Genomic DNA, 54120 nt, shown 5'->3' on the forward strand with positions numbered 1-54120 from the left:
GACTGGCCTATTGGGTATTGTTTGCTTAACAAGGGGCCTTTTCTAACCTCTTTCAGAAGGTGATGTTGTTTTGCTGTTATGTATATTTTTTAAATACCCAGTTGACTATTTTCACTAAAAAAATTAAAACAATGTGGTTCAAAATCACCTGTTGCTGGGTCTGCGGCATGTGTGATCACACAAAATGTTTGGGTAAGTCACAGGATCCGGCGGAGTCCTCCAGGTGGGGTGATGATCACTTACATCCAGATTCCACACCTCTTTTACACACACCCTTCTCAATGGAACCGGATAGTCCTTGAGTCACCCAGTTCCTTTCCTCAGGGTTACTTGAGGCATAAGGACCTCTGTGAAGTGACTAAGGATGTCAGAAGCTGGTCCCAAGTGACAGATTCCCATCTCAGTTACACTGCTGTAAAGTGGACGAAACCCACCAAAGTCAATGGAGTTGGTGCAGAATCTCATGCGATAATAGAGAACACACAGTGGCCCTTAGCAGGGAAGGAATATTATGCTTGCTATCTATCCATCCATCCATCCCCATACATACCTCTCTGTCTATTGCAGATGTGCTTTTAACAAGAGGGAACAATATTCTCTCAACCCACTCCCTTCAGATCAACCGCTTCATCAAACTGAATTACAGGCATCTGCAATCTAGGGGTAGGACTCAAACATTGCTCACTCCTGATAGGCAAAGACAGCTTGTCTATTTCAAAGGCTGCGCAGTTGCTTGGTAACACAAACTCCTACCTACTTGGAGTCAGTGACATGCAAAATAATTGACTTAGAGAAAACAGCAGAGAGCATAGAGTTTTTCTATAGTCCAGGAGGGCACCAGAGGGGGCAGCATTCAAGGGTGCCTTGGTCACTGAGGGTACGTCTACACTGCAATGAAAGAGCTGTGGCATAAGTGTGGCCAGCTTGGGTCAGCTGACTCAGTCTCAGGGGGCTCGGGCTGTGGGGCTAAAAATGGGTCTCAGAGCCCAGACTCCAGCCTGAGCCCAAACGACTACACTGGGATTTTTAGCCCTGGAAGCCCAAGTCAACTGAGCCAGGCTCTGAGACTCAGTGCCACTGTTTTTTTATTGCAGTGTAGATGTACCCTGAGAGGTAGTGATATAGCTGCTCTGGTTACAATTCTTCTGCAGTAATGGCAATTCAAAAATTCCCTCTCGAAAGCAATAAATAAGCAACTCCTACAAGCAGTTTTCAGGGAGTCTTTTCAATACATGTTGCGGGGAGTCTTAGGGGATGCGTCCTGGGTGACAATTATTAGAGTACAGAGAACTGGGAGCTCCTCTTACATCAGCCCGATCACCTCGTCAGATTTTGGAAGTGTGAATTGTAAGAGGAATAGGCAGCATCAGGTACTCAGAATGGGGCTGATGTGTGGCCATGAAGTCAGTGGGTGGTTTGTTATTGACTCAAATGGTGTTAGGATTTCACCACCCAGCTGCTGCTCATGGTTCCGATAGTAAGTTTAAATGGTAATGTGTATGCATCCAGCAAGGTTTTGCCTGCACAATTTTTTTTATTATTATTTTTTTTTTTTTTTGTGCAGTGGAAGTGAAATTTCTTCAATTTCGGCATCGGGCTTCAAGTGCAAAAGGCCTGTGAAATGCAGCGAGTTTCCACAAAACTCAGGTCGAGATGTTTCAAGTGCCAGAAGGATTTGGTGCCCATCTCCCCTTGATTTTCAAAGAGAGCCGAGTATCCAACTCCCTTAGGCATTTTGAGAATCCCAATCTTCAAGCACCAGCAGAATTCTGTGCCGTGGCTGTGGGGGGCGCTGTTCTGGTTGCAGTTGTCTGTTTCCCTCCCTGTGCGGGCTCTCACAGCAGACCTAAGGACCACTTGCACCCTCAGATGTCCCAGACGCAAGCGCTGGGATCGTGACCCCATCTCTGTGCAGGGATGCCAGGCCAGAGGGAAGGCTCCCCAAGACCTGTCACCCACTTGTGCATCTGTGCGGGGTCAGCCACAATCTCATCCCTGTGAGAGAGCTGAACTCACCTGGAATTACAAATGCTGCCCATCTTTAACCATAGCCCATAGGAGTTAGGGATAGAGGACATGCCTGGTTCTCCCCCCTCCCCCCTCGCTATTACAGGATGTTGCCTACAGTTTGGGCCTAATCTGCCCCCACTCACGTTAAGCAGCACCCACAAAGGTTCCCATTGAATCCAACTGGCCTTCAGGCATAAGTACCACTTAAGCAGGGATGATGGTGGCAGAATGAGGCCCTATATTATCCAGGATGTTGGTCCAGTCCCACCTGAGAGGATTCAGTCCATCCTTCCCACAGCAACTAAGTCCTCAGTCAGACAGAACAGAGCATTTTTTTCCTGATTCTTAATTGTTCCTGTTTCCTTTTAGCCACGCCTCCTAGTAAATACAACACCCCATCAGTCTGCCTCTGTGCGTGACACTAAGCACCAGAGGGGGGATCTGTGATTAAAATCCTCTAGCGAGCGAAGGCATTTGGATTCTCATCAGCGGATGCCTTAAGACAGATTCCTACTGGGGGCCTACTCTCCAGTAGGGGCAGGAAGATGAATGAGCTTTAAAGCCAGAAGGAATCATTATCAAATGTTATCATAGCACCTAGGAGCCCCAGCGATGGACCAGGGCCCCATTGTGTGAGGCACAGCACAAACAGATAGCCTCTGCCCTAAATAGTTTACAGTCTATTCTAACCTCTAGGCTGGTCTAGTGGGTAGAGTATGGGTCTAGGCCTCAGGAGATCTGAATGAGCTCCTGTCTCACCTTGGGCACATCGCTTAAATCTACACTGTGCCTCGGTTCTCTGTCTGTAAAATAGAGCTGCCTCCATATCTCGCAAGGGTTCTGTACGGATAAAATCCATCTAAGATAAGAGAGGGGCTCAATTCATTCTGTGAGAAGGGCCCTAAAAGCACCCAGATGGGTTGACTGTGTGAGCAGAACGCCCGTCCATGTAAATGGGAGAGAATAAACTATTGTTTTCCAGGGATTCTGAAAATGGGGCCAAACCTAGCTTTTTAAGCAAGAGAGAAATATGTGAAACTCCAATAGGAGAGAAGAATAGCTCAAGGGTGAGGAAGCTTTCGCTGCCGAAGAGCCAGGGAGAAGGAAATCAAGAGGATGTGCACAGCAAAGAGCCCATTCCTCCAGCGGAGTTCTGTCTCTTTTTGGAAATGCACTTTAGCCAAACAGACCGGGGCTTTGGAAATATTTATTGAGCATGTGATTTCCCTTATAGCTCTAGGGATTTGATACCAAGCTGCTTCCAAATATTTCAGTCATGTGAATAAGCTTCTAGGAGGGCTATTCTTTATGCCTTCAGCAAACAGAACATGCTTGATAAATGTCTGTTACGATAACATGGAAACTAAACAGAAAGACGAATGCTTCTAAAATGGTGGCACCCAAAGGGCATATGGCATATGTTTGCTCCATAGGTACCAATTAGACAGTTCTGTTTGCCATGAGGATTGGGATCACGTACCAAGATATGTGTAACAGGGTCAACTGCCTCTCAAGTACCCCCTCATGGCCAGGGGTGGCTCTACAGAACTCTGCCTCCATTTCCCCTCCACATAGGCTTCTCTGTGTACACACACCTCTCCTAGAGGTCTGGGTTTATTAATGTAAAAGATCAGAACAAAACTCAAAGTCCCCAAAATAGAGTCCCTCAAGTCCCTGCTTTTAGCAGGCTGCTCCCTGCCCTACCTGTCTGCAGTCTTGTTTCTCTGGTGTCTCAAAGTCTGTAGAGCCTTCTGTTCCCTGCAACCTGCAGGAACCTTCTAGCTCTCTGCAACACACTTGTTCAGGTGTGCCTATTTAATAAGTTGTGTTGGCTGGCCCCAGGGCTGTAGCCCTTCTAGGAGCAAGCCACCTTGTTGCAATGTGTAAAAGCAGCTACTTGCAGTCTCTACATACAGTCATTTAGCTTCTGCAGTAAATGAACATGCAGTCCTGAACATTTACATGAAAGCAGAATAGGGTCTAGACTCCAGGCCAGTCTGTTCTAATAGAATCAAAATAACATGCATGTAAAAGAATGAACTGCAGGCTGTGTGTGTGTGTCTGTGGGTGCATATACACGTGGATGTTTGTGAGCGAGACAGAGGGCGTGTAGGGGTGATGTATATGTAAATATACATATGCACTATAACCACATTTTTCAATGCAATCGTACCTATGAAGTCATGGCCAGTGCCTCATCATCATCTAATGTGTGTACATGCCAGAATATTCCTGGTGTGCTTCCTATACCAGTGATGAATTTGACCACTCTATTTACAAGCTATTCCAGTATATTTGAGAAGACAGGACTTTCACTGTATGGCTTTCCATAGATGAGTTTCTTTAACTCCATAGCCTTGCCTTGTCAGCAGAACCTTTGGGAGTTGTTTCCCATTTATACCCCTGCTAACTAAAGCCATACACACCAGGTTTGGAATGTGCTTGTGGAGGGGAAGGGGCAGAAATCTAGACTGAGATCAGCAAGCGTGGAATTCATACAGCATAGGAGAATGGGATATAGATGGAGCAGAGAGACGGAGGTAGGTTGTGGAGCTAACCTTTATCTCTTCTAAAATAACTATATATATATAATTGTTTATTTGTATAAGATACCTATCGGTGGGTCACAGGTACACTCATAATTACATGCACAGAACAATCTTCACATATATACATAGAGTTAACTATACAGGTAAGTGTTTTCAATTAGTTATGTGGGTTCTCAGCCTTGGGTCATGACACCAGCTGAAGTTGAGAACAGGTCCCTAGCCTCAGTTTGCCAGAAGCTGGGAGTGGGCAGCAGGGGATGGCTCACTTGATAATTACCTGTTCTGTTCATTCCCTCTGGGGCACCTGGCCACTGTTGGAAGACAGGATACTGGGCTAGATGGACCTTTGTTCTGACCCAGTATGGTGGTTCTTAGGTGTCAGAAGCTCATGACCATCTTCCCTGCCCTCCCCATGTTACGAAACAGGAGCAAGGTTCTAGCTAGATGGGAGGGGACTCATGGGGGTTGGGAGGGAGAGTGAAGAGGTATGTAAAAGGTTGTGAATGCCTGCGTTAGCAGAGCTACTGTTTCTTTTAGTAAAGTATCACTATATGCATCTCGGAACACAAGCAATCAGTGTAACATTGTTCAGATTCCACTGAAGTCAATGACAAAACTCTCCCTTGAGTTCAGTAGGGACAGAATTTCACCTGATATCTCTAAATAGAAAAGCATGTTAGTTGTAGCATGGTTCTATGTGTGGACGCAGATGTTTCAGTGGCATTGTTATTTATGGAGGTGTACAGAAGCGGGAGTTTTAGCTCAGGCCTATTCTTACTTAGGACTGTTTGTTGTACGCTGCAAATAGATATATAGCTGAATGAAACTCACGAGTCCCCTGGCATGTTACGAATCCACACACTGATTTCAGCAACAATTTGGAAGATACAGGAATTTTGTTGCAGCAAAACAGCAATAAAGGCAGACAGGTAATCCTTGGACCCAGGGCAAAGGAAAGGACTCTGATTGGAAGATGGTTATAAAGGTAGTGGAGGCAAGTAAGAAGGACAGAACTTTGGTTGGGAGAAACTTGAAGAATTCAGAAGGTATCATAAAAGAAAAGGCACCCTGGTGTCAGAAGAGACCAGACAGGACAGCTACTTTATGTAGCTTGCTGTGTTCACCACAGACAGTTGCTATTGGGAACTTAATCTTAAGAAATGAGATAAATCTAAGAAACAAAGCTTACTCACCGCTAGATTGTTCTCCAAAGGTGAAGGTCATATCTGTGCACAGCCGCCATGGTGAGACAAATGCACTATTGAAGTCTACATAAACCCTCCAAACAGTTGAATTTCATGCCAAGTATATTCCTCTCAAGAGCCACAAAGCATGAGTCTTGTGGCAGGGTATGTCTTGCCTGCGCTGGGGATCTTCATAGGCCATATCATGTAAAAGAAACAAGACTGAAGTTGAGGAGCATTTGGGATACGGTGACCACAGTATTATGGGATTTTTAGAAGATGGAAAGTGCCAGAGGAAGCAACATGAGTGTTTCTGACTTGCAGAAAGTTGGCTTGGAGAGAATGTGAAATACCCTAAGGAAACAGGGAATTCTACAATGTCTGGGAAATCTGCTTTAGAAAATTGGAAAATATTTGAGATACAAATTAGAGATACTGCAACTGAAATTCCTTCAGTTAAGGCTAAAACAAAGAACCACAGAGTCCAATGTGTATTGAAAGGGTAGGACAGAGAGAAGACATTTACAGCCAGTTAACTGTGACACTGCCATTTAAAATCTCATAAAAGCATTCGACTAATTGGAAAAAGACCAGTCTTTGAGATGATCTAACAGAACGTTTCAAAAATCTGAAAGACTGATAAAGCTGATGAGCGGGGTATGTGTGTGAAAACTCCCACTGACCTCACGGGGGTCAGGATTTTGCCCAAGGAATTTAGGAATAAGTGCTAAAATTTTCAAATGTGGCTATGGTTGCCTCTCTTGCATCCGAGAGTGCTAAAGGAGTTGGCGGATGTGATTGCAGAGCCATTGGCCATTATCTTTGAAAACTCATGGCGATCAGGGGAAGTCCTGGATGACTGGAAAAAGGCTAATGTAGTGCCCATCTTTAAAAAAGGGAAGGAGGAGGATCCTGCGAACTACAGGCCAGTCAGCCTCACCTCAGTCCCTGGAAAAATCATGGAGCAAGTCCTCAAGGAATCAATTCTGAAGCACTTAGAGGAGAGGAAAGTGATGAGGAACAGTCAGCATGGATTCACCAAGGGCAAGTCATGCTTGACTAATCTAATTGCCTTCTATGACGAGACAACTGGTTCTGTGGATGAAGGGAAAGCAGTGGACATGTTGTTCCTTGACTTTAGCAAAGCTTTTGACACTGTTTCCCACAGTATTCTTGCCAGTAAGTTAAAGAAGTATGGGCTGGACGAATGGACTATAAGGTAGACATAAAGCTGGCTAGATTGTCGGGCTCAACGGGTAGTGATCAATGGCCCCATGTTTAGTTGGCAACCGGTATCAAGTGGAGTGCCCCAAAGGTCGGTCCTGGAGCCGGTTTTGTTCAATATCTTCATAAATGATCTGGAGGATGGTGTGGACTGCACCCTCAGCAAGTTTGCAGATGACACTAAACTGGGAGGAGAGGCAGATACGCTGGAGGGTAGGGATAGGATACAGAGGGACCTAGACAAATTGGAGGATTGGGCCAAAAGAAATCTGATGAGATGCAACGAGGACAAGTGCAGAATCCTGCACTTAGGATGGAAGAATCCAATGCACTGCTACAGACTAGGGACCAAATGGCTCGGCAGCAGTTCTGCAGAAAAGGACGTAGGGGTTACAGTGGACGAGAAGCTGGATATGAGTCAACAGTGTGCCCTTGATGCCAAGAAGGCCAATGGCATTTTGGGCTGTATAAGTAGGGGCATTGCCAGCAGATCGAGGGACGTGATCGTTCCCCTCTATTCGACATTGGTGAGGCCTCATCTGGAGTACTGTATCCAGTTTTGGGCCCCACACTACAAGAAGGATGTGGAAAAATTGGAAAGAGACCAGCGGAGGGCAACAAAAACGATTAGGGGACTGGAACACATGAGTTATGAGGAGAGGCTGAGGGAACTGGGGATGTTTAGTCTATAGAAGAGAAGAATGAGGGGGGATTTGATAGCTGCTTTCAACTACCTGAAAGGGGGTTCCAAAGAGGATGGCTCTAGACTGTTCTCAGTGGTAGCAGATGACAGAACAAGGAGTAATGGTCTCAAGTTGCAGTGGGGGAGATTTAGGTTGGATATTAGGAAAAACTTTTTCATTAGGAGAGTGGTGAAATCTCCTTCCTCAGAAGTTTTTAAGGTCAGACTTGACAAAGCCCTGGCTGGGATGATTTAATTGGGGATCGGTCCTGCTTTGAGCAGGGGGTTGGACTAGATGACCTCCTGAGGTCCCTTCCAACCCTGATATTCTATGATTCTATTTTTAGGTGCCCAACTTAAGATACCTTAGAGGGAGGGACCTGATTCTCAGGAGAAGACACTCAGTACTTTCTGAGTATCAGGCTCCATTATAATGTCTTGAGTTGGCACCTACAGATCAGGATAGCAAAAATCACTTGACACTTTTGAAAGTCTGAAGCAAGGCAATGCTGGCAGAACAACTTACTACAAAGGAACATATGGACACAGCATAAAACTGGTTACCAGGGGAGTTCACAGCAGCTAAAAGTCTAAAAGAGGTCAGCATGTCCATAGATTTATTTCTGGATCAGGAGTGGAGTCTGGCGTCTGGTGACACAGCAAGAAGATGGGAGTACAATAAACTGAGAAAGGGCAGGCATGTTAGGCTAGACAGCCTTTTCTGGGTCCTAAGATGCCATGTTCTTAAAAGGAAGGTGCTGTCTCCAACAGACTCAGCCCTGAAGCTCCAAGATACAAATAAAGGGAAGGAAGCCTATTTCTAGTTTGCACGAAACCAAAGTCATGGTGCAAAAGGTCACCAAGGACATTTACTTTCTGTTTTCTGTTGTGAAAGGAGAACCTGCCAAGATGCAGAGGTTATGGGATGGGATTCTGCCACAGGTTAGAGCTCTGGGACCCTGCATGGGGAACAGTGCGGGGCTCACAAGTTACAAACTGACAGGTTTCAGAGTAACAGCCGTGTTAGTCTGTATTCGCAAAAAGAAAAGGAGTACTTGTGGCACCTTAGAGACTAACCAATTTATTTGAGCATGAGCTTTCGTGAGCTACAGCTCACTTCATCGGATGCATACCGTGGAAACTGCAGCAGACTTTATATATACAGAGAGAATATGAACCAATACCTCCTCCCACCCCACTGTCCTGCTGGTAATAGCTTATCTAAAGTGATCATCAGGTTGGGCCATTTCCAGCACAAATCCAGGTTTTCTCACCCTCCACCCCCCCACACAAATTCACTCTCCTGCTGGTGATAGCCCATCCAAAGTGACAACTCTTTACACAATGTGCATGATAATCAAGTTGGGCCATTTCCTGCACAAATCCAGGTTCTCTCACCCCCTCACCCCCCTCCCAAAAACCACACACACAAACTCACTATCCTGCTGGTAATAGCTCATCCAAAGTGACCATTCTCCCTACAATGTGCATGAAAATCAAGGTGGGCCATTTCCAGCACAAATCCAGGTTTTCTCACATCCCCCCCACCCCCATACACACACAAACTCACTCTCCTGCTGGTAATAGCTCATCCAAACTGACCACTCTCCAAGTTTAAATCCAAGTTAAACCAGAACATCTGGGGGGGGGTAGGAAAAAACAAGAGGAAATAGGCTACCTTGCATAATGACTTAGCCACTCCCAGTCTCTATTTAAGCCTAAATTAATAGTATCCAATTTGCAAATGAATTCCAATTCAGCAGTTTCTCGCTGGAGTCTGGATTTGAAGTTTTTTTGTTTTAAGATAGCGACCTTCATGTCTGTGATTGCGTGACCAGAGAGATTGAAGTGTTCTCCGACTGGTTTATGAATGTTATAATTCTTGACATCTGATTTGTGTCCATTTATTCTTTTACGTAGAGACTGTCCAGTTTGACCAATGTACATGGCAGAGGGGCATTGCTGGTACATGATGGCATATATCACATTGGTGGATGTGCAGGTGAACGAGCCTCTGATAGTGTGGCTGATGTTATTAGGCCCTGTAATGGTGTCCCCTGAATAGATATGTGGGCACAATTGGCAACGGGCTTTGTTGCAAGGATAAGTTCCTGGGTTAGTGGTTCTGTTGTGTGGTATGTGGTTGTTGGTGAGTATTTGCTTCAACTATCTCCATAGTCTAGAGCAAGCAGTGTTTCTCAACTTTTTGATACCAGGGATCGACTTGCTGCCTTCCTAAACTGTGTCAAGGAGATCTCATGGATGGTCATTGAGAAACATGGGTCTAGAGAACAAAAAACATTGGTGACACTGTCTGCCTTTATCTGTGCTGTTGCCATTGAGAAGGAAACCACTAGAGGACGTTAGCACAGAATGTCCCCCTCCAAAGATGCCCTCATGCAGAGCCAGAAGCTCTGATGTGGAGATCACCCTTACTGGTGATAGACTTTGAGGTCAGAATTTTCAAAGCAATCTAAGTAACTTAGACACACAACTCCCACTGGATTTCAGTGAGATTTGGGTGCCTAACTGCTTTCATTTTCTTTGAAAATCCCCACCTAAATTAATAACCCTGAGCTTTCAAAAATGAATTGCATTACAGAGGTAGGCAATGACAACTGAAGCAATGAGCCATAAGGAGGCATCCACAAGCCACCGTGTGGGAAGACATGTCCACGGTAACTTGAACAGGTTGAATAAATAGAACGAGATGGGGTGATTTTCTGTTCACGCTCAGTTTCTCGTTATAGTCTTAATAATAAGCATAAAAATGCTTCAATAGCACTTAGCTCTGTTCTGATATTTCATCAGGATCACGCAGTTAAAGTGAATAAAATACCTTATGAAGCTACCATTAAGTGAGTTAACACACATAGCACTGCATCCTGTGGATCAGGCACTAGCCTAGGACTTCAGAGATCTGAGTTTAATTCCCTGCTCTGCTCCAGACTCCCTGTATGGCCTTGGGCTAGTCATTTAGGCCCAGATTCCCAAAGGTTTTGAGGCTCCTAACTCCCATTACTTTCAAGGTTAGGTGCTCAAATACAGTTGAGGATCTGTGCCTAAGTTTCCCATCTGTAAGGTAGGGATTAGAGCACTTCCCTGCCACACCAGGGAGTTGTGAGGATAGAAACATAAAAGATTGCGAGGTGCCAGATAATATGGTAACAAGGAACTGATAAATACTCCATGTTTAATGATAAGATGCTGGAAAGAAAGCCATCCATACATGCTGACCCTCACTAATAACCAGGATGTTCACTGCAAGTTAGTGAATCTTGTAAATTAGCAGGTATGCAAGCAATAAATGCATCACCTAAAGCATTTTGCTCATTTATTTGACATGTTGAATTTTAATCATGTGTGATAAAGCTCGAAAGTACACCAGCAAGTGTTCCGTAGTACACTTTGTAAAAGTACTAGGCTGAAGGATAAGTACTGGGAGACCTCACTACAGCACTCACTATTAAAGCTTTGCAGAGAAGCATGAGAGTCCTGCCTTTTCTGTACAAGTTTTAGTGTGTGCTGGTTAGCAAGACTCTACTGTCTTTGTATTTCATTGCATCTGGCAGATGAAACCTTCATCTGGCTAAGACCTTTATGAAACTATGCACTTCATTGTTTTGTTCTTGACAGCGGAGGAAGGTTACGAGATCTTCTGAGGTTTAAAATTTGAATATTTCCTTCTGTGCCTTATTTCAGACTCTGCCAATTCTTCTACTCTTCTCTAGCATATAAGGGTGAGATACTCAGTTGCAAACTGGAACAATGGGCCCAGATGTGTCCTTGAGACATTTTCCAGAGACTTCAGTCAGAACAAGATTGTGTTCTAAAGATGTGAGTGGATTTACTTCATACGCTGGCGTAAATCAGGAGTGAAAAGAGTTGCACCAAATATAAAGTTGGATTGAGTAAGATCAGGATCAGGCCCAATGAATTCACATTTATCTTTAAAAAATAAAGTATAAGAAATTCAATAAAATATCACAGGGCCAAGTCCAGCCCTCCAAGCCCCACATCCATTGCTCACTTTCACCTGACTCCCCGCTCGCTTACACCTGTGTAACTGTTGATGTTTATGGAATCACTCCTGATTTACATCACTATGGGAAGTGTATCCCGGCTGTTGATTTCAATGGGAGTTGTACCTGCATTGGACCATACTTTTTATCGGATTCCTGATTTTAAGGTAAATGCTGTTATTTTTATTTTATTTTATTTTTGGCATTTTAAAGGAAAACTTGATGCATCATCAGGTGACTTAAAAGCAAATATAATGTCATTATTTCAGATAGAACCTTAGGAAACATTTTCAAAAGCATCTAAGTGATTTAGGAGCCTCAGTACAATTTTCAAAGTGATTTAGGCACCTAGGGTTAGATTTTTAAAGGTATTTAGGCCTCAGAAGAGGTAGACAGGTGCCTACTGGGATTGTCAAAAGAACATAGGTGCTTAATACCTACTTAAATAATTGATTTCAATGACAGTTTGGTGCCTAATGTTCTTAGGTGCTTTTGAAAATCTCACTAGGCACCTATCAGCATCTTTAGATGCATAAATGCCTTTGAAAATCTGGTCCTTAGGATCCCAAGTCTCATTGAAAGTCAATGGAAATTGGCTCCTAAGTCACTTAGGACCTTTTGAAAATGTTACCCCTACACTCGTAAAGTGTCTACTATTGTGCATATGATAGCACTCTTTAGAGCTGCAAAGCCTAGGTATCCTCAAGCAGCTATAATTAGGGTATCTCACCTATTTAAGCAGGATTATATAGAATTCTAAACAGGGAAGATAGTTTTGTAAAGTCCAGTTACTCGAGTGGATGAATGGTACACATTAGGAAGGTTCCTAGGATTCACAATAATTTGTAAAAACAACAAGGAGTCCTTGTGGCACCTTATAGACTAACACATTTATTTGGGCATAAGCTTTGGTGGGATACATTTGTTAGTCTCTAAGGTGCCACAAAGACTCCTCGTTGTTTTTACTGATACAGACTAACACAGCTACCGCTCTGAAACCTGTCACAATAATTTGTGTTTATCCTGCTGCATGCCTAAAAATACATCATTGATATCAACACCTAATTACTCTAATTGCAGAGTATTTTTAGTTTTACTTCTGCCTTTTTTTGCCCCACCAGAGAGAAACAAAGGAGAGAGACCCTGCAATTTTAGATTTCTAAAATTACAGGTTGAGATGACAGGAATAATTCCCACTATGGAGTGGAATCTCTCTGAGTGTCAAACAGCACCCTTTCAGATAGTCTCTGCACATTCTATGAATAAGTATAGCCACCAAGGTGGAGAGAGGAGGGGAGAGTCCCCCAAGACACAGTCTAACACAGAAAGTGATAATTTAATTCTTATTAGTGCATCCTTTAATACATGAAAAATATAACCCTATATTATTAAAACACCATAGTGCCACCGAGGAAACCCCCTATATATGAGCTTTCATTAATCAGAGCAGGGGAAGCTTCAGGGCTATATTGGCCTATGCATACCCCACCAACCTAAGAGTGTTGGGGAAGGTCTTACGCATCCCCATGCACTTCTCCTGATCAATGAACAGGGAGTTGGCTTTGACAGCCAGGTCATGCTCCAGATTAGATTTGGTGTGGACCAACATCTGCAAGGTGTCCTCTGCATCCCTCAGCCTCTGCTGAAGGCTCTGAATAGTGTCATCAATTTCATGGACTTCATTAACCAGGCTAGAAGACAACAACAGAAAAACAGAGTTAGTAGATTCTAGGATGGAAATAGTGCTATAACTTAGCTTTTGGTGCCGTTAAATACCATCTTGGTTACATTCTGAATGTATTGCATGCACATGTTTCTGACTTAAGGCTGATCCTGGATCCCATTGAAGACAATGGCAGAATTCCTTTTGCCTTCAGTGGGGGGTCCTTTAACAAACAAACTGCTCTCAAACTCTAGTGACACATGGAAACAACTCACATGACAAACAGCGCCATTTAGAAAAGTGATGGAAAGCTGTGGTTTCCTGTTCTCATTTTCTTTTTCTGGGTTTTTCCTTGCTTACGCACACACCAGATGCAAATGTGTGTGCACGTACGCGCACACACACACACATACATAGTGTAAAGGGTGAAAAACAGCAGAATTTAAAAATTAAAGAAAAGAATATGAATGATGGATGAATAAAGACATTCAGGATGCCAAGAGAACAGTCAGGCGAAATAATTTTAGATACAATGACTAAATAGAGTTTACAGTTGTCTTGCAGATCTTTACATTGACTCACTGCAAAGATGCACTATTGTTAGTTATCTCAGCACACCAGCTGTATTGTAATGTACTGGGTGGCGGGTTGGGATGGTCTAGCGTTTAGGGTGTTAGTCTGGGATTTGGGAGACATCACATTCTATTCCCTGCTCTGTCACAGGCTTACTATGTGATCTTGAGCAAGTTACTTAGTTTCTCTGGGACTCTTTTTTACATCTGTACAATAGAGATAACAGCATTTCTCTAACTCACATTGTCAGGCATTTGGGAGGCTCTTTGGTTAAGTCTAAGCAGCACTATTACATGATGGACCAGACTGAGCATGGTCCTTGCACAGATGGACCGACTAAGGGTGTCTTTGTGCACAGAACTCAGGATGGACTCAGCTCTCCTGTGGTAACTGACCAGAGCAGACACTCACTGGAGTACAGTTATATGGAATATAATGCAGTGTGGGGAGCCCTCGCTGCAGGGGTGGTGCGGCCCTGCCCATATCAGATATCTGATAAAGCCACTGAATCAAGACTGGGGGTGAAATTCTGGACCTAGTGAAGTCAAATGGCAAAACTCCCACTGACTTCATCTGAGGTTGCTATTAGGAACTGGGCTGTGGAAGCCAAAAAGCTTTAGCTGGAATATCAGTGAAAAGAGACAGGCTAGGGAGGAAGTGATAGCCAAACCTCCTGCTGAAAGGACAGATCAGGCCCCAGCAGCGCCTTTGGAGACAGACTCCAAAAGGAGGAAGACCCTAGATGCCCTCCCCAGCTCTCCTCTGGGCACTAGACTCCTTTGTAAGAGGAGGTTTAGTTTTCAAAAAAAAAAACAGCCAAAACACTTCCACGCGTAAAATACTATTGAAGGCCCTATCCTGTCAAGTACTGAATGTCTTCAGCTAGTGCTGAAGTCAATGGGAGTTAAGGATGTTCTGCATCTTAAAAATAGAAACATGGCCGCTCAAGAATCTTCTTTAGTGTCTCTCTTGTAAGGATGGAAACCATTAATGTTCTCCTTTGGAGGTGCAAAGGTTTGCATGAGGTTAGCACCATGCCACACAAACCCTAGGAAATTAGTTCACGTGCAATTGACTTTACTACTAACGTCAGGTTTCAGGTAAGAACATAAAAATTGAGCTGTATTAACTTCTCTTTGTCATCTTGCAAACCTGTGAATGCTCCAGTGCTCTAACAGCCCTGAACATCAGTGGAATGGCTGGTGGCTTGTAACAACCACTGCATGGAATCATGTTGCCTTAAACGAATCAGTAACCCTGAACTCCTGCCTTACCGTAACTGGGGGGAATCCCGGCACAGCTCCATGTTTGGCCGCCGTGTGCGCTCGTCCAGGCGGGTATGGGCCACCTTTAATGGTGGCCCTTTGTCTCTGATAGCTTTTCGAATGGCTGCTATCGTCATCTCTGTTTGGAAGATTTCTTGTAGTGTCTAAGATTAAACAAAACCAGCATATACAAATGAATGTTGCTATTTAGAGAATAGATTTTTGTGTTTTCTCTTTTCCCCTCAAAATTCTATCACGTAGCAGGAGATCCTAAATTTAACAAGCAGCCAACATTATACCCAATACAACCTCTGTCTTTTACACCACAGCTGGCTGACAGGTTTACGTTTTGATCCATATTCACAAGCAAGGAGAAAGAGAGGGAAATGGCTTGCTGGGAGAATAATATTTACAAAGGTGGCATTGATATTGGGCTCTCTCCAATTCCCACTGACGTCACTGGCTCCCCTACTAATGGCCAGAATGGGAGCAAGATCAGATGCACACAAAACTACAGAACTCCTGCCAACAGGGTGAGGATCTTCTTTTTAAGGCTTATCTTTAGAGAAGGAAGCAGCTTCTAGTTCTGACTGTCCTCAGGGCTGGATTAAGGTTACGAGGGGCCTAAGGCTAATGGGAGGAAATGGCCTAAGTATGAATTACATATTGCAAAAAATTATGAAGTCATCAAACATTTCTTTACATACATATTTACATATTATTTATTTATGTAAAATTAACAAGTTTATTCTACTCTCACGACACCCAATTCTTCAAACAGATACTTCTGAATAAGAGGTAGCATGGAGGGTGAGGGTGCTACACTGTCCTTCTCTTAGGTCTCCTTCCTCCTAGGTAGTGGAGTACTCATCTGCATGAGGATGAGCACTGCAACATGCCCATCCTGCCCACCTCTTCCAACCTTGTGCTTCTACCCTAAGCTCTCCACATGGCACAGTGCAAAGCCAAGCCCTACAGGTGTTTCCCCAAGCTATGGACTCTACACATATCCTATCTTACTCTGACTGCAGACTGGGAGGCAGCCAGCTTTTATTATGTAAAAGAAAACCATTCAGGTGTGAAATCCAGTGAAGTAGAGGAAACAGTGGGAAAATTACATTTTAGGTTGTCTTGTTCTGAAAGCTGCCTCCCAGTGTTGCACTGGCTGAGGACAATGAATTACTGTTTTCACACTGAACCCAAATATTATTTGTGGGATGATACCCAGTTTGTATAGTTAATTGCCAGTGATTCACCACATCAGGCCATTCTGTCCCCAAGCTCTTCCACAATTGGAATCATAGAATAGAATCATAGGACTGGAAGGGACCTCGAGAGGTCATTTACTCCAGTCCCCTGCACTCATGGCAGGACTAAGTATTATCTATTCTAGAATGTGTGATCAGCAGCTCTGACAGGAGGTTTTTTAAACAAGAGTTCTGTGTGCACCAGTCCCCTACATCCGATGAAGAGAGCTGTAGCTCATGAAAGCTTATGCTCAAATAAATTTTTTAGTCTCTAAAGTGCCACCAGTACTCCTTTTCTTTTTGCGGATACAGACTAACACGGCCGCTACTCTGAAGCCCCCTACAGTTTGCATTTGTTTGTTTTAAGCTTTCTGTAAGTAAAAGGTAACACCTAGAAGGGATACAGATCTTTAGATGGTTGCCAGCCCAGTCAGAATACTTAGCACTTCTGTACTATGTTGGCTCTTCAAAATCATGGTACAAACATTAAACAAACATAATCTAAAGTTTGAATGACTAGGAGTTGACAAAACAGAGCTATTCCCTGTTGTGTTCTCTGCCCCCCTGAACAAAAAGACTTCACTGAAAATCAGCATCTTAAAAGAACCGTTAAGGATCTTTTTTCCTTAAAATGCTCAGAGTTTAGGGGAGGAAAGTGAGATTCTGCTTATAGCAGGTGTAAAAAAGCAGAAGGGACCAAAATCTATTCTTGTGAGAAAATCTGTTCTCCCTGAAGTCAATAAGACTCCACAGGTATCACTGTCAGCAGGAATTGGCCTGTGTTCTCATTCCCGTCTCAAATCACATTCCATACCCAACACTTTCCACTTGGGAAGAAGTTAGTTTGAGTTGGGGCAGAAAAATGAAGACTAACTTCAGGTTTATTTAGCTTTAAGTTTTTGGAATGAAACTCAAAAGAAATCAGATGTGAGGTACTTTTATGATGGATTGAGCTGTTAGAGAATCAGCAAATGGACAGAACCTGCCTTTAGCCTATTCAGCCAGTCTTTCTATCATAGCCTGCTAAGAAGTGGATTTAAAATCCTTGAGGGAGAGGGAGGGAGAAACCCACAACATTGTGTGCTGAGCTCCCTCCAGTGCTTTTGCAACCCCTTAAAAGTACAAAGATGCGTTGGCCTGTGGAACTAGGCTGAGCGTGAGGGAAGAACTTGGTTGCCAGTACAGAAAAATACATCAAAGAAAAAAATTGGATTTCTTTGATTTTTAGTACAGTTCAATACAATATTGAACACAGTGCATCATACATCTGAAGCCCCTTGATGGAAGGTACTGTAAAAGTTAAAGTGCTGATATCCAGAATGGGATGTTTTGTTTTGTTTTTCCTACAAATGTGTGGGAATTCATTCCTTATACATGGGAGGGACAATAATTCTGGCTGGACAATGCTAGCTCAAACTACACCCATGGCTGGCACAGGTTCCCGTGGTAACTGGATTTTTAGTGTCCAGTCACCAGTATTAACCAGATACCTGGCAGTGTTCCTGCAGCGTAGGGAGACACAGCAGGCTGCCGGCTGAGCTCCTTCCAAGCCACAGGGGGCTGCTTTGCCTTTCCTGCTGGCAGAGGAGTGCTCCATCAGGGCTACAAGAGCAAGCTCGCTCCTCCTCACCCGGCCTGGCCGCACCCCCTGCCTGACCAGTAGGGTCTAAAGAATAGGAGGGCCTACGGCTATATCCTTATTAGCCTAATGGTTAATCCGGCCCTCCTCCATAGTGGAGATGCCAGCGGAAACTAGGTTTTGGAATACAGCAGTAGGTCTACTGGACTCTGGGTGCCTAAGGCTACTTGTTTCTTGTCCACCAGCAGAAACCAAGAAGGACTATAAAAGGATTCTACTCATAGGCGTAGTTTGGCTTCTATATTTGGGGGGAGGAGGGGCAGAGATCCAGTCAAACTAATGGGGCCGCACGAGGGGGGCAAATTCTGTGCCTGCCTGAGGCTTGCAATTGCGGGGCCAATGCCCACCCTATCCCTACCCCAAACTATGCCCATGGTTCTACTGGAGCCTGCTGGACTTCCACTGGCCTGATTTCAAGAACCATTCCAGGGACAAGGATCGTTCAGATGGAGCATGGCAAAATTATACCTCCCATTGCTAGCTAATCTCCCTGTTTCCCAGTGAGCATTCACCACGAGCGAGAGCAGATGATGTCAGTGGGGGGCAGCTTTGGGTTCCCCTGGGAACGCCATAGGGGTTCTGCCATGAAAGGGTACAAAGGCAGCGCACTGAATCCATGCCAGAGGCCCTAGCCATGGTCACACCCCTGCCAGCACCATCACTTTTGGGGCTGTGCTTGTCCTCTGCGGGCTTCCTGGAAGAAGAGAGACTGTGGTGGCATGATGCTGCCTTAATCTCCCATTCAGGGAACTTTATGCCCCTCGGGGCTCCCAGCCAGGTCTTTGATGGCAGAAGTCAGCACAGACGAGTGGTCCCCAAATGTTTTCAGTGGCGCCCCCACCCCCCCCAAACACACCTGGTCCATGTTCACCTGGAGCCGCGGTCGGGGGCTGGGAGCAGGGCGAGAGCCAGGGCCATGGCTGGGGCTTGGGTCAAGGCTAGAGGCGGGGCTGGGGCACTCCTTCCCCACACCCCATGGGGGCTGAACCGAGTCCTTCCACCCCATGAACGTTCTTCTGCAACCCCCTGGGGGGGCTGCACCTCAAAGGGGACCAGTGGCATAGACCCTGAGCTGAATGGAGCCATGGGTATTTGGCCACTATTTAGAAAGTCATCCCTGCTGTAACTCCACTGAAGTCCATCACATCACAAGGATGAATTTAGCTCAGTAGACATAATGCTGCTGTCTCTTGGATCTTAAAATGAAGCATTACTAAGATCTCTTGGTGCTGTCATCTTGTCAACGAAAGTTTTATAAGGAGCCCTCTATACAATTAACATTTAAAATTAGCTTTTGCCATGAAAGTGGAATAGCCAGGCTGAAATACGGTCCCATCAACCATCAGAGTTTAGAGCCTGATCCAGCTTTGATTAAGTTCAGTGGAAGACTCCCATTGACTTTAGTAGCCACTGGATCAGGCCCTTCATGAGCATGTTCCTGGAAATAACTTTCCCACATGATCTACCTGTATCAGACAAGATGTCCCTTTACCCTACTCTCAGTTTATTCTCCACTTGATTCAAAACACCAAAAACATCCTTGGTATTCGAAGAAATTTCTGCTGTGAATGTGAAGCACCAATATTAAAGGCAACCCTTTCAGGGGAAGAAGGGGTTCTATGAAATGTTACAAAGGCATCCAGTTGATGGACCTAAGTACAACAATTAGAAAGTTTATGAAGCTGTTGGATTGCTGGCTAACTGGGAGAAACAAACAGGTAATTTTATTAGCTAAAAAAATCACAATGACTTTTTCAGCTTCTCAAGAAATGACAAGTACTAACAAACAATTTAACAAATACACACGAAAATGCTACTTCAGACAAAATAGAATGTTCTTCAGTAGTTCTGGTCAAAAATTTCCAAATTTCAAGTTTTCAATGAAATATTTTGTCAAAATTTTGCATTTCAACAAAAAAAAAAAAAAGGCAACAAATAAATACATTCAACATTTTTGTGAAATGTTTCCCCCCATTTTTTGACCAGCTCTATTGTGAAGTTAAAAAATCTAATCTGTGGCTCCAATTTATAAGCAACAACCTTGAGGAAAACCTAGAAAGTTCAGATTTAGGTTAGATATTAGGAAAACAGCACTGACTATATAGATAGTTAAACACTGGAACAGGTTACTAGGGAGGTTGTGGAATCCCTATCATCAGTTTTTTTAAAGAACAGGTTAGACTAACACCTGTCAGGGATGGTGTAGGTTTACTTAATTCTCCCTCAACACAGAGGGGATGGTTTAGATGACTTCTTAAAGTCTCTTCCAGCCCTACTGTTCTACGATTACCTTAGCCAGATGTGTCTGGATCTTATTTTTGGCATCCGCTGTCTCAGAGATGCGATTAGTGAACGCGACGTTCCCTCTGTTGAACTGGTTCCACATCTCATTTGCAGTCACAACCAGCAAGTTTTCAATATCATCCCTCAGTTTGGAGGAGGCAGCTCGTTCACTCTGGGAGCGTAGAATATTATCATCTGTAAACTTGGCCCAGGACTCTGGCACAGAGATCCTTGGAAAAACAAAACCAGAGGCATGCAATAGCATAATGTAGCTGAGGCTGACTACAGGCAACTGCATATCCTATTAGGGAGGAAGTTGGATTAAAAAATTATCCTTGCTGGAATCTGTGATCCTGACTCTGACGCAGAAAAATTAGACTATCCAGATACAGTATATTCAATAACACTGATCATTCAGAAAAATATAAAGTCTGCCATATTCATGAAAACAGCTCTGACATGTTATGCAGACTCCATGTACATAGTCTTAAATGGTGACTTTTGGATCATGTTAAAGATTTTAATAAAACCACGTCTTTCTAAACAGTTTGAGTATGTTCAAGCTTCAGGGGACAAAAGTTATAATCAACTCACTCCAGCCGGTAAGATTTATAGCAACGTCACACTGAATAAATAGTACATGTAGTTTGTCCTAGTCATATCTATTTATTCAGAGTGAAATCCATCCCTGTACAAAGGGCCAGAACAAGGCTGATGCAACCCTTAATCCCAGGTAAGGCCCATTTCAGACATGCCAGCCTGCTGCACATCTCATCCACCTTCTGTGAATTTGATCAGCTTTGGGCTTCATTCATTTTCGTCGTTATTCTGTTGCACATCCAAATTCCTCTGGCCCCAGTAGGGAGGTAATTAATCAACATTTAAAGATTAAAAAAATCTATTCCAGCCCACGAAGTACATGTGTGCAAGTGAACATTAAATGTACTCCTTTAGCCCTCCACCAGCTATGGTACAACCACCCACGTACTGATTTATATCCTCATTCATTCACTGCAGGGCCAAGGTTGACTAATGAAGAGCAGAACTGTATCTCAAGATCAATGCTCTTCCTTTCACTTCGTTCCCATTTTGTTTATATTATGCCCATTACCAGGTCTTCTTTGAGCAGCAATCAAAACCAACAGTCGTTGTCTAAGTGAAGGTTGCAATTCAGATTTAGTGTGCTATAGATCAATGCTGACTTATATAGATATAAAATATATATAAAAATATTTGAAAAATAAATGTGAAGTTTAACAACTACATCACAGACCAATAGCTAATACATGCATGTTAAACCCAACAACGTCACTTTAAATTAAGGCTGAGATTTTTTCAAAGCCGCCCAAGGGATTTGGATGCAGAATCACAATTTTACTTAGTTGAGTTTCTAAATCACTTAGGCAGCTTTGGTATTCTCAGCCTGAGTGTCTCAAATTATGCTTTAGATGAACTTTACTCTTCCTTTCTTCTTCTGTCTGCTGCCTCCGTTCTACCTCTCCCGTGCTCAAACTCGCAATCTCCCTCCTTTATCATACAGGAAGACTTATATCCTGCCCACACTGTAATCTTTTGGTTACAGTACACTCAACAGAGTCATTATACACTTAACAGACTGTACAGTTTCCATTGATTGTTAAAACATGTGCGCTAAAATGACACATGGCTGTGGTCTGTGTGTATTGGGGGAGGGCACGTAGCAGCCCATAATAAAGGGAAAGCTGACCTCTCCTGAGAGAACCATCTCCGTAGTTTCGGCCAAAGGTCTGGATCATGCAGGTAGAACTTTTTCTATCCAGTCCCGTGTCCCAAAGAGCTTGAACATAATTCTCAAGATGTACTTACGTTGCATCAACCCGCTCCACTCCTCTGTAGTAACTGATGCCATCAGAAGTGTTCCTTAGATGGTGACACTTGTCATCGATACGGTGAGCTGTTTGCTTATCACTGAGGTCTTTCTCCAGCTCGTGCTGGGCTGCCCTGTCGGATCTGTAACATCAGAAAAACCATTATTGCAGAGTAAATAAAAATGAGCATAACAGACCACATCTCCAGCTCTGGGCAGTCCCCTTCTGCACTACTCGAACTAGGCAAAGGGGACTTAAAGCTGCTCTAATGGGTCCGAGAGATGATGAGGGGGCAGAGCTGATGTAACAGACGCTAATGGACAAATCCATGGAGTAGCCCTGCAAGTACTTAACACCAGAGGCCAGTTCAATTCCCAGCTAGCCCAAGAACTGGGGAGAAACAGAAGAGCGGTTCAGAGGTACCTTTACTTATCCCATCATCCCACCTGATGTCAAGCACAAGATTGCTAGTATTTACTTAGCATAGGAATATAAATTCAAAAGAAATGGGAAGAGTTTACTATTTCTGAATGACCCGAACAGGAAGAACATGCCTGTGAGAAGGGGATATAATGACACCTTCCACTTTTGTAGCACCTTTCATCTGCTCATCTCTAAGCACCATACAAACATGGATCAATTCAAGCCACAAGAGACCCCTGTGAGCGAGATAAGTGCTATCCCTATCTTCAGGTGAGGAAAATGAGGCATAAGATCACATAGCACCTCAGCGGTAGAGCAAGGAGTAAGAATCAAGTCTCTTGACTCCTAGTAAAGTTCTGTAATCGTTAGATGATGATACTTCCTGTAATAAATGTATGTATGTAATAAATGAAGGAATGATCTGGTAGCTTCAAAATGTCCCTGGCCTGTTTCATGTATCCCTTTAGAAGGGCATTTCAGGCCAGATGGTCTAAAGATCACAGCTTCCATTTACGCACCAAAACAAATGGCCAGATTTCCCAGAGAGCTCAGCACTTTGGGTGAATGAGCTCTTTTGGAAACCTTGCCCTAGGTCCACAGCAAATATTTCTTACCCATGGTGGAGTATCTCTCTAAGTGAAGCTACTCTTATTAAAAAACAACACTGCATCATACCCTTTGGGTCTACACCAACTTGTTCAACAATTAGATCAAATTTAAACAAGAGCTGAGCAATTGTTAAGTGTGCGAGACATTTCTCCCCCATAACCTGTATTTTTTGAGGGGGGAGCGGATTTGCTGAGGTATTTACATTAGAAATTAGAATATAATGCTACTAAGAAAAGTTGAGGTGAAACTCTTCCTTACGCAAGCTGGGCTATCGCCTTATCCAGGTGGCGTTTCATCCTCTCCTGACACGACTTGATGACGTCAACTTCCTGGTCAATTGACAAAAATCAAAATTCCATCAATGTCCTTGCTTATGAATTCAGGTAACCCTCATGCTCCTATGTGGCCTCTTTGAACTCAAGGTTTAGACATGCAGCAGTAACCCTGTGCTGTGTGTCTGCTACTCCTTACTTCCCAAGTGAGCATGCAGGAAGTGTGGAAGGAGTAAGCAAAGCCTTGGCTTCATCCCTCCCACACACTGTGCAGTGCAGCTGAGCCAGCACAATAGATGCGCAGTGATGAGGAAGTAACTTTAGTCCTGTTCTTGGCTCTGCCCTGACTTGCGGCGTGAATTTAGGCAGTCACTGCTTGGGCCCAGTAAGAAATTCCTGCCCCGCTGGAGCAAGCTGGGTGCAGGGAGGAGCAATTGCATCCTTGGGCGGCTCCTGGTATGGGGCAGCTATGCACTGCCCCTGATCCAGGTCAGGTTGTTGTTCACAGTCAAGCCCGACATGAAATGTCTTTGTTCACACACAATGAAATACACACTCTGCATGGATATAGCACCTTCCAGCTGAGGATCTTAAAGGACTTTGCAGATGTTCCTTATGCATGTGGATTGTGGCTAGTCTTTATATGATAGGTAAGGTGCGGGAAGGAATAAGGTGCCCCCCCACATACTTGGGGGGCCTGCATAAGGGCTACTACTAAGTTACCCCCAGTCAGGGGACAATTCACTGATAAGGGGGTAGAAAAGGGCAGAGAGGGGCAGGGAACAGATGGAACCATGGCTCCATCCCCCACTGTGTACAGGCCAATATATTGCACTCCTCATGGGGTATTGCAGTTACCCCCACCAGCATAACTGAGGAGCTCTGACCAGTATCAGACTCCTGGTGGGCTTGTCTTCATTACAGTTGTGTTAAAACATGACCATGAGGAGTCAGACTAGCTAATATGATGCTGAGCACAGCTTTGCAGTCAGTGTTGACAAGCTACACTCAGCATCCTGCCCACTAGTCTGGAGTATACCCTAATGAAGGCAAGGCCTAGACAGAATGTCACCCAATGCTTCCCCTTTTAATTTACATGAGTTTACTCAGGCCAACCGTTCATCTGATCACCCTCTACACACTGGGGTTTGAATTTCACATTAGTCCCATGGATTTCCAACCACTGTACCCTACTTGCTGTCTTTGGCAACTGATCTAATTTTCATCATTGTACTTGGGAGCAAGGCATTTATTATGTACCTCCCTACCACATGGCAGGGATGGCTAATTCTACGATGACAGAAGCACGCTCCCATGTTTCCAGCTGAACATGCCACAATGATACACGGCTATTCATAGTTTGAAATCAGAAAGGTATTTTCTTTGAAGTCACAAGCCACTTGGTCACTTGTTCCTCAGTGAATGTCAACTTATATAGGCAAATAATACACAGACATACTCAGGGCTGGCTCCAGCATTTTTGCTGCCCCAAGGGGCAAAAAAACCCAAAAAACTTGCCGCTGAACGGGGAGGCGGAATCCTGCCCTCCGAACACGAAAGCAGAGTGATGGTGCGGCCGCCGACCGAAGAAGAGTTGTGTCCCTGCCACCAAATTGCTGCCGAGTGCGAAACGCATTGTGACAGAGGGGCCACCGAATTCCCGCTGCCGCGGGCGGATTGCCTCCCCAAAGCCTGACGTCCTGCCGCCCCTTTACATTTGCTGCCCCAGGCACCTGCTTGGTTCGCTGGTGCCTGGAGTCGCCCCTGGACATACTGTATCTGGGGAATGCCTTCATCATAAGGAAACAACACATTCTTAACAGAGAGAATCACATTGAAAATGTAACCACTGAATAGCTGTGTCCCCTTATAGTGCATTGGAATTGGGAAGTAGCTCTTTAAATAGTTTGTGACACTTTTAGTGGTGCTCTCTGTGTTTCAGAAGCCACCAGCACCCTGCCAGAGCAGCAGTGTATGTGTACTGCTAGGCTTTGTATGTTGATGGATGTTTATTAAACATAATTATGTGCACCCCACTGGGTTCCTTTATATTATATTTGTGGTGTAAAAATCAAACGACAACAATTGCAATGAAGGTGGAATCCTAATCCAAAAGTTCAGTGAAATAGGGAGCGATTGCAGAGGCCTCATGAAACTGAAACTGCAGCCTCAGGTACTGTGAGTGAACTGCTCATTGAGAGAATTTTTTTTCACATGAGTCAGGTCCCCAAAAGTCATGAGCTTGTATTAAAAGAAATCGAGATTCAGTTCTTTTTATTATTATCTTCTGGGTTCTGAGGCTTGAGATGCACAGTTGGCTCATGTTTTCCAGCTTCATTACCATGAGGGCTCAGAACTTGTTCTGAAAAACGATGAAATTTTAGATTCAAACCTAATCACCTGCCTCTAGGTGCTGGGTCTTTCAGAAACATAGCAAATATTGTGAGCCTCCTGCAAAATCACAAGAGTTGGCAACAAAGGCCGCTCTTCTCCTTTCACCGAGTTAAAGGCAATTGCATAAGTTAGAAAGAATTTCCATTATTTGTATTGCAGTAGCACCTAGGAGCCCTAGTACAGGACCCCATTGTGCTAGGTGCTGTACAAACACTGAACAACAAGATGGTTCCTGCCCCAAGGGGTTTACAATCTAAGTATAAGCCAGGAGAGACAGACATCTCTCTCTAATATCTTAGGACTGACATGGCTACAACTACACTACATTGGACCTCCTACAGTATGTCATGGTGCAGCTACCTCAAGTGTCTCTCCAGAAGCCGATTACCCACTTTTCCTGTGACAGACAGACCGACCTTCTCTTCTTGCTGGGTCCTGGCCTCCTGTGAGCTTCTTTATTTAATGGACAGTGGGGAACAAATGCGCAAGCTTTCTAAAGAAGTTCCACTTGCAGGTAGAGACCAGCCCTGGAAGATTTCAACCCCAAAGATGAAAGTCTTTGAGTACTAGAGCAAGTGGGTTGCAACAGGAACTAATCTGCAACCTTGACTACAGCAGTTCTTAGTGGAGTACCTTCTACCCTCCTTATCAGACTGATAGTTAGAGTTTCATCTTTATGATGTATTTAGTCTCTGTTCTGTTATCTGAAGGAAAATGTCTTGTATAACTGACTAGGTATGTTAAATGTAATATTATGAGTGGGTGGGGGCCAACATAAAGAAGCCTTGTCATCCAGCCTCATCAGATATCTGAATTAAAATGGTTGGTTAAATGTTTTGGTGACTCAGTGTTAGCGCTGAAGGTGCTCACAAATTGTACAACAGGATGGATGGACGGATAGAGGGGTGTGTAAGAAGAGAGATAGGATAGAGCAAGCCTGATCTAAAGCCTACTGCAGTTGCAGCCAATGTGAGTTGATTGATTTTAGTTAGTATGTTTTATGCTTTGCTTAACAGGTAGTTAGTGCTGCTGGATCAGCCCCTCCCACGATAAAACCTTCAGGAAAGGAGCTGTCCTATGGTCGTTTGTGCTGGAATGCGCCTTGATGCCTGCCCCAAAACCGGGAAGATCCCCAGCACTCTGTGGGAGGTCAGACTATCCACATAGAGGCTCCATTCCTCTAAGCTGGCACTGCACTGCCAGTTGCTCCTTGCCTTGCTAGTACAGCCACATTACCAGAGATTCTCTCTGGAAGTGGCTGGCCCCACACGGCCCCTTAAAGGAGGATCATTATCAAGGAATGGGCCTCAGGCTGAATCCTCTTTCCTTACATCCAGAGGTGAAAGTAAGCTGGCACCGTACGGTATGGCATACCGGCAAGAGCCAGTACACAGCTGACCATACCTGCAGAGGGCAGCTTCCCCAGGCCGGTGATTTAAAAGAGCTCTGGCCCCTGAAATTGCCGCCAGAGCCCCGCTGCTGGAGCCCTGGGGTAGTGGCGGCAGCAGGGAACCCCAGGGCTCCAGCATTGATATAAAGGCCCCGGATATTTAAAGGCCCTGCCTCTTCCGGTTGAGGCACCACCCCTTCTGGTTGAGCCCCGCCCCACTCAGGACCCCGGCCCTGTGTACCGGTAAGTCCCTTAAGTTACTTTCACCCCTTCTTACATCAGCTCTGCACAGAGCTGATGTGTTTCCCAGCCCAGCCCCTGACTGGATCTCCTCCGTGGAGTTGGAGGAAAGGGTAGATGGTGCTGCAGAGGCAGCTGAACCCCACCATTCCATATGGGAAGGCCGATGACTGCATGGAGCGGGTCCCCTCCATGAGTGGATCTTGGGGACAAGATCTGGACCTAGTAAGTATAAGGAGAAATTATGAAGACATTGGTCATGTGTTAAAGTACAACACTGGGTACTGTTGGTCAGCACGGAGCTGTCTTTGCAGTTAAGTGCCCCATTCCCTAGTTAGGCTGTTACAAAAACTTACTGTCAACAGCTGTTTTTCCACATCATCATGGACTAGGTCGATTCCCATCCTCTTCTCTCGATGAAGTAAGCACTCTTGGGCTACCTGTTTGGTAAATAAATATAGCTGTCAACTATAAGATGACCAATAAAGTTACACCAGAGAGCTCTGGAAAAGTTCCAATTGCTTAACGTTCATGCTGTTCAAAGCTAGATGTTTATCACACTGCAATATTCAGTAGTGGCAGTAAATCTTTGCACTTAGAATGGGAATTTTTCCTTTGGAACATATCTTCTCTGGGGTGTCATGAGAAAATGTCATATGTGGAGAAGGGTCATCTTTTAAGACATGCAAGCCATGCCAATACAAAAGTACCTATTTGCCATATGCTGGTGTGTTACTGATAATAAACAGCCAAGCTAAAATATCCAAGTGATCAAAACATAAAGGAGCACATACATCCCTTTTCAGAGTAGCAGCCGTGTTAGTCTGTATTCGCAAAAAGAAAAGGAGGACTTGTGGCACCTTAGAGACTAACCAATTTATTTGAGCATAAGCTTTCGTGAGCTACAGCTCACTTCATCGGATGCATTCAGTGGAAAATACAGTGTAGCACCAGTTGAACTCAGAGATGAATTTAGACTGATCTGAGCCTTGCAATAAAACATGGTAAATTGTGACCTTAATTAGGATTTTTGATGTAGCGCATGAGAAAATATTTAGTTAAGTAAATACTGTTCCTAAGTGCTCAACAGGCATTGGACAGGAAATGTATCAGATGTCAAGGGCTTTGTTTATCTCCAGCTTGGCTAAGGGCCTCTTAATAAAAGACATTCAGCCATAACGGAGCTCAAATGAAACTTAATTAGACATTTGAATGGCTGCAGATGGGGAACTGATAGGCTATAATACATCACAGCATTTATCAATGAAACTGATATTTACCTGGAGGGGACCTTCTGTTTCAGCCAAGGCCCTTTCCAATCGTTTCTTCATGTCTGTAAGAGCATTGGTCTCCCCAATCATCTCATCTATCTCGTGATTGAGCTCTGATTTCCAAAATGCTATATCATTGACCCGTTCTCCCAGATTTTTGGTAGTGTCTGTTTGGGTTTTTCTTGTTTGCTGATCTTTGTCCTGGATCATGCGGGATGTGTCCACTCTTAGCCTCTCTGCGCTGTGCCGGGATGTCTCTGACTCTTTGTAATTGGTCAGGTTGGATCTGTACCAGTCATCAGGGGTATACCTAGTGAAAAGCGCTGTTCTATTGGAAACAAAGGGAAGCATCTTGCTTTGGGTTAGCCCTTGGGAGCTTTTGGAGAAGGGAGCCAAAGTAGGAGTGATGGCTGCTACTTTATAATAAGTGCTAGGTCGCCATGGAAGGCTCAAGCTATGGGTCAAAGAGTAGTGAGGGAAACGGTTCTTATAGCTCGAAGCCATGGTGCTGATAGCTGGTAGGAAGTTAGTTGGTGTTGGTCTTGGGTGGGCATAAGTTGCCGTTAAAGTAGAGCCTACAAGCTCCATGATGGAAAACTGCTATTCGCTTTTACTTCCTGCATAAAACAAACACAAAAAGACAACAGAGAATCATCTCATTTAGCAAAGTCCCACTTAGACGTAACAACACCTCTTCCATAAACACATGCAACTCATAATAAAAACACTAACGTGTACAATAGTTGAGTATCAAAAAGACAGGCCTAAAACTCTCGAAAGCAAAGCCCTATCTCACAGTGCTCCATATATTTGGATACAAGAGGATTGAAATTTCCTAGGCCTGGTCTACAGCAAAAAGTTAGCTTGAACCAGCTACGCCACTCAGGGGTGTGAAAAATCCACCCCCCTGAGTGATGTAGTTAAGCCAACTTAACCCCCAGTGTAGATAGTACTAGGTCAGGAGAAGAATTCTTCCATCAGCCTAGCTATCACCTCTTCAGGAAGTGGATTACCTACACTGATAAGAGAACTGCTTCCACTGGCCTGGGTAGTGTTTACACTGAAGCGCTGCAGCAACACAGCATCTGAAGTGTAGACAAGTACTTAGTTATTGCTCAGTGTCTCTTATTGAATTGAAGCAAAGGCCATATTGTGCCATGACTTTTTAAGCAGAACACCGTACTGAGGAGAATAGAAAGTTCGGTTTAAAAATGATGGCATTACACACTCCCAAATCTTTACTACTGTCCATAATGCAGAGCTAACGGAAGTGCAGAAGCAAGAGCTGTATTTCATTCTACCTCATTTATCATCAATAGGTCCTGATTCTGCAAACCCTTACATACTATTATTGCCCTGGTATCTAGGAGCCGCAGTCATGGGACCAGGACCCGTTGTGCTGGGAGTTGTACAAAACACAGAACAAAAGGACAGTCCCATCCACAAAAAACTTACAATTTAATTATAAGAGAGGAGACAACTGGAGGATACAGATACAGATTGGGGAGCCAAGGAAACAATGTGTTTTATTTTACTTATCTGAGTAACCCCATTAAAATCAATAGGGCTACTCAGATACTTTAAATTAAGCATGCACCTAAGTGTTTGCAGGATTGGGGCCACAGGGACAAACCCACACATTTGGTTTTCAGTAGAAGCAGTCTTTTCCTCATATCTGCCCAGGGTGTACAGGGCAGAAACTGCACGTAACTCCTAGTTCCAACATCTGCAATAATGAGCAACAATATACCAAGCGGAAAGAACATAAGCTCCACTTTCAGAACCTAAATGCAGTGTTGCTAAGGTGGAGCAAGGTAAGCAAACATCTTTTTTTGACTTGCAAGGAGAGAAAATTTGATGTCAAAGTCACCAACGTAGAATAAATATTCTTGAAAAGAGAAAAAAGAATAATTACCTGAAGGTCAGCCTTTTCACTCTTAACCATTGTTACACTTCAAAAGTCATTTGAATAAACTTTCCCTCACTGTCACCCTGGAGTGAATGACCCCACAAGAGGATTTTCTGGGAGCCGGGGGCGGGGGGGGGGGGAGAGGGGGAATTTTGTTTCAAGTAACTGCATACTGTACTGTGTTTACTATTGTTCTTTTCACTTTGAGGTCATTAGCTAATTGTGTGTCAGTAATACAATACTCATGGCACTCAAAAGGTAAATATTTACTTGTATACAATACCCATAATCCATTCACAAACACACTGAGGGGTATGTTGTGCTGATAGGGAATTCCCTTATGGTTACAAGAGTTGATTGCTGGTTTAAATAAAAGGGATTTTTGGCTGCCCTAGAAAGATAGTAGCAGCTCCTGTAGTTGGAGCAACGGTCTGCAGGCAGATGATGGACAATACCGTCGACAAAGCTACAGTATTCGTAGAAATTCAAGACAGAAAATGTGTTCTCCAAAATTTGTTCCTTACAGTTAAATAAAAACCCTTCACATATTAAACCTGTTCCAATATTCATATTGTACAAACATCAATACGTTTATTTTTTGATGTATTTGTATTGGGTAACTCCTAGGAGCCCTGTAACGGCCCCTTGTGGGAGGTGCTGTGCAAACACGGAACAGACCGACAGTCACTGTCCTAAGGGATTGATAATCTAAGGGTACGTCTTCACTACAGCTGCTACAGAGGCACAGCTACAGTGCTGCAGCTACGCCACTGCAGTGCCGCGGCATAGACACTTCCTACAGCAACAGAAGGCGGCAGCTAGGTTGATGGAAGAATCCTTCTTTTGACCTAGCTGTGTCTACACGGGGGTAGGTCAACCTAACCATGCTGCTCAACATGCACCATTTTTCACAGGCCTGAACAACATGGCTAAGTCAATCTCATTTGTAGGAGTATGCCAGGCCTAAACAGTAAAGGTCCTGATTCAGGAAAGGGTCCCTGCTCAGGAATGGTGCTTAGCCTGAAGCATGCACTGAAGTCCTATTGAAGTCAATGGGACTTAAGCACTTACTTCATGTTAAGCATGTGCTTAAGTGCTTTCCTGAACAGGGATAGATATAAGCACCTGCTGAGGTGTTTTTCTGAGTCAGGACCAAAGAGGAAAAGAGACGTGATGTAGCTGTATTTTCATTCTAATGATCCTGCACTGATACAATGCCTATTATCCACATGGATCCTAAGCCACTGTATAAAGTGAATAGACCTATGTGCAAGCCACACACACACACACACACACACTACACAGATCTACCCACCAATGAAGTGGAGTCATCTCTAGGGAGTGAAGATTAGTAGCTATTTAACAATGCACCACAATGGAGGGTTTGTCCACATGGGGAAATGACTTTATTCCTTAAAAAGTGGAGTCATACCAGAATAATGTCACTTCTATTTCAGAATAGAGTGTCCAGACAGGGAGTTATACTGGCATAGCTATAGCAGTATAATTGTTCCACTACACCTACGCTGGCCAATTTCCCCATGAGAGAGACTGGTTTATATTTAAAGTTCTAAACCTCTGTGGAGGGAGGGTTTCTTGAGTTTTAGTCACCTCAGCAACAACAGAAGAAAACCTGTTCCTTCCCAGGAGCAAAACCAATAAATCCTGATAATTTATAACTGACATTCCTAGAAGGGACTAGAAAGGAGACACACAACATGCTTGAAGCAGCAGACTAAGAAAAATATAATGTCTTAATATATTTAGCAAATGACAATGCACATCAGAAAAAAAAATATAGAGGAGTGCAGGGGTCAAAATAGGGGCCACTGAGTGCCACAAAATAGATAGCTTACAGACCTGATTCCGATCCAACATACACTATTGTACATCAGGAGTACCACCATTGAATTCACTGGACCAGACCCTCTGCTAGCCCTTTGATTTCAATGGAGCTATGATGATTTTAAACCAGCTGAGGATCTGGCCAAGTGGAATTATGCAGATGTAAAAAGTGTGAGATCAGAATCAGGCAACATGGAAGGAAAGACACATGAAAGTCTAGGCTGCTGCTATACTAACCAATAATAAACATCTATAACTCATCTTTGGGGTGCTCAAACAAATGTTGCTTTAGCAGAGCAAAGTATTATTATTACTAATGAATGATTCCTAATATAAATGATATGGAACATAATACTGCAAATGATCATGCCAACCAATGAAAACTAGTGAGGTCATGGAAGGAGAAAAGGACATTCTCTGAGGCCAGGAAACTATTAAACTTCAGAGTTGGGAACAGAACATTTGGGCTGGAAGAGGAAGGCAAGAAGCCACATGCAGGTCTGGAAACTGCTATAGATCCAGGAAATGCTGTACATGTTTTCAAATGTCTGGAAAGAACGACTAGGTGACCTACTAAGTCTTTTCCATCTCTAGCTTCTATGAGAGTGCTTTGACGTGCTCAGTGAACAGTGCTTGAGAAGTGTGAAGTGTTATTAATAGCAATAATAAATAGCAGGTAACTTAGCAAATGCTAATACAAACCACAGAAAAAGAGAGAGATGAGTAAGAGGAGGTACATGAGATGAGTACGTTCCCTGCATCTGTGAAATGATTAAACTTAAGTGCCCACCCCTTTCGGCTGCCTTGGTGTGTGGATGCTCAACCTAAGACCTCTAGCACCTGATCTCCGGAGATGCTGCTGAGTTGAGATCAACAGAAGCTGTGGGTGCTCAGTATCTCTGAAGATTCAGTACCAAAGTGTCTCAACCTGGAAACCCCAAATTAGCAAAAACTTTTCAAAATGTGGCCCTTTGAGCTGGCTGTTTTGGCAGGGCTAGGATTAAATTCCATGGCCAAATCCCACTAATCAATTATTGCCATTGTGTTGTCCCCCTAATATGGATTCTCCCTGTCCCCACTGCACATATTTAGACCTTGGAAACAAATAGTTTTGGAGTCTGGAGGACAATTTCTATGGCTTTCCTCTCCTAATAAATGCTTGTCCTTCCCCTGCTGACACACACATTTAGAGAGAGGGGAAAGAGATGGTTTGGGGAATGAAGAAAGCTATGTTGCCCTGGCTCCCCTACTAAAAGTAAATTCCTTCCCACATCCCTGTACAACCCACTCCCTAAAACTACTAACCCATCTACCCCCCCACACACGCACAAAGGTAAATGGCTGCACCCCATCAGCCCTCCAAACACGTACATGGGGTGCACAGTACTTTCTTGGGTTGGGGGGATAAGTTTCCCTGGATTCCACTCCCACCATTAGCTTGTCTATAGGACCATAACAGTATCTCCTTGTCCCCCACTTCACACACACAGATTTCGTTCTGGGGAAGGGAGATTTTGGGGGAGTGGCCAATCTAAATTCCCCTGATTCCCTCCCCACTACATTATTGCCTCCCCTTCCCTATCCCCCTTGAAGCTCATGCAGGCTGGGCAGTGACACGGGGGGGTTGGGTTCCTGCCCCCTGTGCTGCCCTGGTGCGTGGTGGGTCCCTTTCTGTTTGTAGGTCCCCAGCAGCCCCTGCCAGGTGCTCCCTCCTCACTGTCTTCCCAAGCCCCCTTGCAGCCACTGGCTAGGGGGGCTCCTGGATGGCAGTGGGAGGTGCAGACACTCACCTGGCTGCTGCTGAAGAGGGAGGGAGCCTTCTGCATCCACAGGCTGCTTGCAGCTCACTCAGTGCTCAGAGCATCTCCCTCCCTCCCTCCCCCAGCTTCTATGCCCACCCCCTTCTTTGTGACACACACCAACCCAGCCCCACCCATTGGCCAAGAGGGGAGGGAGCGCGGAGGGGGGAGCGTTGCTAAGGACTCACAAGATGCTTAGTAACCGAATTCTCTTCAGGAGGCCTGGCTGGCCTGGGGATCTCCTTGAACTTGGGGCTGGGGAGCTAGTGGGAGCACCAGGGAGCATCACTGTACAGCCCTGGCAAGACACCTCGTCCTTCCTTGTTATCAGTGTAGCTAGCATTTGAACAAAACAGTCACAGTTCTTAAAAGCACTCATTAAAAATCCTGCTGAAACCACTTACAAGCAAAACACAGCCACAGCATAACCTTGGGGCAGGTCCTTGCTAACTTCTATTTTTCCATCTTACCTCTGACTTCTGCTCACACCAACAAGCTCAATTTCCCATACTTCACTACACTTAAGCTAACTTCAGGTCAAAGCCTAATTTAATTTCTATTTAACATAGTCTATAGCAGGGGCGGGCAAACTTTTTGGACTAAGGGCCGCATTAGGTTTTGGAAATTATATGGAGGGCTGGTTAGGGAAGGGGGTCGTGGCCCGTGGCCCACCTCCTATCCGTCCCCCCCTCTAGGACTCCTGCCCCATCCAACCCCCCCATTCCTTGATGGCCCCCCCGGGACCCCTGCCCCAGCCAACCACCCTTGCTCCCTGACCCCCACCCCTAACTGCCCCCCTCCGCCCATCCAACCCCTCCTCTCATTCCTGACTGCCCCCCCCCAGGACCCCTGCCCCAGCCAACCACCCCTTCTCCCTGACTGCCCCTGGACCCCTCGCCCCTAACTGACACCTGCCCCTAACTTCCCACCCCCCCCCATCCAACCCCTTCTCTCCTTCCTGACTGCCCCTCCGGGGCCCCTGCCCCATCCACCCCCCCTGCTCCCTGACCATCCCCCACTGCCCCATCCCACCCCCCTCTCATTCCTGACTGCCCCCCACCCAGGGCCCCTGCCCCATCCAACCCCCTGCTCCTTGACCACCCCCCACCACCCCATCCCACCCTTCCTCTCATTCCTGACTGCCCCCTCCAACCACCCCTTCTCCCTGTCCCCTGACTGCCCCCTGCCACTCCATCCAACCTCCCCTCCTTCCTGACTGCCCCCCCCGGGACCCCTGCCCCCATTCAACCATCTGTTCCTGCCCCAACCCCTATCCCCACCCTCACCCTCTGACCACCACCCCCGGACACCCCCCCAGCCCTGCTCTCTGCCCCCTAACCGTGCTGTCTGGAGTGCTGGTGGTGCGACAACCGCGCCGCCCAGCTGGAGCCGGGCCACCCCACCGCCGCGCAGCACAGAGACTGGGTCAGCGGTGCACCGGCGGCAGAACGAGGTGAGGCTGTCAGGGAGAGGGGACAGCAGGGGAGGGGCCAGGAGCAAGCCTCCCGGGGCAGGAGGGTCCCGCAGGCCGGATGTGGCCCCCGAGCCATAGTTTGCCCACCTCTGGTCTATACGCTACAGCAGGGAGGAGGAATTGGATTTATTTTAGTTTATTGCTTCAGGTAAACTATTTGCACTCTGATGGGGAATGCGGATGAATGTCAGATTAAATGATTGTTTGCAGTGTTGTTGTAGCCATGTTGGTCCCAGGATATTAGAGAGACAAGGAGGGTGATGTAATATCTTTTATTGGACCAACTTCTATTGGTGACAAGCTTTTGAGCTACACAGAGCTCTTCTGCAGGTCTAGGAAAAATATTCAGGCTGTCACAACTAAGTGCAAAGTGGAACAATAACAGCTATGTGGGTGAAACAGGACAAACACTATCCTCTCAAATTAATTCACACCGAAAAATGATAAAATACAAAAACCATCATATCACCTGTGGGTGAACACTTTTCACAAAACAATCACTCCATATCTGTCCTCTCAGTCTTCATCCTGCACAACAGCATCAAAAGACAAGCCTGGGAGCTTAAAATTCTTAACTTTGCTAAAACTAAAATCATGGTCTTAATAAAGACACTGGATATATGGATTATTACCACAATCTACTAACCCCCCCCCCTCTTTTGTTTTGGAGAGGTGTTACTTCACCTTGAATTGGCTCTGAGAATACGTGTTGACTAGACTACTTATGCTAAACAGTCTGTTCCACCTTGTATTTAGTTGTGACACACCATCTGAGTGTTTTCCCCAGACCTGAAGGAGAGCTCTGTGTAGCCTGAAAACCTGTCTCTCTCACCAACAGAAGTTGGGCCAGTAAAACATATTACTTCACCCACCTTGTCTCTCCATTTAAATGGTTGATTTATTCAGCTCATTTCTTCTTTTTTTCTGTTTTCCAGTTTTCTCTGATTTTGCACATATTGATCACAGCTACACACCCGATGCACATGCATACATCTTTCAAACCTCCACACTCATATAGTCATACATCTATCACACCTTGTGCATGCACGGAGCTTGCCTACACAAGAAATGTACACAAGTGTCGCTTAAGGTGTGATATTAAACCAATTTAGTCAAGCAGGTGCAAAAGGCTGTGTGGACACTTACTTCAGTTTAAATCAGGCTTATTTCAGTTTAACTGAATTAGGAATCAATTTAGGCTAAATTGAAATAAGAGTGTCTGCATAGAGGTTTGCACCCATTTAACTAAACTAGATTAAAAACCAATTTAATTTAAACTAGTGCGATTTTTGCATGTAGACAAGGGCTTGTTCCACACTACAAAGTTAGGTCCACATAAAGCAGCTTGTGTCAAACTATGTCAGCGTCTACACTACAGCCTTACTCCCTCCAATGTAAGTGTCCTACTACACCAACATAATAACTCCACCTCCATGAGAGGCATAGGGCTTATGTTAGTGTAGTTAGAGCAGTGGTTCTGAACCTATTTATCATTGTGGGCTGCAGGTTGACAACCACAGTGCCCCCCACCGACTGAAATCACCCTACAGACCCCTATGCCCAATGCTCTGGCCCACCCACAGACCCCTCCACAGAGTGGGGCCAGGAGCAGACTCCAGGTGTGGGTCTGTGGGGCAGCCCCTACACCCCTGATCCCACCACGAGGCAGCCCCCACCCCGGACCCTGCTGGGCGGGGTCAAGCAGCAGGGCAGCAAAGCCCTGAGTCTGGACACTGCAGCGCAGGGCTGGGCAGCACGGCAGGGCAGCCGCAAGCCCGGACCCCACCTTGTGGGGCAGGGCAGCCAGGGCCCTGAACCCTCCTGCGCCAGATAGTGGGGCAGCCCACAGGCCCAGCAGCCTTTAGCACACAGCTGGGCCTTAGCTGTGTGATAGATGGGCCACGTATGGCCCACGGGCCATGTATTGAGTACCACTGCTCTAAGCCCTAGTTCAGCAAGTACTTATGCACTTGTCTGACTTTGAGCACAGGAATAAGCCTAGGGCTGACATGCTTGGAGTTAGGCACTTTCTTAATACCTTGCTGTACTGGGGAGTCTGATCCTGGCTTGGGGTAGCGAGGATTGTGCCTAGATTCTCAGTCTTGCTCCATTTCCATCATGGGGCCCTGTCAACTTAAAAATCACTTCAACATGCATCTCACCTGCTCTTTTTACAAGCATTATAAAAGGCCTTGATACTGCAAACACTGGCATTCTTGTGTAACTAGCTCCATGAGTCAATGTCCCCCTGACTCAGGCATTGCTGGGAGAACAATGGAATTTGTCTCCTCCCCATCTGGAAGAGCATAGTTCCAATGGATTCCACTCTTGTAAACCAGCATAGCTCCATTCCACTCCTTAGAGCTTTGTCAGTGTATATTCTGTGGCCTGCGTTGTACAGGAGGTTGGACTAGACGATCATAGTGGTCCCTTCTGACCTTAAGGTCTATGATTCTATATCAGCTGAGTCTCTGTCTGGCTGTTTCCAGCTATGAGATACTAGATGCATGTAGTCTGGCACCATGCTTCTCTCTTGAAGCCTTTGTTGCATGCAGAACGGGGCTGAGGACCTAGAGGGCAAATCCTCACTCAGCCTTTCTCCAGAAAGCCTCTCTGTAGGGTTTCCCTGCAGTGCCATCAGCAGAGCTATGGGACCCCAGAGTCGTTTTGGCAGCTTTCCCCCTCCTTGGAGTCTTCTCATGCTCAGGAGACATTGATTGCTACACAGCAAAGAGAAAACTCTCCAGAAATATTAGTCTCTATTGCATTCCTTAGTTACTCAGTGTTTGGTAGCCATTTCTCCAGGAGATGCAGCCATTAGCTCCCTGGAAGCTCGGTTCTTCCACCGCTCCTCTGCTTCCAGGTGACAGCTTGTGCCCCATTTTACAGCTCCCTGCATGACTGTGGGCCTAGCGGAGACTCAAGGCAACAAGGTGACATGCATCCGATGAAGTGAGCTGTAGCTCACGAAAGCTTATGTTCAAATAAATGTTAGTCTCTAAGGTGCCACAAGTACTCCTTTTCTTTTTATTAAAAAAACAGTGAGGGTAATTACTTTGTCCTTGAGTCCCAGTGTGCCTAATACAAAATCACTGCCCCATGACGATTGCTATTTTCTTTGAAAAGTTTCCATCTTTACCAACAAAAGATCAGTTTTAATCAACAAAACATCATCTTTTAGCATGGGATACAAAACATCAGTTTTGTTGGTAAAGATCCATCTTTACCAACAAAACATCAGTTTTGAATCCCATGCTAAAAGATGATGTGTAAGTTTTGCTTGATAACTTTAAAAATGTTTGCTCTGAGCTTGTGAACCCAGGCAAGGGAATTGCCTCCCTCGCCCATTCAGGCAGGCTATAAAGATTAAACGAGCCATTAAAAAAATCACAATACAAAGGATTGGTGCGTGGCCCTATCGCACCTTGCAAATGCTACATGCAAGGGAGCTCGAGCCGTGGACTGGAAGGCCAAATGTAAAAGGAAGCAGGGTCACATGAAAATGTTTCATCGCTTTGCTATTTGAACAGTCACAGGGCCAGAAACTCTGAAGTGAAGTGAGAGATTCCCCCAGGGTTATCCCTGGGTTTGCCCTGAGTGACGTTTTGAATTGACAGATCACTACAACGCTGTCACTCTTAGAATTTACAACTCATTTGTGTTGCATGCTTGCTTGGACCTATAAATAACTCATTTCTTTTTCCTAGATAATAAACCTGGAGTTAGTTTATTACAGAACTGGCTACGGATGTCGTCTTTGGTGTGAGATCTGGGATACCAATTGATATGGGGTAAGAGGATAACCATGGAAAGTTTTTTTGTTTTGTTTTGTGTGGCAAAAAGTGAGGAATTTCATGAAATTCCTCGTCAAAATGCCACAAAAGTGATGGTGGCTAAAAAATTTCAGCCATGGGACCCATGTGCCCTCCCCCGACTTTATATAAAGAAAAAAACAAAAAGCAAACACACACACACTAGCCCAAGGCCCAGTGTTTCTTGTCCCTCAATAGATACCAGATGTAACAAGCTCAGTAAAATGATGGTTTGTCTGACTGCCAACTTTGCAAACTCAGCCTGGAATCTCTCAGCGTCTGCAGGCCAAATTCTGCCCTCTGCTACACCTGTACAAGCCATTGTCTTCCAATTATGTCCTGTGTTACATCTTTCCAACACCAATTCTATCCATGAGGTATAACAGAGCAGTATCTAGCCTCCAACTGGAACTTAATTAACAATTAATGGCTGAGAAGTTTGCCACTTGTTACTCTACCAGTGCAGCCAAAGACTGATTTCTGCCCTGGCATAAGCAGACCTCACCCAGCACATGTACAAAAACCTAGTGAGAAGGTCCCACTATTACATATTCATTTTTTAGAATAGAAAAAGACTGAGCCTTGTTATCTATGGCCCTGCAAAATAGTGACAAATGCTACCAAATCAGGCTGCTAGCACCTGACCCCCACCTCTCACAGGTGTCAAAGACAACACAGGGTGAAAGACAGCAGAGCATTAGATCCCAGCAATTTCACTACATCCAGTCCCCATCTGACCTTAAATTCCAAACACAAAAAGCCATAAACTGAAATGCTCTATTAGTGAGACGTTATGGAACTATTCCTCCTCACCCCCCGGATCTCCTTAAATAGGAGGGAACATCAAATCTTCTATATTCCACTTGCTTGAATGGCACTAGTAGCCCTGCCAAATATTTTGCTCAGGTCTCATAGCTACTTATGTGTTTGCAGTATTGTAGGGATGAGAGAGAGATAAGGTGGGTGAGGTAATCTCTTTTATAGGACTAACTTCCGTTGGGGACAGAAGTTTGAGCTTACACAGAACTCTTCTGGTCTGAGAAACGTACTCGGCCTCACAGCTAGATACATAGTAGAACAGATTAACTACTTATGCTAAAACAACCTGTTCCACCTTGTATATAGCGGTGACCCTCCAAGTACTTTTCCTTGACTTGAGAAGAGTTCTGAGTAAGCTCAAAAGCATTTTTCTTTCACCAACAGAAGTTGGTCCAATAAAAGATTACCTCAGCCTCCTTGTCTCTCTCATTCCCTATCTAGCAGTGTGTGTATATGTGAGTTTTTATTTTGCATGAGTGATTGTTTCTCCAGAAATCTGGGTTCCTTGCCAAAGTTCACATTCAAGTAGATTGCTTTATGGCCTCAGATGTCTTTGCAGCTCTGGAATTGTAATCATCTCACTGTATGTATATTACTCCCCCTCCAACCATCTGTTTTCCTGCACGGACAGGAGTGACTTTCAGCTTTAGAGAAATAGGACTTTGCTCTCACTGTAGACAGAAGAGTGGTTCACAGAGGGCCAAATGCTGCAGTTCTTACTCAGGCAAAAGTCACATTCGTTTCAAAGAGGCCTGAGTGAATCCTGAGAACCAGATTGTGCCTTAGTCTTTCTCAAGGCTGAATCCCCACTCTGGCACTTTGAGTACAGAAGGTGGGGCCCGCAAGGATGTTAAAAATTAATACTTGCCACTCCAGGCTTGTATTAAACTACCAAGGTCACAGCTTTTCTCTGACCTCAGCTTGGTAAATGCTACCACCACCCCCCAAATGCAAAAAAACCCCAGACAAAAAAACACCCTTTGACCCAGGAAGGAGCACTTGGGAATTCCTCCCTGTAGGGTACCCTCAAGCCCTTTCACCCCCACCCCCGGGGAAGTGCTGAGAAGAAAAAGGAAATTAGTTGTTGCCAGCAGCTAATCAAACAGCATAGGCACAAACCTCCAAGGACACAACAATCTAAATCCTGTTCTTAAAAAAAAAGGTAAATTTTATTAAAAACAAAAAGAAAATCCACCTGGATTTTAGGCTTTTGGTATATTTTAAAAGAGCAATTCCAAAAATTAAGCACCCAACATAACTTTCTTGGGGATTCAACTTAAAGGTTACAAGTAAACAAAAGCACGGAGGAACCCACAAGCCTTAAAAAAAAAAAAAAAAAAAAAAAAAACCTAATCACATCTTTCTAAACATTCCTAATCTACTTAGATATTTGGGTTGTTAGAAGTAGTTCTAGAGTGAGCTGTAGCTCACAAAAGCTTATGCTCAAATAAATTGGTTAGTCTCTGAAGGTGCCACAAGTCCTCCTTTTCTTTTTGCGAATACAGACTAACACGGCTGTTACTCTGAAACTAGATATGATTGATGATTTTCATAATTGGTTCAAACTTTACATAGCATTCCTGCTGCCCTGTCTCTTCAGCCCAGAGAGAGCAACCACAGAAACAAAGGGAAAGCTTCCCTCCCAATTTTAAAAAGCTAGCCTTCCCATTGGCTCTGTTGGTCAGGTGTCCTTTTCTTTACCGGGGGGGGGGGGAACGACACTTTTTTAACCCTTTACAGGTAGCTCTTCTCTGCTTGCTTTACCAAGAGGAATTTTACAGCTAACTGGGTGTCCATAAAGGAGAACTACCCCCGCCCACCCTTCATTTTTCACAGTCTTACTTGGCAAAGCAGGGAAATATCCCCATGTTCAACCTACCCAGCTCTTGGATCCAGGTATGGTGTAGAGGACAGCCACTGCTCTTCAGTTGCCCCCCTGCTTACAGCCAGTGGGCAGGGAGTAGACAGAGGGGAGAGGAATGGGCTGAGCCTCGGCTCTCTCCTCCCACTCACTGGGACAGGCGCAAAGGGGGACATAAGCTGCACCCTTCCTGCCATAACCCCCCTTTTCTCCAAAGCTGCTTCTGGTGCAGCAGGTCCATGCTGCCTGTGACTGAGGCCTCAGTCTAATAGCTGAGGCCTCGTCCACATGAGACGGTTGTACCAGTTTAACTGGATGGGTTTAGAAACTGATTTAGTTACGTCACTGTGACCCATTGTGTGGGCATTTAGCTTCAGTCGGTAAAGCTTGCCCACACACAAACCAGCACCGGAGAGTAGATCTTCAGCAACTACACAGCAAAGGCAGGTCTACACTACCACTTAAGTCATTCTAACTTACATTGCTCCAGGGCGTGAGAAGGAGGACATCCCTCTGAGCAGCGCAACTTCACTACTGTCCGGTCAGCATAGAGCATCTTCACCAGATGTAGTGATATCTTTGACCATGGGATGGTGTTCCAAGAAGAAGGATTGCTAGGCATAGACAGGCTCCACCTAACGAAGAGAGGAAAGAGCATCTTTGCAAGCAGGCTGGCTAATCTCGTGAGGATGGCTTTAAACTAGGTTCACTGGGGGAAGGAGACCAAAGCCCTGAGGTAAGTGGGGAAGTGGGATTCCAGGAGGAAGCCCGAGCAGGAGAGCGCAAGAGGAGAGGACTCCTGCCTCATACTGAGAAAGCAGGACGATCAGTGAGTTATCTTAAGTTCCTATACACAAATGCAAGAAGCCTGGGAAACAAGCAGGGAGAACTGGAAGTCCTGGCACAGTCAAGGAATTATGACGTGATTGGAATAACAGACTTGGTGGGATAATTCACATGACTGGAGTACTATCATGGATGGATATTTACTGTTCAGGAAGGACAGGCAGGGCAGAAAAGGTGGGGGAGTTGCATTGTATGTAAGAGAGCAGTATGACTGCTCAGAGCTCCAGTATGAAACTGCAGAAAAACCCTAGAGTCTCTGAATTAAGTTTAAAAGTGTAAGCAACAAGGGTGATGTCATGGTGGGAGTCTGCTATAGACCACCGGACCAGGGGGATGAAGTGGACGAGGCTTTCTTCTGGCAATGAAAAGAAGTTACTATATCGCAGGCCCTGGTTCTCATGGGGGACTTCAATCACCCCGATAAAAGCCGACTTTGACTCCCTCAGGGAACTGATGGGCAGGATCCCCTGGGAGAATAACATGAAGGGGAAAGGAGTCCAGGAGAGCTGGCTGTATTTTAAAGAATCCTTATTGAAGTTGCAGGAACAAACCATCCCGATGTGTAGAAATAATAGTAAATATGGCAGGTGACCACCTTGGCTTAACAGTGAAATCCTTGCTGATTTTAAACACAAAAAAGAAGCTTACAAGAAGTGGAAGATTGGACAAATGACCAGGGAGGTGTATAAAAATATTGCTCAGGCATGCAGGAAGGCCAAATCACACTTGGAGTTGCAGCTAGCAAGGGATGTTAAGACTAACAAGAAGGGTTTCTTCAGGTATGTTAGCAACAAGAAGATTGTCAAGGTAAGTGTGGGCCCCTTACTGAATGAGGGAGGCAACCTAGCTTTTTCCCACATCCTCTGTCACTAATGTACTCAATGCTTTTTTTGCCTGTGTCTTCATGAACAAGATCAGCTCCCAGACTACTGCACTAGGCAGCACAGCATGGGGAGGAGCTGACCAGCCCCCCGTGAAGAAAGAAGTGGTTCAGGACTATTTAGAAAAGCTGGATGAGCACAAGTCCATGGGGCCGGATGCACTGCATCCGAGGGTGCTAAACGAGTTGGCTGATGTGATTGCAGAGCCATTAGCCATTATCTTTGAAAACTCATGGCGATAGGGGGAGCTCCCGGATGACTGGAAAAAGGCTAATGTGGTGCCCATCTTTAAAAAAGGGGAAAAAGGAGGATCCGGGGAACTACAGGCCAGTCAGCCTCACCTCAGACCCTAGAAAAATCATGGAGCAGGTCCTCAAGAAATCAATTCTGAAGCACTTAGAGGAGAGGAAAGTGATGAGGAACAGTCAGCATGGATTCACCAAGGGCAAGTCATGCCTGACTAACCTAATTGCCTTCTATGATGAAATAACTGGGTCTGTGGGTGAGGGGAAAGCAGTGGATGTGTTATTCCTTGACTTTAGCAAAGCTTTTGACACGGTCTCCCACAGTATTCTTGCCAGCAAGTTAAAGAAGTATGGGCTAGATTAATGGACTATAAGGTGGATAAAAAGCTGGCTAGATCATCGGGTAGGGATCAATGGCTCCATGTCTAGTTGGCAGCGGATATCAAGCGGAGTTCCCCAAGGGTCGGTCCTGGGGCCAGTTTTGTTCAATATCTTCATTAACGAGCTGGAGGATGGCTTGGATTGCATCCTCAGAAGGTTTGCAGATGACACTAAACTGGGAGGAGTGGTAGATCCGCTGGAAGGTAGGTATAGGATACAGAGGGACCTAGACAAATTGGAGGATTGGGCCAAAAGAAATCTGATGAGGTTCAACAAGGACAAGGGCAGAATCCTGCACTTAGAATGGAAGAATCCCATGCACTGCTACAGACTAGGGACCGAGCTGCTAGGCAGCAGTTCTGCAGAAAAGGACCTAGGGGTTACAGTAGACGAGAAGCTGGATGACAGTCAACAGTGTGCCCTTGTTGCCAAGAAGGCTAATGGCATTTTGGGCTGTATAAGTAGGAGCATTGCCAGGATCATTCCCCTCTATTCGGCATTGGTGAGGCCTCATCTGGAGTACTGTGTCCAGTTTTGGGCCCCACTCTACAAGAAGGATGTGGAAAAATTGGAAAGAGTCCAGCGAAGGGCAACAAAAAATGATTAGGGGACTGGAGCACATGACTTATGAGGAGAGGCTGAGGGAACTGGGATTATTTAGTCTGCAGAAGAGAAGAATGAGGGGGGATTTGATAGCTGCTTTCAACTACCTGAAAGGGGGTTCCAAAGAGGATGGATCTAGACTGTTCTCTGTGGTGGCAGATGACAGAACAAGGAGTAATGGTCTCAAGTTGCAGTGGGGGAAGTTTAGGTTGGATATTAGGAAAAACATTTTCATTAGGAGGGTGGGGAAGCACTGGAATGTGTTGTCTAGGGAGGTGGTAGAATCTCCTTCCTTAGGGGTTTTTAAGGTCAGGCTTGACAAAGCCCTGGCTGGGATGATTTAGTTGGGGATTGGTCCTGCTTTGAGCAGGGGGTTGGACTAGATGACCTCCAGAGGTCCCTTCCAACCCTGATATTCTATGATTCTATGACACAGCTGCACTGATGTACTGCATCTAGGGTAGACCTGCCCTGAGACACCTGGTTAATGTCCAGGATCCACGTAAGCCAAGCACTCATTTACACACCAGAATAAAGTGACCAGAGCTGGGTGCTGAGCACTCATGGAAAATATGGCCCCAAAGGAGATGCTTCTAAAGGTGCCGAGTTCTTGAAATCTGGTCCCACGAGGATATCAACTTCAAAAGGTGCTGAGCATCTGCAGGTCCCATTGAACTCAGATGGAGTTGTGGGTGCTCAGCACCTCTGAAAATGAGGAGATTATTAGATAGTTTGCTCTTGGGAACTTAGTAGCATGCAGCTGAGGTTTTAACACCCCCCCCACACACACACACACCCCAAATGTGACATGAGTAAATCATTTCAAATCCATCCTCTCCCCATGAGTCACGAAACCACAGCCTCTCATTTCTCTCAAAGGCAAGTGTATTGCATTTTCACATAGTTAAGATGCAGTTAACTTTGTGATCACAACATGTGTCAAGAATTGTACTTTTCTTTAAAAAAAAAAAAAATGTCCCCATTGACCTTCAGTAGGATTTGTGCTCCTAAATCCTCTGGACACATTTCAAAATTCTCCGAGGACTTTTTTTTTTTAAAGCCACTAAATAAATAATTTGAGTAGAAACTATTGCTCATTGTGATATATTTAATACCAATCTGTTACTATGAGAGACTCTTCCCTGTCTGATGCTATTTCGAGACCACAAGTCAAATCTTACCATCAATAAGCTCTACTCTAGTTGGAGTAGAAAATAGAAACAAATTAGTTGAATCAAAGTCTTCTTATAGCGTCTGTAAACTACAACAGGCTTAAAGCAATGAAGTCTGGATCCTGTTCTGGGAATTAGATTATCTGATTGAAGTATCCAGTGTTGCAAGAAAGATGTGCTCGAACTGCATGAAACTGGCAAATGGACTGTTCACAAGAAGTTAATACAATGTAATGCTGTTTTCAAGGGCATAAAGCTAGAGAAACATAAAAATAAGTCACCATTTGGAGTCACATAAATCTGTGGGTGTATAGCCATATAAAAGGTTTATACTTCAGCATAGAAAGAAATGAGAATATTAACAGAGTAGGTCATTTAAAGCATGAGATTATTATATTGCATATGTGGCTTCATATGGAACCAGACCACTGCAACTGAGTGCTTTTTTTATGCAAAAAGCCATGGCATAAACTAGATTTAGGTTTTATAAGAACTGTAATCATATGAGCAGGGACAGGAGGTATCATTTGACTTAGATTCCAGACCATAAGTATCAGAAATATATGTGCTAAACCATATCATATTTATGGCCTGATCTAAATCCCAATAAAGTCCATAAAATGACTCCAATTGAATTCATTGGCAGCTGGATCAGACCCTTAGAGATCGGTCATCAGAATCACAAAGGGCATGGAGAGCCAAAGGTCCCAACTTTCCAGAGCATGGCACAATGCCATTGGATTGCACCTTAGGGACCCTCTTCATATTAGATATTTCCTACGAAGCTATTGTAGTGAAGTCACAATTGAGCCTGCAACTAGCTTTCCCTTGCAACCCCTTGTCTCCTGGGGTGGAGGTCTGCCAAAGGAGGATTCCAGCAGAACGCACTGGTGAAATGCAACAGTTGGGGGAAGGGAAGTTTCCTGATATTCTCTTGGAAGTCTCCCCCTTAAAGCATTTAAGCACATACTTCACCTTCAGAGCACAAGCAGCCCCATTTACTCCACACAATTGTTGTGCCATAGCCACCACCACCCACCTCCAGTTCCCTTTCACCAGGGAGCACCCTTTTAGGAACACACAGCTTCCAGTCCCCTTCTCAGCCCCAAATTCTTTATTTCACTCTTCATCAGGCTGACAACAAAGCGGGTCAAAAACAAAATTCCAAACCAAACATGGCATCTTTCAACAGTTCCAACTCCACACAGCATCCTGTTTCCTGGGATCCCCTGGCTTACCAGCAGGCCTTCTACCCCCAGGAGCTTCCTGGTTTTGTCTTTTCCCAGGCACTCCTCCCTACAGCATCCTGCTGTCTTTTATTATATTTGAATTACCTGATTCCTCTCAGGTGGGCACACCTTGCAAGCAGGGCTGGCTTAGCCCTAGGTTCTCCAAGGGCAAGCCACCCTGTGACCATGAGCTTCAAGTTAAGCAAATGCTTAAATGCTTTGTTCCAGAGACATGGGATTACTCACTGGATTTGTGTTACACATGCGCTTGAGTGCTTAGGTGGACTGGGGCCTTGATGGCTTCATCAGGCTGCATCTACTTCTCATCAGTTCTGAGCCACATGTGGAAGTAATTAGCATACTCTGAAGACCATCTTGAAGTCTGCCAGTCTTTTGCTAGGTCAGTGTTTATTTTGGAGTTTACTTGATTGCAGTGAATTTTGGCAGAGCAGCCAGGAACTGTTATGTTATGACTGGTTATTGTTAAATCTTTTTCACCTTGGCAGAAGTTTTGGTTGCGGGGGGAGGGGAGGGGTTGTATTCCCCCCCCCCCGCCCCCAACACATTCAGGCTACTGGACAACAAAGGATCGTTCTTTCTACATCTCAGCTTTTGTCTCCTCTGCAAACACCCAGAGGTGAGTGGAGTGCCGTCATGGCAAGTACCCACAAAGCACGTCTGGAAAAAAACAAAATAATAAAAGACAACCCTCCGTGGAAGTTGTTTTAAAAAATAAAAGAAAATATCCCTCTTCATTTGTCAGCTTCCATTGCACTGAGTAGCATACACAGGGCAAAGGTGATCTTTCTATAGGAACTTAAACAGCATTCTCAATGGTATTAAACATTAATGACAGAGCGATGACTTTCTCGCTCCACACACGTTCACAGAACCCCCCTTGTCTCTTCACTGGTCCCCTGAAAGAACGTGGCTTGTTGGACATTTTGGGAGCACATTGTTATAAATGCACTGATATTTTTAGTAGAATGTCTCTGTGCATTTTGTGTCATTATTATTTGTATTACAGTAGCACTTAGAGACCTGACCTGACCTGGGATCGGGACCCCCATTGTGCTGAGTGCTGTACAGACATTTAGTGAGAAATGACACCTTCCCTACAGAGCTTACAATCTAAGTAGACAAGACAGCCAAAGGGCAGGAAAGGAAGGAAAGGGAAACTGATCTGCACCAGGTCACACAGCAGCTCAGTGGCAGAACCAGGAACAGAACCCAACTATCTTTTACATACCTCTCTATAAACTAGGGGGCACGTGATAACCACTCACTCATGAGTGCACTGCTGGATGGGCTGGGGGGCCATGAGGACACCCCCAAAGAAGGTCTTCACCACCATTAGCTGATTTGCTCCATGGAGGCCCTCCCCCGGAGGCCCTATATCTGGGTGTAACCAAGACCACGAACAATTGAGATATGGTTTTATTTATCTGAACCTCCCAGAATTTTGAAGGTCTTGGATAAATGGCCCATGCTGGCCTGTCACTAATACACATGCCTGAAACACGTGTAGAGCATATGACTATTATTTATTTTCAAATAGCATCCAATCTCTGCTTGGCACTGAACTTTGCCCCAAGGAGCTTACCAGCTAAAGAGTTATTCATAGAAAAGAGGAGCCAGTCATTCCATGTATTTTTCAGATAACATAGATAAGAGCAAGTTATTGTCTTAACTCCAAGTGTTGCAACATTTAGTAACTGCCTTTGGTAAAGGGATGTAATCTGCACACAAATTGCGTGAAAACCACCCTAATATGTGATGCTAGTAACAACTCCATTTATTAAGTAAAACCTCTATATGCTCTTGTTTACTTTTTGGATTTCATTCAAACTGGATGATAAAAATGGCCTGGCCAATCCCATCTTTTTTCTAGCACACCTGGGCCTGACCCAACCCCTAGTTCTGAAAAGTCCTGACCTTTGGGAAAGTTTGGATCCACATCCAAACTTTGTCACTGGCCTTTTTTGTTGTAATGGGCCAAACCAGAAACCCACATACAAACACAAACACACTTTGGGAAAATTTGGCTGAGTAGAGACAATCTACTCAGCTCATCTTTAATTTTTAGTCAGTTTAATCTTGGAGTTCTCAAGAATGCTCAGCTGTTGTTTGGGTTGTAAAGATTACAAGCAGATGTTTACATTTTTTTTAAAGCCCAAAGTATTTTCATTTAAAGTTAAATTAAATACTTAAAATATTTCTATTCTTATTAGATTTGGTAAAGCATATTGATTTTATTTTTCAAATCTAAATACTGGATCTCAAATGCAGTAGATCCAATCCCCTAATTAAAAATACCTTCCTTCTCTTCTGTCACTGTTAGTTCCTTCATCATATATACATACATCCAAGCTGTGATCAGCCAAAAGATTGTAACATTTCTCTCCAGAATTGTCCTGCCTGACACATCTCTTCAGCACTATCATCAAGATTTCATCACAGAAATATTTTGTGTGGAACTTAATCTCATATTACATGAAATAGTTATCCTCAGTACATTGCGGTCCACTTAACCTCCTAGAATACATGGTGTCTGTTAAAGAAAAATGAAAAACAGAACTGGATCTGTTCAATCTCTCTGGTCACGCGATCACAGACATGAAGGTCGCTATCTTAAAACAAAAAAACTTCAAATCCAGACTCCAGCGAGAAACTGCTGAATTGGAATTCATTTGCAAATTGGATACTATTAATTTAGGCTTAAATAGAGACTTGGAGTGGCTAAGTCATTATGCAAGGTAGCCTGTTTCCTCTTGTTTTTTCCTACCCCCCCCCCCCCAGATGTTCTGGTTTAACTTGGATTTTAACTTGAAGAGTGGTCAGTTTGGATGAGCTATTACCAGCAGGAGAGTGAGTTTGTGTGTGTATGGGGGTGGGGGGGATGTGAGAACCTGGATTTATGCAGGAAATAGCCCAGCTTAATTGTCATGCACATTGTGTAAAGAGTTATCACTTTGGATGGGCTATCACCAGCAGGAGAGTGAATTTGTGTGGGGGGGTGGAGGGTGAGAAAACCTGGATTTGTGCTGGAAATCACTTTAGATAAGCTATTACCAGCAGGACAGTGGGGTGGGAATAGGTATTGTTTCATATTCTCTGTGTATATATAAAGCCTGCTGCAGTTTCCACGATATGCATCTGAAGAAGTGAGCTGTAGCTCACGAAAGCTTATGCTCTAATAAATTGGTTAGTCTCTAAGGTGCCACAAGTCCTCCTTTTCTTTTTGCGAATACAGACTAACACGGCTGTTACTCTGAAATCTGAGAACTGGATCAGCAGCTTTATTCCCTTGCAAGTGACAAGTCTTTGATTTCAAACAGTTTAGCTGGAAGGTGTGTTCTGATTGGCTGCTGAACTGTCTCCAGAGGACTGTTAGTCCTGGCATGCCCTGGAGAGATGAAAGTTTCTACAAAAACTGGCAAGATGACCAAAGTAATTTAGGAAGGTGTTTCGAGCATGTAGCTTGGCAACATAGTATCTTTTGGCTCTGAGCACTCCACACCAAACAGGTTTCTCCTCCAAAAAGAGCTTTCAGGGCCAACTGCTGGCTGGAGTTTGAACCTATGACTGGGATTTTCACAGAAGCTTTGTGCCCAGCTCCCATTTCAATTCAATGACACGAGGGTGCCAAACTGTCTTAGGTTCCCTTGCAAATCCCAGCCTACAGTATACCAGAGACACATCAACCAGAGTGCCAGGCATAAATGCCTCACCCTGGGTCCAGTTCCGGCACAAGGACATGCTGCTCTGCAGATGCCTAGCAGTGGAGCATGAACTATACGTTTTTACACACACGCACCATGTCACAATGGACCTTCGCCCCTGCAAGTGACTCTGGCTACCACCAGGAATAATCCGTTCAGTGGGGAGGGTGGAAACCATAGCTGACCCAGGTGAACAATTAACCTGGCCTAGCCTAGAAGGGGCACTATTGCCTACCAAGCACCCCCTTGCAGTTCAGTTTGGCTCAGCTGGGGCCCTGTCTCAGTTTCCCCTCCTTAAGGAGGTACCAATGAGGTCATTTAAGTAGCCCTGTCAAGAAGAAGCCAACACACTCTACTTTATAGCACCGTATCACCTTTAATAAACCCTTCTGAAAGGGGCACTTGGGCCAGGGTGTAAAGACTCTGGGTTCACAACAAAAGTCCCCAAACAAAAGTCTCTAGGTTCTAGCAGCAGCGTCATCTGGGGTAAGGCCTGAGGCTTCCATGTTGCCCAGCGAGCTCAGCAATCCTTTCCCTCTGTACTTCCCACACAGAGAACTTTTGCTCAGTTCAGGGTCCCTAGGAGCTCCCCTCCCCGGGTACTTCCTTTCTCCTCCAGAGCTCCCTCTCAGCTGAGCTCTCCTCAGCTTTTTACTAGGCCCAGGTGCTCCTTACTTAACTGCCTTCCAGCTACCGAGGCAGTTACATAATCCCCAGGTGGGCCTGGTTGGCTTATTCCCTTCAGTGGAGCCTTTCACAGGTAGGCTGGGCAGCTGACTCCCTTAAGGGCCAGGCCCATGACACTTTGACAGTGTTAATATACCACACGCCGGATTCTATCAGAGACCACAGGGTGCTGGAACCTGCCCAGCATCCCCTGACTCTTTCACTGGTCCCCACTGCTCTTTTCTGCGGCCACTCAGCAGGGACCTGTGCTCTCTGCCCTGTCTCTTTCCAGGTGTGGCCGCACATGGAGGCGGAGCACCATAACATTCGTTCACTGCTTCGATGGAAGGCTGAGACCTCTGTGTACAGGCCTCAGCCAGACTCAGCTGACCAGGGTTTCTTGATACACCATTGTAACAAGCCGTATAATGACACCAAAGCAGGAGATAACCGAAGTTCCTCCAGGGATAGGAGAAATCATCCTCCGGAGTGCAATTATCAACTTGTGCTAACTACACACTTGTGCCTAGCTACTGGCTGAAGGATCAAGTAGTTACTTTAGTCTACAGCAGCCAGGGGCTCCCCTTGCCCACCCTGGTTTATGTGGAAGGCCTGATTCTCAGAACAACTGGTGTCCTTCAAGTGCCCAGGGGCCAGGAGCACAGGCAGGCAGTCTGCATCCCCTGAGCACTATAGAGGACACACAGCACTCCCCGGATCCTAGCATGGGAGGGGGAGGTTTTGGGGGACAGGGTGGGGGAGGAGCAGTGTACCTCTCTCTGTATTCACTAGCCACTTCTACCCTGTGCAGCTCTGAGGAAGCTCAGGCAGGCATGGGGGAGCTGCTGTTGCTCTGCAGCTTCTGGGGCAGGATTCCTTTCATAGAATCATAGAATATCAGGGTTAGAAGGGACCCCAGAAGGTCATCTAGTCCAACCCCCTGCTCGAAGCAGGACCAATTCCCAGTTAAATCATCCCAGCCAGGGCTTTGTCAAGCCTGACCTTAAAAACCTCTAAGGAAGGAGATTCTACCACCTCCCTAGGTAACGCATTCCAGTGTTTCACCACCCTCTTAGTGAAAAAGTTTTTCCTAATATCCAATCTAAACCTCCCCCACTGCAACTTGAGAACATCTTTCCCCATCCTTAAGCCCCATGGAGCCCCCACCCCTGCACACAGCCTATTCATGTGGGTGCAGCAACAAAGACTTGCACACTCCCTAAACTCCCCCAGCATTGCAACTCCTATTCCCCATGCAAACTGCCCAGGTAAAGGATGTGGGCTCTAGGCAGCATGGGCAGGCTGCCGGTTAAATGTCACAGCCGACGTTTTGTTGATGTATCCTTAACCGCTGAGCTCGGTGTTCGCCAAGGCGCTCTAATTGTCTCTGTTCACAGCATTACACAGAAGGCCTGCATTGATCCTGCTGCTGAGCCCAGGGTTCACAAGCTGGGACTTGTTCCCTAATCAGAAGTTAACTAACTGTACTCTACAGTACGTGCCTTGAGTGCAGGGCTGGGTTCTGTGCAATCAGAGGCAAATATAGGACTAGGAGCCACTGAAATTGGTTTCTCATGTAACGGGCATTAGAGTTCTTCTTTGCCAATGTTTGGAGCCCGTGAAACCAAATGTCTGATACCACTAGCCAAGAGGGCCTAACGCCCAGCGCACTCTGGACGCGGCTTACGCAAACGGCATTGTGGCGCTTTATGCTTATTGCCTCTGAGCGACTCCAGCAAATGTGCTCAGTTTTCCAACCGCCAGCCCTGCAAACTCACCCTGAGATCTGAGCATCGTGGTTCTTCCTGACTCATGCACACAGGGATAACGATTCTGCAAGCCAAATTCTGCTCTCAGCTATCCCTACACGCAGGGGTAACTGGGTGCAGAATTTGGCCGCGCAATGGGAATATAACTGGCAATTGGGCTGATGGTGCTTGAGCCAGAATACACTCCAGCTCCTGCTTCCTCAGCTGTGTTGGCTCTGCAGGGACAACAGGAATCTTTGATTTCTGCCTATGAAAGGTAAAAAGAGTGGAGCATGTGTAGGGTGACCAGATGTTCCAATT

General features: G+C 45.1%; 1 protein-coding gene across 3 annotated transcripts; it reads right to left on the reverse strand.

The window, feature by feature from the left end:
* Positions 1–12988: 12988 nt before the first annotated feature.
* TEKT3 (tektin 3) lies at positions 12989–42857 on the reverse strand. 3 transcript variants are annotated; one of them, XM_073310826.1, is made up of 10 exons: positions 42787–42857; positions 28797–29404; positions 27873–27956; positions 27663–27738; positions 25011–25282; positions 23479–23549; positions 22187–22330; positions 20349–20571; positions 15182–15336; positions 12989–13362 (listed from the first exon to the last, which is right to left on the reverse strand). In XM_073310826.1, the coding sequence occupies exons 2-10, from the start codon at positions 29373–29375 to the stop codon at positions 13146–13148; spliced, it is 1821 nt and encodes a 606-aa protein (XP_073166927.1). In that variant the 5' UTR covers positions 29376–29404; positions 42787–42857; the 3' UTR covers positions 12989–13145. The 3 variants fall into 3 exon arrangements, with proteins under 3 accessions (XP_073166927.1, XP_073166926.1, XP_073166928.1); XM_073310825.1 differs by lacking the exon at positions 42787–42857 and adding an exon at positions 34332–34404; XM_073310827.1 differs by lacking the exons at positions 25011–25282; positions 27663–27738; positions 42787–42857 and adding an exon at positions 34332–34404.
* Positions 42858–54120: the final 11263 nt, after the last annotated feature.

The sequence above is a fragment of the Lepidochelys kempii genome, chromosome 14 (assembly GCF_965140265.1).
Source record: "Lepidochelys kempii isolate rLepKem1 chromosome 14, rLepKem1.hap2, whole genome shotgun sequence".
Lineage (NCBI taxonomy): Eukaryota > Metazoa > Chordata > Testudines > Cheloniidae > Lepidochelys > Lepidochelys kempii.

Bases quoted from the DNA above. Each gene is read 5' to 3' on its own strand.
- TEKT3 (XM_073310826.1), bottom strand. From the start codon at position 29,375: ATGGAGCTTGTAGGCTCTACTTTAACGGCAACTTATGCCCACCCAAGA. The intron at 27,957-28,796 runs GTAAATATCAGT...TTTACCAAACAG, and splicing joins AAACAGAAGGTCCCCTCCAG to GTAGCCCAAGAGTGCTTACT. The intron at 23,550-25,010 runs GCAAGTTTTTTG...TCAATTGACCAG, and splicing joins TTCCGCCTCCCCGTTCAGCG to GAAGTTGACGTCATCAAGTC.